Source organism: Malus sylvestris, chromosome 12 (genome assembly GCF_916048215.2).
Source record: "Malus sylvestris chromosome 12, drMalSylv7.2, whole genome shotgun sequence".
Taxonomy (NCBI): Eukaryota; Viridiplantae; Streptophyta; class Magnoliopsida; order Rosales; family Rosaceae; genus Malus; species Malus sylvestris.
The window spans coordinates 7,386,281-7,458,369 of NC_062271.1; the positions used below are offsets into that span (position 1 = coordinate 7,386,281).

The 72,089-nt window shown below is 36.6% G+C and overlaps 2 protein-coding genes and 1 long non-coding RNA gene across 4 annotated transcripts; 2 read left to right on the forward strand and 1 right to left on the reverse strand.

Annotated features, from left to right (window-relative positions):
* Window positions 1-29,673: 29,673 nt before the first annotated feature.
* Window positions 29,674-33,363, forward strand: LOC126592889 (target of rapamycin complex subunit LST8). 2 transcript variants are annotated; one of them, XM_050258684.1, is made up of 11 exons: window positions 29,674-29,779; window positions 30,062-30,184; window positions 30,508-30,609; window positions 30,744-30,856; window positions 30,996-31,065; window positions 31,253-31,330; window positions 31,813-31,929; window positions 32,018-32,115; window positions 32,358-32,437; window positions 32,561-32,620; window positions 32,963-33,363. In XM_050258684.1, the coding sequence occupies exons 1-11, from the start codon at window positions 29,768-29,770 to the stop codon at window positions 33,088-33,090; spliced, it is 981 nt and encodes a 326-aa protein (XP_050114641.1). In that variant the 5' UTR covers window positions 29,674-29,767; the 3' UTR covers window positions 33,091-33,363. The 2 variants fall into 2 exon arrangements, with proteins under 2 accessions (XP_050114641.1, XP_050114642.1); XM_050258685.1 differs by having other exon boundaries at window positions 29,773-29,921.
* Window positions 33,364-33,809: 446 nt separating this feature from the next.
* LOC126592888 (DNA-directed RNA polymerase I subunit 1) lies at window positions 33,810-52,933 on the reverse strand. Its single transcript, XM_050258683.1, has 21 exons — window positions 52,769-52,933; window positions 52,433-52,608; window positions 51,744-51,903; window positions 51,321-51,593; window positions 48,448-48,645; window positions 48,109-48,279; window positions 47,368-47,530; window positions 44,355-44,545; window positions 44,013-44,276; window positions 43,273-43,361; window positions 43,009-43,156; window positions 42,661-42,879; window positions 42,032-42,439; window positions 41,764-41,908; window positions 40,805-41,016; window positions 39,062-39,264; window positions 38,002-38,200; window positions 37,627-37,889; window positions 37,018-37,158; window positions 34,961-35,774; window positions 33,810-34,684 (listed from the first exon to the last, which is right to left on the reverse strand). The coding sequence occupies exons 1-21, from the start codon at window positions 52,781-52,783 to the stop codon at window positions 34,088-34,090; spliced, it is 5,049 nt and encodes a 1,682-aa protein (XP_050114640.1). The 5' UTR covers window positions 52,784-52,933; the 3' UTR covers window positions 33,810-34,087.
* A 1,378-nt stretch (window positions 52,934-54,311) lies between these two features.
* LOC126593899 (uncharacterized) lies at window positions 54,312-55,071 on the forward strand. Its single transcript, XR_007613053.1, has 2 exons — window positions 54,312-54,774; window positions 54,873-55,071. It is a non-coding gene; the product is annotated as an uncharacterized LOC126593899 (long non-coding RNA).
* Window positions 55,072-72,089: the final 17,018 nt, after the last annotated feature.

Consider the following 72,089-nt stretch of genomic DNA (forward strand, 5'->3'; position numbering starts at 1 on the left):
CAGCTTTATTCCTCCCTGAAAATACAAACGCCTGACTTTTCTTCCTTGCCAAGAACAAATCTGCAACTAAAACCTCTCAACATACTCGTGTTTTTTTTTCCTCCCTGGAAACACCTCTTCAACCCAGTCGCACCAGAGCAAAGGTATCTCATATCACTAGGGTTGAGAGCAAGAGTATCTCATAGCATGCTTTCTCCCTATCTTTTTCTTTGTCCTCTCTCTTCACTGCAGGACAAGGAGAAATAGAGCAATCAGTCGGCACTTGGCATCAACCTTCCGACTTGGAACCGACTGCTTGGAACCTTTCCTGATTGCTCACCTAGCCATGCTCTCGAATACTCATCTTTAACATCTTATGCTTCCTCTTCGTCTACCACATCTGCCTGGAAAACAGATGATGCATCGAAACATGTGGAGACAGGCGCAACGAATGCATGTGCTGATCGTCCGCTACTTCTTCAAAAGCAAAAGTATCTCATATCATTAGGGTCGAAAGCAAAGGTATCTCATATCATGCTTTCCCTCCATCATTTCTTTTGCCCTTACTCTTGCCTGCAGAACAAGGAGAAAGGAAGCAATCAGTCGGAACCTGAAATTAAACGTCCGATCAGGAACTGATTGCCCGGAACCTTTGCCTGGTTACTTACCTAGCATTGCTCTCGAGTGCTCATCTTCAACTGCTGATATGTCTCGAATTCCCTCAGCGAATGCTTCAGGAGCGTGGATCTGTTAACATCGGCTCTTTGCACTGAAGTTGCCAAGCATGAGTGAGTCGATGAGAGGTGGTTCTCCGAAGAACCATTTAAAGGCAAAGGGTTGCACACCACTTCAGCTATGCAAAAGAAACAAGCAGAAAAGAATGCGACACAACGAGCTGGAACAAATCATGTAGCACGAAGCCCTTCCCCGCATAATAGCATAATCCAGACGGAGGAGTTCAAGTAAAGATCCAAGCTGGACACCGTTGCTCTAACCAAAGAGCTCGAGAAGCTTCAGCAACCTTTCGCTGGCACCGTCACCGAAGAGCAAAGTCTCGATAATCCTTAAAGATCAAGTCACCAACTGGAAGAAGAGCCCATCAATCTTGAAGATCATACCGTTGACCAAACTGCTCAGGGTTCATATGAAAATGTTGCGAACTTCCTTGATCTTTCAAAGCATGCGTGTCCTGAAACTGCTCGTGGTCATGTTTAAGTTCGACATCAAGCCTCAACGGCCCTTAAAGAAATCACAAGTTCGATTCAAGATCAAGTGTCCACCACCCTTGAATCAAATCCAGTTCAAGATTAAGTCTGTGGAAAGTCCTTTGGAGGAAACCAGAAAACTCCTCCAGCCTAGTTCAAGATCAAAGCTGTGGAAAGTCAACAAGCGCAACAAAATACGTGCCGATTCATTCACTACCAAAGCCAAAGATCATCTACCACGTAAAGCTCCTTATGGTCCAAATTCAAAGTTCAAGATCAAGCCTCGACGACCCTTGAAGAAATTTCAAACAAAATTCAAGAACAAGCCTTAACGGCACTTGAAGAAATTACCAGCCCAGTTCAAGATCAAGTTTCAACGGCCCTTGGATCGACAACTACATTAAGGGACTTCAAAGCGCATCTTCTACATGTAACAAGCACATGTATACAACGCGCCTTGAAGTGGGGGCATTTGTAGACATTGAAATTTCGGTGGCATAAATGTTAGCCATTGTATTAAGATTACATTTGTAAACATTGAAATTTTGGTGAAATAAATGTTGACCATTGTATTAAAATTACAACCTTCATTCACTTCACCTACATCATACACTAAGTTCACCTACAAACATCCACCAAGTTTCACCTACAAACATCCACCAAGTTTCACCTATAACATCCACCCAAGTTCACCTACAACATCCACCAAAATTCACCTACAACATCCACCAAAACAAATGGATGGTGGTGATTCATTCCCAAAGCTTATAAATAGGCTCCTCCATCAAAGAATCAAGGGAGGATTTTACATACACTTTCTCTACTCCCAAATTGGAAGAGAATTCACACCACACCAAAGCCTTGAAGCCTCGAAACTCTAAAGCTTTCAAGAAAATTCCGAAGAATCAAGAAAGCACTTTTCGTTCTTCGTCAAAAGCCTCCTTCAAGATCAAACCCCAACGGCCCTTGAAGAAACTTCCACTAATTCAAGATCAAGCCCTAACGGCCCTTGAAGAAAGTGTTTATCATTCATCATCCGTTCATCCTAAAGATTAAGCCCCGAAGGCCCTTTGGATCAACAACATCAACAAATCTACCCATTACAAAGATAGAATCAGAGGCTAAATTTGTAGAAGAGATTGTAACCCCTAAATCATTAATACAAATATTATTTTGTACACGTTGTTCTTGTTTCAGGAATTTCCGTGTTTACAGAGATTTAAATGGACATGCGGGCAATGAGACAGGCAACTATGGAGGTTTTCATGGTGGCCATGGTTTTAGGGATTGAAACGAGGGTGAGGAAGCCATCTTTAAGAAGAGAGAAGAACATGTGATCACCTATAAGAATGGGTCGTCAAAAACACAAATAGGTTTTCTTCTAATAAGGAAGAGGGATCATATAAATTGTAAGGATTGCAAAGTTATACTGAGATAGAGCTTGGCTAATCAACATCACTTGTTGGTGATAGATGTACATATCAAAATAGAGAGAAAAAATGACAAGGGACCTAAACCAAGTGAGGTGCATCAAGGATGAGAATGAAAACGTTCTTTCTACAGAGAACACGGTCAAAGACAGATGGATAGGTTATTTTCATTATCTTTTCAATGAAGGACATGAAATGAGTGTTGGAAATGTGCCCTAAAGCCAATCATATGATGATACTTTACTGACATTTCACATGTTAAACTAATCTAGTTTAATATAAAGGGCAAAGATTATTGTTTAAAGCCGTCTCATATAAATGTTATATGCTTAAACGATAAGTCCAAGGAATATGTAATTGGGAGAATGTGATCTAAAGAAGTTAGATTCATGAGATCATTCTCTTTCATATACATATCCTAAACATTCCTGATCATAGAATTGCCAATTGGGCATTAACAGTCCATTAAGATCAGTATGTGTTATATCTTCTCTTAGAGAGAGTGATTGGTCTCGAGTCATTGGTGTGACTGACACTAAGACAAGCATGTAAGTGCTCAATAGAGAATGAATCCATTGAATGTGATTAACAAGGAGTTCTCATACTCATGTCACCTGAGAACTCATGGTTGGGATAATGCAAAGTAGTCATTTGACTTGAGGCATCATAGTTGTCTTATGGTTAGGTCCTTGATCTTTGACTAAGTCAAAGTCACTCCATCAAAGAGTTCACAGCATAGTTGGAGTTAAGCCACTTAGCCATAGAGGCAAGTGAATGCATAACAAGGGATCTCTAACCTTTAAACTGTTTGAGGGAGAATACTCTATGATATGATTAAGAATCTCTGGCCAGAGTATGAATGAGATTTAGGAAGTTGTTCCAAATCACATTCAAGGTAATCATATAAGTAAGAGAATCACATTGGATAGTAGACATGAATAAATTATCAAACCAAACAATGTGGTCAAGAGTATTGTATTAAAGAAATACCGTATTGCATTGTAATCCCAAACTGAATAGGTTCTCAACCTCTTCTGATTAGCTTGGGTAGCCATGACATACTGCTAGGTGTCACTCATGGTTTATGGAAGCCTTAAAGGTGTATAATCACTAAAGGGAAAATTGAAAGTAAGTTTCAATTCACAATCGATTTGAAGAGTTCTAATCGCCCACTGCCTCGCTAAAAGGAACCTAATGGATCGTACACCGTGTAAGGTAAAGGTTGAAGAAACAACGACGATGAGTAAGGATAGTTAAATGGTTTAATTATTTATGGTTATGATTAATTAATATGTTAATTAATCAAATGAATAAGTTCGTTTAGTTTTTGAGTAATTATTGGACCTCAAGGCCCATTGGGCTTAGAATCGTCAAGCCCATTAACTACAAGGCCCATTGGGCTTAAAATCGTCAAGCCCATTAACTAACTTAATGACTAAAGACTCAAAAAGGCCTAAATAGCCCAAAGCCTTTAGAAGGCCGACCATATCATGAATGAAAGGTTTTTTGGTTCTTTTTGTCACTTAAGTGAAGTGACTACATAAAGGACATTATAGCCAAAATTCATTAGGGTTCTCTCCTGAGGAAATTAGAGAGAACAAAAGCTCTCTTTTTCTCTCTAGAAGGCCGGCCCCCTTGGAGGGGATTTACTAGTATCAATCCTACTCCAAGGTCACTCATCTCTTCTTCAAGTCCTTCTTTGGTGTGGAAACTTAAAGGTTACCTTTCTTGAGAACTTGGAGAATCCATTCAACCATCCTCCACCAAGAAATCCATGGAGCTAACAAGTAAGGAATAAAGGCCATCTCTTTTAGATGATTAGACCTTGCTTATGCAAAGAGGTGCTTCAAAGGTATAAAAGTTTCTCAACTCTTTTCTTTAAGATTTGAGTTGAGTCTTGATTTACCATAACTACTAGGCCTTGAATTTCATGGGTAAAGTTTTGTTTTTGAGTTCATACAAGCATGATTTCGCCTTTAATTGTTAATTGCATGCATAGATGTTATTAAATGAACTTGTTTTGCACAAATTATTTCCTTCAATGAGTACTTCTTTGGGGGAGTTGAGTAACTCAGAAGAGTGTAGAAACTACTAATTTTACCGCCAAATTAAGAAGGAAGAAATAGTTGTAGCTTTGAGATAGATGAAGCATAGAAAAGCAGTGAGCCTAGATGATATATTGATCAAAATGTAGAAAGTCTTGGGAGAAACGGGTATAGCATGGCTCAAAGACCTTTCAATAGGATTTTGAAAATGAAGAAGATGCCAAATGAGTGGTGAAAGAGCACTTTGGTGCCTATCTACAAGAATAAGGGCTACGTACAAAATTGCATGAACTATAGGGGTATTAAGTTAATGAGTCATACAATGAAGCTCTGGGAGAGAGTAATTGAGCATACACTAAGGCAAGAGACATGGGTCTCGGACAACCAATTCGGGTTCATGCCAAGGTGCTCAACCATGGAAGCAATCTATCTCTAACGAAGATCGATGGAAAGATATAGAGATATGAAAAAGGATTTGCCCATGGTCTTTATAGATTTGGAAAAAAATTATGATAGGTTCCCAAGAGACATTCTTTAGAGGATTTAGTACGAGTGCATATATCCAGGCTATAAAGGATATGTATGATGGAGCAAGGACTGCCATACGAACTCATGAAAGATAAACCCAAAGCTTCCCCATAATTGTAGGGTTACATCAAGGCTCATCTTAAGTCCTTACCTTTTTGCAATGGTAATGGATGAGTTAACGGGACATATTCAAGATGATATTCTCTGGTGTATGCTTTTCGCAAATGATATGGTGTTGATAGATGAACCTTACGAAGGAACAAATGCGAAGCTTAACCTTTGGAAAAAAGTGTTGGGATCTAAAGGTCTTCGCCTAAGTCGGTCAAAAACAAAGTATATGGAGTGCAAGTTCAGTGCAAATAGAGGCTTAAATGAGTTCGGGGTGAGGATTGGAGATTAGGAAGTACCAAAGAACGACAGCTTTTGCTACCTAGGATCTATCTTGCAAAAAAACTGAGAGGATCATGAAGACCTTAACCATAGAATGCAAGCTGGATGGATGAAGTGGAAGAGTACATTCGGCATGTTGTGTGACTGTCGTATGCCACTGAAGCTCAAGGTGAAATTTTATAGGATCGCAATAAGGCTGGCAATGCTTTATGGCACTTAATGTTGGGTGATGAAGTATCAACACATACATAAAATGGGTGTAGCAGAGATAAGAATGCTTCGTTGGATGTGTGGACACACGAGAAATGATAAGATTAGGAATGAAGATATTTGAGGTAAAGTAGGAGTAGCCAAAATTGAAGGAAAGATGAGAGAAAATTGGTTACAGTGGTTTGGACATGTGAAACGAAGGTCTACTGACGCTCTAGTTATAATATGCAATTATAGGACAGAGGTTCAAGACCGAAGGGGTAGAGGAAGACCTAAGAAAACTTTGGAAGATACTCTAGGAAAAGACTTAGAGTACTTGGATCTAATGGAAGACGTGAAACAGAATCGAGCGCAATGACATTCTAAGATTCATATAGTTAACCCCACTTAGTGGGAACAGGCTTTGTTGTTGTTGTTGTTGGTTTTGGTTTTTTTGGAATATGGATAATTATTTTTATGGATATTATTTCTAGATTGATTAATTGAATGAATGGAATTATATTTATGCATGTGACCGATTTAATTAATTTATTTCTATGTATGACTAGTGGGGAAGTTAGTTGTCTGGTAGATAATGCTACCACGCACACCATTTTACATGAGCAACACTATTTTACTAACTTCGTACCTAAAAATGCACCTCTAACAACCCTTTCAAGCTCATTCAACCTGATAGAAGGATATAAAAAGGCCCGTATAATGTTGTCTAATGGTACTGAACTAACCATTAAAGAGGCCCTTTATTCTCCACATTCCAGAAGAACGTTCTTGAGCTTTAGAGATATTCAAGATAATCAATATCATGTTGAAACTACTGAAGAGAATGGTTCTGAATTTCTTTGTATCACTTCTTACGAATATGGCCAGAAACGTATTCATAAGAAGCTGGAATGTATCCCGAATGGGTTGTACATAACAATTATTCAATTCCGTGGAGACCCACCACGTGGCCGACCCTATGCCTGGGTTCCATAGCACTCTTCTGCTTTGGCATGATCGTATGAGACATCCTTGATGAGATATGATACGCAGTATCCTCAAAGTATCACACGAGCATCACCTAAAATCTTATCCCGACCATCTACCATGCAAAGCATGTCCCTAGGGGATTTGAATATCCCTCGGTTACAAAGATTATTCATGACCCGCCTAAGTTTCTTTTAAGGATTTAAGAGGATATTTGTGAACCTATCCAACCAACATGTGGACCATTTAGATACTTCATGGTGTTGGTTGATGCATCGACGCATTGGTCACATGTCTGCTTATTGTCCACACGCAACACTACTTTTACAAAACTCCTAGCACAAATCATTAAGCTTAGGGCTCACCACTCTGATTATCCGATTAAGTTAATTCAACTGGATAATGTTAGAGTGTTTACATCACAGACTTTTGACAATTATTTCATGTTAGTTGGGATTGAAGTTGAACATCTTGTACCCCATGTTCACACCCAAAATGGCCTGGCAGAAGCTTTCATAAAGCACCTTCGAACAATAACTCTAACTTTGGCTATGCAAACCGAATTGTCGGTATCTGCCTATGGCCATACAATATTGCACTTAGCTATGTTGGTCCGCATGAGTCTTACCATTACCCAACCTCATTCACAGTTACAGTTGGTTACTGGATATGGGCATGACGTCTCGCATTTACGAATGTTTAGGTGCGCAGTCTATGTGCAAATAGCACCACCACTACGTACCAAAATGGGTCCTCAGAGAAAAATAGGAATCTATGTCGGTTATGATTCGCCATCAATTATTCGCTACTTAGAGCCCTTGATAAGAGATATCTTTACTGTATGTTTTGCGAATTGTCACTTTGATGAGATAACCTTTCCATCGTTAGAGGGAGATAAGATCACTAACATTCCTACAGAACATCGCGAATTGTCGTGGATTACTCCCACCTTGTCTCATTTAGATCCCTACACTGCCCAGTCTGAAACTGAAGTGCGACATATTCTTGATCTTCAGAGCATTGCTCAAAGCATGTTGGATGCTTTTACTAATCTAGAAAATATGACGAGATCATATATACTTAACGTACGCTGTAACACCGCCTTAGAAGGTCAGACCGTCCCTGAAGGTGGGGTGGTCGCACCTTCCATGCGGCTCGGTATACTAGTGGCTAGCCAACCATCTGCTCCTAACCTGAAGCGTGGCAGACCCCCTGGTTCAAAGGATTCACAACCCCGGAATAGGAAAAAGGCACAAACTAGTGACCCTAGTCTGAATTCGACCACCACTTACTCATTTGTTCCAATGTATGAGGTTATTCTAGATTACGGTGATGGCTTAGACAAGACAAACCGACCTCTTGAGATTGTGAAATTTTGGTCCATTACGCAGTATTAGATGAGGTTTGGAATCGAAATGAGATGATTGTCGATGATGCATTCACGTATACAGTTGCTACTAACATCATGCTTAGCGATGACATTGAACCATTTTCCGTTGATGAATGTCGACATAAAACCGATTGGTCAAACTGGAAACAAGCAATCCAAGTCAAACTCGATTCGCTTGTGAAATGTAAAGTGTTTGGGTATGTAGCTCTTACTCCACCATATGTAAAGCATGTGGGCTACAAGTGGGTTTTCGTGAGGAAGCGTAATGAGAAGAATGACCTAATGCAATATAAAGCACGCCTCGTAGCACAAGGCTTCTCTCAACACCCTGGGATTGATTACGAGGAGACGTATTCTTTCGTAATGGACATTATAACGTTCAGCTATCCTATCAGTTTGGTAGTTTCCAAAAACCTGAGTATGCAGCTTATGGACGTGGTAACCGCATATCTATATGGGGATCTAGATATGGAAATCTACATGAAAGTTCCAAAATGACTTCCATTGACTGGTTCAAACAGTTCTACACCACCGAACACCCTCTCGATTAGATTGAGGTGATCACTTTACGGATTGAAACAATCCGGGCGGATATGGTCATTTGGACTCGAGATTCTAAACAAGATCCCTTCCATTCCAATGAGGATGAGGACGAGATTTTGGAGCCTGAAGTTCCATACCTAATTGCAATTGGTGCTTTATTGTACTTGGCTCAATGCACTAGACCCGACATCTCCTTCGCTGTTAATCTTTTGGCTAGATACAGCAACGTACCTACACCCAAACACTGGAATGGTGTTAAAAACATTTTTCACTACCTCAAGGGTACGATGGATTTGGGCTTATTCTACACCCATGAATCCTTGAAAGAAGTCGCCGCCCCCTTGCTCCTCGAGTTGATTCTCACCTAGTTGGTTACACAGATGCTGGTTACATTTCCCATATTTTTACAGAATTTTCCAAAAGAGAAATCAAACTCAAATTGGGTGTGCAAGTCAAATGACATGTTTCCCAAAACAAAAAAAAAAGGAAAGGAAAAAATACCTCATTGCCATAGGGAATCAAAAGGGGAAAGAAAAACTCCTCCTTGCTATAGGAAATCAAAAAGAGGAAAGAAAGTTGTCCTTCTTGCCATGGAAATCAAAACAAGAAACAAATAAATGTCCTCCTTGCCGTGGGGAATCAAAAGGGGAAAGAACAAAACACCCTCCTTATTGTAGGAAATCAAAAGGGGAAAGAAAAAGACACCTCCTTGCCATGGGAAAAGAAAAAAAAAGGGAAAGTGAAAAAAAAATGCAAATCCTACTTACCCAAAGACAAGCATTAAAGCTTTCCCAAACCATGAAGGAAGTCACAAAAGCTTTCCAACACTTTAAAGGAAGTCATTCTCGTTACCAAAATTGAGGAGGATTCCTGCCAAGGGAAGGAAAAACATTTGTTTCCTACAACCACAAGGAAAAGAAAATCAAGTCCCAAAATACACCAAATGTATTTTGTCAAAGATTATGGGAAATCAAATACGCACAATAAGTAGGTACCGATTTATCCATTTTCAAAATTTCTTTCAAGATCAAGCCTCTATAGCCCTTGAAAAAGAAATTTTCATTTCATTCAAGATCAAGCCTCTACGGTCATTAAAGAAAATTTTTGTTTAATTTAAGATCAAGTACGGCCCTTGAAGAAAATTTTCGTTTAATTCAAGATCAAGCCTCTACAGCCCTTGAAGAAAATTTTCATTTTATTCAAGACCAAGCCTCAACAGCCCTGAAGAATATTTTGTTCAAGAAATACGCCTCAATAGCCCTTAACAAAATTCATCGTCTCAATTCAAGAAATATGCCTTTACAGACCTTGAAGAAGCAAACTAATTCAAGACCAAGTCTCGATGACCCTTGAGTTAGAACATTCACATTGCAGGACTTCAAAACTCGTTTCCTACATGTGACAAGCACATGCTTACAAAGTGCCTTGAAGTGGGGGCATTTGTAGACATATACATTTCGTTGCATACAAATGATGCATCACAAAGCTCCATGTGGCATATGACTTATCACAAATGGACAAGTCATCAATGACATGTGGCACAAATCAAGCAAAGGAAGCTCAAAAGCAATCCTTAAATTTGACAAAATGGCCCAAATTACTCTCAAAATCGAAAAGAAAAGGTATCTTCATAAAACAAGCAAGAATTGAAGATTGCTCACAAAATAAGCAACAAGGGCTCTTAAATTCGGCCAAGCAAGGGAATTAAGACACAAAACATGCCTAAATTATCCCATGGATGAATTAGGGCATAAATGAAAGCCAAATCCATCCAAGGGCAAGCCTTGATAAGCCTATAAATACAAGGTCCTCCCACAAGCATAGGGGTCAAAAAATCTCTACACATAAGAACCTCTGACAAACATTTGAAGACTAATACGCTGCCAAAGCTCTCTTCGAAGAACATTCAACCAAAGCTGAAGCTTTCTCTTAACCAAAGCCGAAGCACTCCCTTGAAGAATTAACAAGCATTTTTTCCGATTCCTTCAAGACTTTGTTGCAAGCTTATAAACTTGTAGCAACATTCGTTTGAAGATCAAGTCACTAAGACTCTTGAAGCAACGAAATCCTGCATCAAATACTACCTTTGCCGCACCCTTGAGGTGAAGACCATCCGCACACCTTTTCAAGCTCAAAACTTGAAGCAATCGTTCAACCGTTCGTTCGAGATCAAGTCATTGTAACCCTTGGATCAACAATCATGCATCTACATCAAATTTGAAGACTAAATCAAAGGAAAATTGTAAATAGAGATTGTAACCTACAAATTCAAATCAATACAAATCTACTTTGTACACGTGTTCTCGTTTCATTCGATACAGAATTTTCGTGTTTACATTAATATTCCTAAAAAATAAATAATTCTTAAAATTATTATAAATTTCTAGTATTTGTATAAAAAAATTTATATTTCCTAAAAATTTCTAATATTTCTAAAATTTTCTAATAATTCTAAGTATCCTAAAAGTTATAATATATCATAAATAAATTAGAAAAAACAACTGCTCGAGCCCACCCAAGCCCAGCCCATAGCCTAGCCCACCAACCCCAAACCACCCACCCCACACCACCACCCTACAGCCTACCCTACCACTTAGCCACCCCATAGCCTACCTCGTACCCAGTCCATTCCCTTTCCCATTCTCCAAATTCTTCCTAGCAACCCACCACACACCCACCCTACGGGTCTTCACATCTACTCTTTTTCCCACCCATTTTCCCACCATCCCTTTCCTCGTACCCACGCACCCCCCTTCCTCGTACTCACCTCAACCTACCCCAGCCTCTTCCTCGTACAATTCACAAATATCCAGAAGAAAAAAATTTACAATTTCTAAAGGATCAAAGATTCACAAATTCACCAATATTCATAAAATTTCTAATATAACAAAAATTAAATTCAAAAATGGAAAACATACCTTTGTAAGAGCTCACGAGTGAGTGAGAGAGAGAGATAGAGAGAGAGAGAGAGAGATAGATAGAGAGAGAGAGAGAGAAAGAAAGAGAGAGGGGGGATGAGACAATAGAAAGTAGAAGAGTGAAAGAGACTAGAGATGGTGAGTAAAAGAGACCTGAGAGGGGATGAGAACTTGCAGAGGGGAAGGAAGAAAGAAGAAGAAACAGCGCGAGGAAAAAAAAAAGGCTTTCGATCATAAAACCTCAGGTCCTTTGCCTGACAAACCCATGCATCTGACAAACCTAAATATTTGCCAAGCAAACGTAAAAAATGTGAGGCGTGTATTATGAACTTTTTTTTTGTCAGAAAAAAATGACTAATTTGTCGGCAAAGATTGCATAGAAATATCCACCCACTTTAATTTTTGGCAAAAAAGTGGTGGGAAAACACTTTTGCTCAACGAATTTTACAACAGTTCGTCAAGTAAATCCTTTAATCTAGGGGAAAATTTATTCTTTTGAGAAAAAAGTGGGAGGAAATTGAAAGGTTGCTTGACAAATTTAGTATTGTTGCCCAATGAAATTAGGTAAGTTTGTCGGACGAAATTGGTACAAAAAATTCAAAATTTCCCTATTTTTATTTTTATTTTCAAACGGTTAAAAGATTATCAAATTTAATGATCATGTCAATTCAGTGTGTAGTTTAACCCTCAATTAGCATCATTGCAAAAAATCATCAAAATCAAAGGTGATATAGCCATTAAATTGTGATGATACGTTTGTAACCGTCAAAAATTTCATCCTGTTCTTGAAAGTTTGTTTTTGGTGATTTTTGACGTACATGATCTCGTACTATATTCAAACAAGTTTGCCGGTTGGATCGTGAAAATTAGTTACGTAGATTGCATATCCTATCAAAACAATAATTTCAACAAACAATTAGAGTTTATTTTATACACTTTTATAAAGTGGAACGTAAGATTTTGTAGTAACCACTCAGGTCCATTCATCATATTTTTCTAGGGTCGAGGAGTGTAGATGTAAAAAATCATCTAAATTAGAGCTAAAATAATTGTTAAATCGTGATGGTACATTTCTAACAATCAAAGGACTTCGTCTTGTTACCTAATACCAGAAACTTATATATGTGGGTGATTTTTAGCATATGCCATCTCATAGTATATACCAACTACATTAACAGATAGATTGTTGAAATGCATTTGGCAGGCTGTGAAAATCACCAAAGGAATCAAATATGACAAAATGTCTCTCACATTTTGTGAAGTCAAGACTTTTAGGTTTGGTTTTCCTTGTCAAATATTGTAATTGAATCTCACACATGCTCCATCTAGCTTTAGGATATACTTTGATTATGGGTTGTTGCTGCTAAAGTAAATGTGATGTGGCACATTTCACCTCAAAAAGTTTGTTCATGCATATGCATTTCATGTTTAACATACTGATGCATTCGACTAGTGACCTTGTCTCGTCAGAATTTCTCGCTGTTGTCCAGCTAGCTGGGCACGCAATTTAAGATAACCCACATAGGTTAACTGACATCTTTTAGATGGGATTGAGCTTTTCACCATTGATCTACTTAGATTGCTTGTACATTTGACAAGTGTCTCTTTGTACTTTGTTTGAAGCAAACAAAGGTTTTGTTTTAATAGGGTTAGATGATTTCATTTCCTTTTTGGGAGAAAGTTTATAATTTTGAGAGGGGTTGTTTTTCCTCTCCATCACAGATTTCCCTATGAGCATCAAGCATTTTTCTGGGTAATATTTTTCTTTGAATATTAATAAATCCTTCTCTGTAAAATCTTGTTTAAAATCTTCTTATTTGCTCATTTGTTTTGGCTATTAAATTTTACATTTTCAAAGAGTGTTTTAAAACCTTGGGTTGCCTCTTGTGTTCTTCATTAGAAACCCTAACCACAAAACCATGTTCATGCATTAAACACCCACTCATTGTAGAATAGAGTTGCATTGTTCTTCTTCGAATTATTTTTATTTTTGTAGTCAAGTTCTTTAAGTTTCAAATCTTCATATCATTTCTTGATTTAAGTTGATATCGGTGCCACAAGGTGATGAGCTCATGAGGAGCTACCACTTCGTGAAGACCGAATGAGTTCATCTCGTGTAAGGCAAGGTTGAACAAAGTTGACTAGCTCATTTGAGTAGTCTACTGTGCAAAGTTTAATTTTTATTTACAGGATATTTCACCTGGTACCAATTTAAATTGGTATCACAACCTTGCTCTAAATATACATAGAGTGATCTCCAGGAATCATTGGTATTGGGTGGAATCTCATTATGGATCGTGACTGATTTGATGGTTCATCTAACTTTCCTCCCTTATTCGATGTAATGGATTACGTTGTTTGGAATGAGAAGTTGCAAATCTTCTTGGATGATAAAAGTGGAAGAAGGCCAACTCTGTGTTGATGAACGTGTGTTGGATGATCCTTTGGAGGTGACTTATGATGTTCTATGTATCCATCATGACTCATTTTTTTTATAAGACTTGCGTTGTTAAAGTGGATAATGTTGAGCTGTCCAAAAAAGTTTCTAAGCTGCATAATGAAAATGAGCCACTCCGACTTATCAAAATGGAATTGGGTGAAAATGTTGTTTCTCTTAGAGGTCAAGTCAAGTTTCTAAACATAATGGGCTCTGCTTGTGATGACAGAGAAGAAAATGATGAAGTTGCTGTTGCCCTTGAAGCTTAAGTTCATGACTTAAATAAATCTCAAGAAAACATGCTAAATCAAGGTCATGTATTGACGGCCAACAATGTAATGTACCATGAGACTAACTTGACACAGTTAATCGAATTGACTGAAGCTAACAACATGGTCATTCAACTGAGTATTGGAGCTGAAAAGGTGCTAAGTGTTGGGAAGTCATATGGTGATACAAGTGGTCTTGGTTCTGTTGAAAGTACTTCAAGCTCCATGGTTACTAAGACAAAGTGTGTAAAAGAATCAAAACTTGTGGCAATTGAAGTCAATCCTAGTCTGGTGAGAAGATTTTTTCCTACATGTCATCACTATGAGGAAGTAGGTCATATTCGACCAAAGTATTGGCTATTTCAAACTAGAAAGAGTGATACCTTGAATGGTCAAGTTGATCGACAAGTTGTTGAAGCTAATAGAATTTCACAACTGGTTCAGTCATCTAGTTCGATTCATGTGAAGCCAAGCTCTAAATGGATCAAGAAAGTTTTTAATAAATGTCTTGTGATACTCAATGCACTTTTAATTACCAAATTGAATGTGTGGCATTTTGACAGTCGGTGTTCTCGTCATATAACCAGAGATAAAGATGCCTTCTTGTCTTTTGCTTCTTTTGATGGTGGTGACATTGTGTTTGGTTGTGGGGATAAGTCTCAATTAACTGAATAGGGTGATGTCAATATTCCGGATTTTCCTCAACTAAAGAATGTCGACTATGTGGATAGGTTGAAGTCAAGCCTCATCAATAGTCAGTTGTGTGACAAAATGACTGATGAAGTGTGTTCCTCCAAAGAGACTGCCGGATTGTCAATAAAATTGGAAAGAATATGTTTGTCTTCCCAAGGTCCAAAGACATGTGCCATATCTCAAATTGGTGCCTCACTCAAAGTTCCACACCAAAGTTCACTTTCTTTCAAGGCTTATGTTTTGCTCTTTGCGAGTCTTGTCATTTGTTCATATTATGAAGGAAGTGTTGTTTCTTAAACTTAATAAATTATTAAAAGTTCGGTTAGTCTTTGAATTAACCTTAGGCCTAGTGGCTTGGAGCTATGATTTCAAGAAGGCTATCATATGTCCCTCTTCCTATACATTGACACATTATTATTGCATTATGAGCATGTGTTAATCTATGATTTACTGTTCATATATGCCTTTGAAGATTTGTCATTTGAGAGTTACACTGCATGTCTATTTCTCAAAGTTCTTGTATTGCTAATCACCTTGGAAGCATAGATATTAAAACTACTTCGTGTTTCAATTCCCATGTGGATTGTCTCGTTAGTTGTAGTTTATTGGTGTTGAGATTATGCATATCTTTTTAATCTTCTTTTTTTTTGTCCAAATTGTTTGAGTACATTGTTGTTTGCTCTTGCACAAAACCATTTTTAAATGGACATGTTTCCTTTTCTGTCGAGTAACTGGTTCATGTCAAAAGATTGAAAAAATTTAGGGTTACTTAGGTCATTTGGGATTGTCAATATGCAAGTAATGCTTTTATTTTTTTGATATGAAATCATCTCAGTCATGTCTCTCAAGTTTTCACCATATGACTATCTTATCATCACTTATGTTGACACAACTAAGTCTGAGTATCTCCTAATTGCACTTATGCATCATTATATCACTGTGTTGATATTATGCCTTGTTCTCCATCTTCACATCTAGGTATTACGGGAGAGTCATGGTGCCTTATGAGAGCACTCATTTTGAGGGAGTATAGTATTTTGTTGAGAGCTCATGTTATGGGGGAGTATGATTTTTTTTTATACTGTGTGTACTAAGTTCATTTCCTAACTCTATTTTTTTGTGCTTCCCTCATGTCAAGTTTCAATTCTCTACTTCATCTCCACCATTCCTTTTGAGTTATCTATGGTTATGGTCTATTCATCAAAACCCTAGAGGTTGTATGCTTTGAATTTTGTAACTCTATTACTACTGCAGCTTTTGTCCATACTTTGGAAGAAGATACCTTCGGTTAGTTTGGGTTGGATAACTATCTTTGAGGACGAGTTCCATTCTAAGGAGTTATGTTGCTATGTTCATCTCCTATGTTCTAGCTTGAAAGTCATTGGAGTATTGCTTATGGGGGAGTGAATTGTTTAGGTGAGCACTAATATTTAGGGAGTAGTTTTCCTTTTTAGGACTTTGTGTTACAAGTTGCATCACTTATGCTTTACTTGGGAGTTGTTTGCATGAAGAAAATCATTTCTGGGGAAGTTCATTTATATCGCATGCATCCTTTATGGGGATTTGGTTCATTTACATGCGCTTACTTGTTGCTAGTCATATTGATGTTTCAATTGTGCCTGAGCATGCTTATATGATTTATTGCTAATTTTGATCAGTTGTGCTTCTGCTACTCATGCTTCTTTGTTATGTTATTTACTGCCTATTTGGACATTGCCTTTTGTCTTACAATGAAAAAATGGGCAAGTAAAATTTGTGTTTCTTACCTTTGCAAGCCTTTTACCCATGATAAATTTCACTTGTTCTAGTCAAGAATTGTTCTTTTGCAGGAGTTATTCCTTGGTCTTCTTCTATAGATTGATGTTCTCTTGAGTGTGGGTTTTGAGTAAATTTAGTTATAGGCTTCAAGTATTTTGTCAAAGAACGCCAAAAGGGGAGATTGTGAAGTCAAGATTTTTAGGTTTGGCTTTCCTTGTCAAATATTGTAATTGAACCTCACACATGCTCAATCTAGCTTTAGGATATACTTTGATTATAGGTTGTTGCTGCTAAAGTAAATGTGATGTGGCATATTTCACCTCAAAAGGTTCGTTCATGCATATGCATTTCATGTTTAACTTACTGATGCATTTCGACCAACGACCTTGTCTAGTCAGAATTTCTCGCTATTGTCCAACTATCTGGGCACACAATTTAAGACAGCCCACATAGGCTGACTGACACCTTTTAGACATGATTGAGCTTTTCACCATTGATCTGCTCAGATTGCTTGTACATTTGACAAGTGTCTCTTTGTACCTTGTTTGCAGCAATCAAAGGTTTTGTTTTAATAGGGTTAGAGGATTTCATTTCCTCATTGAAGAGAAAGTTTATAACTTTGAGAGGGTTTTTCCTCTCTATCTTAGATCTCCCTAGGAGCATCAAGCATTTTTCTGGGTAATATTCTTCTTTCAAATATTTATAAATCCTTCTTTGTAAATGCTTGTTTAAAATCTTCTTATTTGCTCATTTGTTTTGGCTAGGAAATTTTCAAAGAGTGTTTTAAAACGTTGGGTTGCCTCTTGTGTTCTTCATTATAAACCCTATCCACAAAACCATGTTCATGCATTAAACACCCCCTCATTGTAGAATAGGGTTGCATTGTTCTTCTTGGTTTTGTTTTATTTTTGTGGTCAAGTTCTTTAGGTTTCAAATCTTTAAAATGACCCATCTTGGATTCTTATCAGTTTCTTCTTTCAACTGTTTGACTGGAGAAACTGACTTGTTGTTGAATCCAAATTTTATATGCATATCATAACATCATAACATCATATCATTTTGTATTTGAGTTGATATCGGGTGATGAGCTTAGGAGAAGCTGCCACTTCGTGAAGGCCGAAGGAGTTCATCTCATGTAAGGCAAGGTTGCACAAAGTTGACTAGCTCATTTAACTAGTCTACTGTGCAAAGTATAATTTTTATTTGCAGGATATTCCGTCTGGTACCAATTTCACATTTGCCTGACAAAATCTTCACTTTGCCTGACAAACTGTAAACCCTAAATCCTAAACCATAAAATATATCTTTTCCCGACACATACTTTCACTTTAGCAAACGAACATTTTCATTTGGCAAAGTTACGTTGAGGCGAAATCTTTGCCCGACAAACTCACTTTGCCCGTCAAATGTTTTTCGTTGCCTAAAGTCTCTAAAAAACCAAACCATTAACTACTTTTGCCCGATGAATTATTTATTTCGTCTGGTACTTTGCCCGACGAAATTTGTTTTGTCAACCATACTTTTGTCAAACAAATGGAGTTTCTAGTAGTGATATAATATAAAGCATTTTCCTTTTCCAATTATATTATTTCACTTCAGGCTTAGTGGTGTGGGAAGTAAGGTGATAGGCATGAGCAGGTCAAATTCAGAGTTTGAATCCCTCCATTGTAACAAAAAAATATAGGAAGCTAATTTTCACACATCATATTTAACTTATCTCAAACCCTTCTTTATTTTTTATCATTAGATTAACTAAATCAAATGAAAACAAGAAACATGATTTAATAGGATAGCGTGCATGAGAGGCTAAAAAAGATGGTGAAAATCATTTTCCAAATAAATTAATAAAATCATTTCCCCTTAAGTGATTTTTATTTATTTTTATAAGGACTAAGATCATAAAGACATCATCTCAATCATAATTGGAGTATAGTACGTTTTAGTTTCTTTTCTTTTTCCTAATTCTTTTTTAAAAGTATGTTTACATTTCCCTAAATAAATAAATAAAAATAGAATAATTAAAATAAATAAAAAGATAATATATTAAGGGTACAACATTAATAACCTTTAGTTTAAAAGATAAAATCATCAATGTTTTTCTCCCAGCACTTCATTTTTCAGTTTTTTATCTTATTATATCCAAACACATAACATCGATAAATAAATTTTCAGTATATACCATTTTTCTTAGAAGAAAAAACATGAGGGATACCATATGTTTGTACCATACTTGGATACCATGTTGTAGGTGTACATGCCAGACTAATTAATAAATTTATCTCATTATATGTTGAGTATATACATCATTAAGCACATCAGATTGTATACAACACGATATAAATATGTGGCACATCAGATTGTATACAACACGATATAAATATGTGGTACGTACTCTCAAATTCTGGTTTACTTTTATAAAAGTAATACTACGTACACAACCAATTAGAGTTGTGAGAATGTGTGTGTGTTCATGTATGCATCTCGTTATCTCATTTTTATTTCAAGTTATACATCATTATCAAATAAAGAGCGATATAATGGAGAAACATGGACAATTTGACAAGAAGCAAGTAGTTTGGGTGAAGCCTCCAACATTTCCATTGGTGCGCGAGCAGTGGTCGGCTCAGCCAACTGAGAGCTCAAGGGGTTGTCCCAATCACACAGTTGCAATATGCATAGTTGTTACCCTATTTCATTCATTATACAGGTCATTACTGTTCCTTTTTCTTCTCTTCTCTCTCAGGAGAATATAATTAACAATAGTTGTACGTACGTACTCTCCCTAGCTTGCTAGTTGAATTCAACTAATATTGCCAGACCCTCTTGTTCTTGGAGGTACTACAAGGGGCCTAGATTTTACCTTCGGTTTCCCACAACAGCTGTGTTTTGTTTGTACTCGTCCAAAAGATAGACCAAGGGTTCAACAAGGAAAAAAGGACAGGTCAAGAATATTTAGCCCGACTGAACTTATTAGGTCTCAAAGTAGAGGTGAAAAATTTTGGAAGAAAAATTGATTTTACTGGGACGGGGAATCTTCTACTATACTATGTGGCGTGTGTTAATACATAAGATACATGTATGTGATATATCAATGGAACTACAAACATGTTGATTGAGAAAGATTATTTTTGACGAATGAAACACAAAATCGATGTTTCGGAAGCTTCAGATGAGGTAAGACTTCATATTCTTTATTGTTTTACTGATTTTGACGACATCGATAATTATTTAATATTGCTTTTGCTGCGTTATTCAAGCTTCTATGTTCGTATTCATCTTTTAGGGATCACACGGATTACATGAAGAATTAAACACCCAAAAGTACCACCAAATATTAAAAATAGACGACATGGATTTTAATGGTGGAATTGAAAACAACTCACATATGTTTTAAATCTCAAGCGGCACCTTTTGTCAAAATTCTTGTCGTCATTTTTTGTCCAAATTAAAAGCTTTATAAGATTTGAGAAATGTGGGGTGTATAGAAAATACGGGGTGCATTTAGAAAATGTAAGGTGTATATTAAGAATGTGAGGTGCGAGGGTAAGCAAATGTGGGGTGTATTAAGTATGTGGGATTTATTCAACAATTTGTGGGGTGTTAATATAATAAGCCTTAATTTTTCTTAATTAAAGATTGCAGAGATTAATCCTCGTCTTACAAAAAAAGAAATGCACTTACGTTAGTAGATTTTTTTTATTGGGAGAGAGACTGAATTAAACACAAGACTTTGCCGCAAGTTCATGTAAGTTCTTAAGTACTTGAATTACTTCATATCAACATTGGCTTGGGAACCTAATAGCTATTAATGTGTAGCAGTACTTATTTTTTAAACATTGGAAATCCTAAATTCGAGCCTACTTCTATATTAATAACAACAACAAAATAGTGGTGGGAGCCTAATCTTAGCCAAGTTCCAACTACTACTAAAATGAAAGTTTTTATGTAAGTTAGCATGATATACATTGATGACTCATTTTCTAATAGCTCATCATTAAGCTTTTATGCTCCAGTAATTGTCTGACATAATATCAAAGCTCTACTTTTTTGGAGGGCCTAAATTCAAAACCTTCAATCCTCATCTCTTATGCATCATTTATCAAACTAATAGGTAAGATGAGGCTGCAATAAGGAGATTTTGTTAATTCTCCACGTGCAGTATGGATGAGACTACATGTGAGGGTGAGGGCCAGGATGAGAATATTTGTTCACTCCCTGGAGGATTTCCCTCTCTTGGTTCCAGCTAGTAAGATCAAGGTTCTAAAAGACGCTAGGCGCTAGTCAGGCGGCAGGCTGAGGTCTAGCGCCTAGGCAGCTAGGCAGGGTCTAGGTGGACTAGGCGTATTTAAGTAAATCTATTATATTTCGTGTAAATAAATGTCTGCATATACTTTAAATATATATAATTTCATCATAAACTACAAAATAGAATGACATATAAATTATGAAGTGTTGGAACATAATGAAAACATGGGGAACAAGGATATAATGTGTGTTCATTTAAGTATGCAACGAGTCTCTTACAATTTATTGAAAAAATAAATAAATTCCAAAATGAAAATTATCTATTTTCTGTTTAAGTGAGTCACAACCTAGACGGGTGCCTAGGCTGTCTAGGCGGGTGCCTTAGCAGATCAAACGTCTAGGCATTAATCGGGGCGGTGACCAACCGTCTCAGCAGCGCTAGGCGAGGATTTTTATAACAGTGAGTAAGATAATTGCTCTTGGTAGATATATCTGTGCTTGAGGAGGATAAGCTAACTACAGCTTGATATGCACACCATTTGGCAATGAATTTCCTATTTTTGTTCATTTGGCGAGGGTGTAAGCTAGCTTACACTTTGGTGTGATATTTCTTGGTGTCTTCAAACTATCATTCAACAATGTTTTTTTTTTTTTTTTTTTTTTTTTGAGAAAAACGTTGGCGTTAGTAAGTTAAATGCACAACACTTTTCTATGGTAAAGGGTCACTTACATCATTCAACAATGTTAGCTAGTCTCTTGAAACGATTGAGATTCGATCGGCATGCACGTTCTCAAACAAGCGAATTTGGTGGCCATTTGCCTTGGCTTATGTTGGTCATGATTGTTTGCCAATCTCCTCACCTTATCTGGTCTCGCACTCTCACCTCATAATTTTGATTTATGGGAACGTAGTGACAAAGGAAGTTGGTTTTTGTTTTTGATGAAAGTTGGTTTTCCACCATGAAATTAATTAGAAATATAAAGAGTATTTTAACATTTTATATAAGTTCATGTAAAGTTTGATAAACTTCTGATACGAGACATTTCTTCATATTTTCATAGTTTGTTGATTCGTAATTTGTCCAGAAAATAAAATTGATCTCGCTCTTTCGTTAGGAAATAATGTAAGTTCAATATTTCTACATTTGATTACAACTAGATCGAATAGTGTGTTGAGTTGAATTGAATAGAGTTAAGCTAGAACTGGACACTAACAACGAGTAAAGTTAATTGCATGCACTGAAGGAGAGGCTTTAGCTAGATGGAGATAGAGCGGCCCCACGAGTCTGTATTGGCCACTGTGTATATACAGTACTATTTACATATGGTTGAGAATTGAAGGGAAAAGCAAAATTGCCCCATTGCCGACGTGCAGTTCTCACAAAGTACTACAACACATAAATACTGACTCTAACATCTTGCTGGCTTGCTGCAAAGCTAACCAGCACTTGTACCCACTTCACCTCTTAATGCGGAGAGAGAGAGAGAGAGCGCTTTTACTGGATAGATATGTGTGGGCTTACCACAATTGTAATAGGCAAAAGGAATGGATATAAAGAGGGGGAGGGGGCGTTTAAAGGTTTTGCTAGAAATATTAAGGCTTATTAATTGAAATGCCTCCTATTTAATCTGAATTTATCCTTTGAAACTGATTTTGTCTCATTTTCAGATCAAACAAGGAGAAACATAATTTTTTCGATAATCACATTCTAACCGTCAAATCGAAAAATTAATGGATGTATGCATCTAATAGAGTAGGGAACTTTGCCAAAATCCTATTAGATCCTATTAGTTGCTTAAAGGGATTTGGGTTTGAGCATACATTATCAAACAAAAAGACAATGAAATCTTTCTCTCCTTTTCCTTTATTTGGTTGGGACATTCTCCTTTACGAGATAGTATTCTCGCCGGATCCTCTTTGTGAGGATTCCGAAGATCCTTTAATCATGTATGTTCATCGTACATCGTGCGGTCAGTTTTCTTCAGGTACTATTTATATTCAATTTAAATACTATAATTTAAAATTATTTCTAACCGCACGATATAAGATGAAAGAACGAGATTAAAGGATCTCCGAGATCCTCACAAAGAGAATCCAATGAGGATCCTATCTCCTCCTTTACCTTAAAGCAAAGTCACTTCCTATTGCGTAAAAGGATGATAATACCAGTACAAGTGATTGATCACAACACATGCATGCTCAACAACTTGTAAATTTGTCACATCAGTTATTTAAGTATTTGGTTTTATCAAAAGCAGCCTGTGCCCATATTTTTGTTTAAAACAAAATCATACACACGCACAGTACACCATCACTAATAGAAATTACCATTTGTCCGACTAAAGACTTTACCCAATGAAATAAAGCAGTTCGTCAGGTAAAACTAATCAACATTTTGGGTTTTCAGACCCTTTATTTTGCCCGACGAACAGCATCCGACACGCAAACTTATCTTTAATGGGTGAAGTTTTCACGCCAAGGAAAAAAATTAGCATATAATATGCCACCTTTTATGCGATAAACCCTTCAAGTTTCATTGGGGGCAAATGTATATTTTCTGATTGAGGGTTTACCTTTCGTCGGGCAAAGGTAAGGGACATTTTTGCATATTCAATTTCTTCAATGATTTTCACAGTTTACAAAATTAATTTCAACAATCCAACCGTCAATCTAGTTGGTATATACTTTGAGATGGCATATGCCAAAAATCACTCAAATTCAAGTTTTTGGGATTAGATAACGGGATGAACTCCTTGGACAACTACAAGCATATAATCACAATTTAACAGTTATTTTTGCTTCAATTTTGATGATTTTTGCAAGGACGCTAATTAGGGCTAAAAACAGCACACTGAATTGATCTGATCATCAAATTGAATGATCTTTTAATTTTTTAAAATAAATAAAAATTGAAAAAAATTGAATTTTTGGTGTTTGCCCGACGAAATTTACATATTTCTTCCAGCAAGCCTTAAAATTCACCCCATTTTTTACCAAAAAATCAAAATTTCCCTCCGGATTTATGGGTTTGCCCGACAACATATTGTACATTTCATTGGGCAAAGCTTTTATGCCCACTACTTTTTTCGTCAAAATTTTAATTGGGTGATTTTTTATACACAATCTTTTCCACAAATTACATTAGTTTGCCCAACAAATTTTTTAGGTTAGAATACACGTGGCAAAATTTTAGTCCTTTTGCCCAACGAACTAGTTGAGCAAAGGTCTGATATTTTAAAGGTCTGATATTTTATATCACGTTGACAGCCTTCTTCTTCTTCCTCGCGTAGTTGTCTCCTCTCTCTCTCTCTCTCTCTCTCTCTCTCTCTCTCTCTCTCTCTCTCTCGCCCATCTCTTTGTCCTCTTTCTCGCCAAGCCTCTGCCCTCCCTCGCTCGCCAGAATAGTAGCTGTTACCAATTAATGTTTATACAGTTGATTTTGTTTAGCATCAAATTATCTGCCAAGCTTCATTTTACTAGCCCATTGTGAGGCTAAGCTCACATCTCATTTTTTTTAGTGTAGATAATATCGTTTGTTTCAAAAACAAATAAGAAAAACGTGACATCAATTAATTGGCCAAACAAAAAAAAATGAGTATATAAGGTAATCACATAAGTATTATCCTTAATATTATTGGTACCTTTTAAATTATTTGGATTCAGAAAGAATCAGCGGCTCCTTGAGGTAATCCAACACTTAAGCACAATTTCAGTACATGCATGGAGAACATGAAGGTGGGGGTGGGGGAAACACAATGTGCGTGTGGGATTGCATTCCATGGTAAAATAATACACAAGATTAGATTAAAAACAATCTCAGGGGAATTTCAGACCCACACAACTAGGAAAATGAAATGTGAACAGAGAAATGGGCTTTGATAAAAACATATTTTATATTTTATTAAAAAGAAAGATGGGAACAAAATCTAAGATTTGGCAAAAAGAGTGTCTGCAGGGCGTTTGACCATCCCATGCTCTCTCCTTCAAACCTTTTATGTTTCCAAGACAGCACGAGTGTGTGTGCGTTGCATTGTAATCGTAAGACATGCATCGGTCGACTTTGAGTTTCCATGTCCATGTCTTGTTTTGAGACTTCCAAACATTTCTGTCCTGCCATTGCAAATCCCTAAGAACATAAGGATGGACGTCTGCTTACTACAACAGATATTCATGTTACCATGTGTATTCAATTCAAATTTTTTTTGGAAACCGATTCAACTCAATTTAAGGCACCCCTTTTTCTTACTTCTGTTCTAATTAATTTAAGGGTTATAAGTTTTAGACACACTAAAAAAAGTTTGTTAATTTTTTGTTATGCTTCCTAAAAATTCAAATTAAATTTCACTTTTTTTTGTTTGCTAACAAAATATCGCTACTTTATATTTTGAAACTCAATATTTCTTTCACTTTATTTGAATTCATTATATTTTGTTAAAATGTTAAATTTACTTATGCGGAATGAGTGGATCCTCTTTACCGATAAAAAAAATTGTCACATGACCATTTCCTTAAAACTATTTGCCACCGCCAATAGCACAGCAATTGCCCGCCCAACTCTTCCACGACGCCATGCGAACTCCAAACCCACCTCCAGAGTCTATAGCGGAAGATAACAGAGTGGGAGAAGAGAGAGAGAAAGATGAAAAGAAGGAGCAGGATGGTGTTCGTGCTGATGGGTTGGGGAAGGGGTTTTGTTTTTTTGTTTTTTTTTTTTTTTTCCTTTTTCTCTCCAGTTTATTAGAAATTTTTTTTAAATGATTTGGAATTGGAATTAATTTATCCAGTCAGCAGAGTTTAAGTGAATGGCCACATGTGAGTTCTGATTCGTGAAGCGGCTCTCATTCATGCCACACAAGCAAACTTAACAGATATTTAATAGAATACACTGAACTTAAAAATGGAGCTAATTTTAGGTTTCAGATTGTATAGTAGTGATATTTTTTCTTAAGAGAAAAAAGTGAGATTAAGGTATAGTAAAAAATAAGGCAAAAATATAAAAATAAAAAACTGATAGGAATACTATTATTATGATAAGGGAAATGATAAGAATACTCTCTTAAAAACGAGACTCTACGTGGATTCTTTGTCATCTCATATTTTTGATATAATATTTATAATATTGATACAAGAATCAATGTCAACCCGTGAGGTGGCAGAGAGTGTATGGAGAGTTCCACTTTGAGAAAGTCTCATTAGCATTTATCTTATGATAGTTTTCAGCATGCATTTTTGTGACCATCGGATAATACATGTGGAAATGTGAATAAATTAATTAAATTTTAAAGTTTGTTTAGTCTAACACAAACCTCAAATCAATACGCAAACGGTAATGTTAGGGAGATTAAAATTTGTAACCAAACAATGTGAATATTAATTATTAGATTATTACTTAAGTATTGCAAAATTCTCCAAGCAAGACTTTGCTTTGTTTACTGGGCTTTGATCCGGCAAAAAGTACTTTCCTAACAACGCCAACGTGACTAGAAAAATGTTGCAAATGGCCTTTGATAAATGCCATGATAAGTACGATTTGTTGAAATTAGGCATTTTGTACATGCTACCAACATGAAGTACTTGTGGTTAATTTGATTTTACATATTAATGTTGGATTTAAGCGAGACCGAAATTTATAGTTTAACGTGTATCTCTTGTTAATGTGCTGGTTTGGGCGCATGGAATTATACCACAACTGGAGGACCTCGATTTTTGTGAACAAGTGAGGCCAACTGAGAATCCGATGAATGATTCGGTGAGAAAGCGATGCAACACATAATTTCACCAAGTTGAACTCTTAGACTTTTGTTTGAAGTGTTGAACCTAGGCGCGTTTTTAAGTCGTAATGAGCAGTAGTTTCACACTAGACCTATTTGCAATTGTATTGACAAACGGTTAAGTTGAGGCCAATACAACCAGATAAGGGGGAGCTGGGTAAACCTTACTGGATTTGGGGTATTCGTGAGGGTTTCTTGATAAAGGGAATGTAGGCTCCTCCTCGAGGCACCACTTGAATGAGGCGAAGGCCTGCCGAATGTAGAAAATTAAGATGGGTATGGATATGAAGAAGTTGTGGGAAAAAAATCAAAGTCTTAAAGAAAAGTTGGTCTGGGTGGAGGAAGGAAAGAGAAAATCAACCCACGATAACAATGAGGGTGGTAGGGAGGAAAGATACAAGGATAGACTTTATAATGTAAAAACTTATCCCCTCATGTATGTTCAATTTGGCTTATTTAATTGGTTGATCTGTTCGAACTTGAGTGTAAAGGGACGCGCATATTGTCTTAACCAACTGATTTAGTTTACGTTTGTCACCGACGTACCCTTTGAAAATACTTTCTGGTTCTGCCATTCTTTTTACGAACCCCACACTAGCCCATATAACTTACACGGGTTTGATCCGGAATCCAGTTACAAACTGGTAGCTAACTCATACGGATTTTAGTATCATTTGGCCCCTATACATAATTTGTTCCAAGCTAAATTTCAACTTAGTCCCTCAAGGACCCTCACCGAAAAACAAAATAAAATCCATTGCATGCAGCAGGAACCCGCAGTCCTTTCTCAGTGATGAAAGTTGCTTAACATGAAAGAAGCAAAGTTGATCCAACATTTTCAAGAAAAATTTGTATAGTAAATCCTTAACTCCTCCATTGGGAAAAACTGGGTGCATCAACACACGCAGTAGTAGTATATACAAGTAGTTGCACTCATTTATCTGATTCAAGAAGTGACAGAGAAAGCATCTAAGAAGTTACTGACTGAACCCAAAACTGTTCACCTGAAGATGTGACATCATTCGTCATCTAAATTCTTTCTCTTTCAGTTTTACTCCTACTTCTGCAGGCTTGTATAGCCATCACAGGAGCAGAATTTTCTACCGTGTTTTACTTTCTTTCTAGCTCTCATTAGGGTTTCTCATCTCATATTTTTTAACAACTTGAAGGACCCACCTAAAATGAAGGGCCCCACTCATTATGGTCTGCATACACCAGAAGTTTGTAGTTTGTAACTTTGTGCAGATATCATGATCAAAGATGAGGAGGCACTTGGAGTTAGGGCAAAATTTGACACCTCCCCAACCAACAAAAGATTGTGGGGTTGTGCCTGACAATGAGGTTAATTATTTTGTGGACTGAGGGAGTAGAGACCACTCCCATCCGGTATGAGTACTCCAATTTATTATCCCTGTCAAGGATTTCATGATTTTGCTTTGTTTTACCTTCCCGGGGCCCTGCCAAGAACTTCATTGATTCACCTTGACAGGTAAAGCTTCATTATCTGCATGGCAAAGCTTGCAGCTTCGAGAAAAAAGTTGTAGGCGGTTTGTCGCATTGCATTTTGATTTTAATCTAGATGGATTAGGTAGAGCAAATTTCAATAGGCCAAATGTATGACTTGAATGACTTGAATGACTTATAGTCGATTAGTTTAAAATACCGGTGTGATGTTAGTCAAAGACCCTCATATGGGCTTAAAAGATTTGGGTAATGCCGATAGGGAAACCAAAATTTTAAATCAAATTCGCAAACTAAATGATATGTCATTAATAGGAAATAAGCATGTTAATCAACGCTTAAGTAATATTCAATCATCAACAACCACATCATTTGATTTGCAATTTTGGCTTAAAAAATTTGGTGTCTTTTATCACGCTTCGTGTATAGGGGGAATTTTGTTCATTCACTCATCCATTTTTGTATACATTTAATTATTTTATTTGGACTTAAAGTATGTGTGGATGCAAATTTCATACATGGCTAATGTGATGATAGTGTCAACTTAGCAATTCCCTTGTTGTAACCTACGGCTTGTTCCAATGAATATTAATTTCTTTCTTAAACAAAATTAGTAATCAGTGATTTAGGATTAGGATTGTATCAAATGTAAGATTGCAAATCAAAACCGTAGTGTTATTGTGTTAACTGTTAAGCACCCTACAAGAATTTTAATCTTTGGTATGGTTTTATTATTATTCTATGCAAATCAAAACCGTTTTGATTTCTTTCTTTCCTTGAAGCTCGATAGCTGGAAACATATTCCATGCGAAGTTGACACTCGACACCATATTCCATATGAACTTTTGACCAAGTAAAAAGAATAATTCCATATAAAGGGAATTTGTATAAACATACCCAATTCTAAAATAGCCCTTTCATACAGTCCAATATAATATAACCCATTACTGTTGAGTATTTGTAAAGAAGCCCTTCGTTTAAATAACCACCCTAAATACACCAAAATTTTATAATTACGCGATTTTTAATTCTTATTTTAATTTCGTTATTTTTAGAATTTTAATTACGTAGTTACAAAAAGTTTAGGAAACTTTAACAAAAAGCTTCCGGTATTGTTCACTTTAATGAAAAACCACATTTTTACACTAAAAAAAATCAATCTTGGTACTATTCGCTTTACCTTTTATTTTGTCCTTATCATTAAAACTCAAAGTTTTTAAACCCTTTTCATTGGTTTTTCTTATAATATAAGCCACAACTATTGAGTATTTGCAAAGAGAAGCCCTGGAGTTTAATAAATTGCAGATAAATACGTGGTGGTTATTTACAGGAAGGGCTTCTTTGCAATTAATTGCTAATTGTGGCCGTATCGACTTTGGTTTTACAAAAAGGGGCTATTTATTAAAAGAGTGGTATTTTAGCCAAACTCCCAATAAAGAAAGGAAACAAAGGTACAAAAGTGCCAAAAGAGAATTAGAGACGCAGAAAAAGCCCATGAGGAATTCATTTCTGTGACGAGGCCCACAAGATGTCAACTCAGGTCTGTGCTTTCTGCTTTCCATGGAGCTCTCTCCTTTCCAAAAACCACTCAAAACCCTAATCCCCAATTTCACTATGCCCATCAATTTCCCATCATTACCAACCTAAATTTAATGTCTTTTTCTGTTTAATTTGATGAATAGGTATTACAATTTCAAACTTGGTTTTTATAAATTTCTTTTTTTGAACTTTGAATTAAAAAGTTGGCATATAAAAATTTCGATTTTCTTGTTATTGTTGATGTGATTATGGTTGCTAAATTAGTTGTTTGAACAATGATTAGGAGGAGGTTAAGATGAGCCAGCAACCATCGGTGATCCTTGCAACGGCTAGCTATGATCACACTATTCGGTTTTGGGAGGCCAAAAGTGGCCGCTGCTACCGTACCATCCAGTACCCTGATTCGGTTTGTTCCTCACTTCCTACTTTAATTGTTTTGATTGAAGAAAGAAATGATCATTGTGTGTGTATGATTTTGTGCTATGAATTATGGATTCTGGGTTTTAGTAAAATGTTGCTTTGAATCCGACTGAATTAAGCAGAATTAGTTGGATTGAGTTTTGTGGAACGGAATGGTTTCGTTTGTTGTAGGTCATTGAGTTTCCTCCAGTTCATAGTCCATTGGTTGTGTTCTCTGAAACGATTGTGAAATTTCTGATGGATTTACTTTCTTTTTCTTATTTGATTTATTTATGCTGGATCTGACTTTCTATTTTTTCATGAGCATAGCAAGTTAATAGGCTTGAGATTACTCCAGATAAACGCTTCCTGGCTGCCGCTGGAAATCCTCACATTCGATTATTTGATGTTAATACAAATAGCCCTCAACCGGTTCGTCCTTCTCACGCGTTAGTCTTGCTTTTGTTTGCATCATATTAAGGAGGGGGGTGGGAGTGGAAAATCTTGGATGCTTTATATTAGTTCTTCTATCAACTTATGAGCCTCCTCCTTGTATGACTGTGTAGGTGATGAGCTATGAGTCACATAGTAATAATGTAATGGCGGTAGGGTTTCAATGTGATGGGAACTGGATGTATTCAGGTTCTGAGGATGGTACAGTAAAAATTTGGGATTTGAGGTAATCGCTGCCAACAGATATATAAGTATAATATATATATATATATATGCATACGTGTGTGCTTGTTTTAATCTGTATCTCATTAAGTTTTGTTCTTGTATTTTATATGATTTAGACTTATATGTTGACTTAATTACAGAGCCCCAGGTTGTCAAAGGGAATATGAAAGTCGTGCAGCTGTTAACACTGTTGTGCTTCACCCGAATCAGGTCAAGCATTGTCTCTTCCTTTCCACCATAGAATAAATAAATGTTGCTAATTCACTATCCGGTTTTACTGTTTTCATAACTTCTGAAATTATTAAGAAGGAAAATGAAAATAAGGAACACCTTGCAGTCTGTAATAGTTTTGATTGTTTATCAAAGATGTTAACATTTTTTATATTCGTTTTTACAGACTGAACTAATATCTGGGGACCAAAATGGCAATATTCGTGTTTGGGACTTGACAGCAAATTCATGCAGCTGTGAATTGGTATGCTTCATTTTGCTGCACTTTTGTATCCCTATTCATCTTCTACTATTCAAATTACTAAGCTAGAAAGAGGTCCACCCTGTTTTCAGCTTGTAATAACTTCAAGAGGTCCGTTAGTGAGTGTTTTCCGGAAACCAATATTCCAGAGCTTTGGTATGTCACTAGGTGAAAGGAAGATCTAAATACGCGAAATCATTAGACTAGTGCAATTGTTTACATAACAACAAATAAATTTGAAAAAATATAAAGGAATAAAAATAAATAAATGAAAACGTAGTGGTGTCCTGTATGCAAGAGTAGATGGTTGGTGGAAATAGATTTTTGGATAGTACTTACCAAGGATTAGAATGTGAATTTGTGGTGCTAGGAGAGTTTATTACTCTTGATATTATATATTTTTCATATGAAGCTTACTTGTTTTATCTGTAGCATCTTAAGGTTGTACATGATAAGTTTAACATTGATTTTTGGACTTAACCTAGGTTCCAGAGGTGGATACAGCTGTAAGGTCATTAACAGTTATGTGGGATGGGAGCTTGGTTGTTGCAGCAAATAATCATGGGACATGCTACGTTTGGCGCTTGTTGCGGGGAACCCAGGTAATACTCTCATCCACTGGATCCATTATCTAAGGTTATCTTCATATCATGGTTAATTCATTTTGACGTCAAGTACTTTTTCTTCCAGACAATGACAGAGTTTGCACCACTTCATAAACTGCAAGCACACAAGGGATATTACATTCTTAAATGTCTGCTTTCACCTGAATTCTGCGAACCCCACAGGTTTGATTAGTGAAGGATATTGACCTCCTTTTTTTTTTCTAATCTTTTCGGGTTCAAATAATATCTGCTCTTTCTTTGTCTTCTGTTCCTACCTGATTGAGGCAAATAAACTTTTTTCTTTTACTGTATACTTCTGTTTCGGTTCACATGATATCTACTTTTTTATTTTGCCTTCTGTTCCTAGCTGTTGTACTTGCTGTTGTGAGTTTTTGGCATAATCTTTATAAGCTTTGTACTAGTAGATACTTGGCGACTGCCTCTTCGGACCACACTGTCAAGATATGGAATGTAGATGGTTTCACATTAGAGAAAACTTTAGTAGGTATGTTTCTGTAACATTCTTCAAAAGTGCTGATTTCAGTCTGCAAATTACTCGATAAACCCAATGGTTACTGAAAAATAGCCATATTATAAATTGATCTTTTACTGTTTCTTTACATTCTAGGTCATTCACGATGGGTTTGGGACTGTGTTTTCTCGGTAGATGGTGCCTATCTTATAACAGGTATTAGTTTCATTTCATAAGACATGAAAATTATGAACGTGCCTGTCTTTTGATGCACCATGTAGAGAGGAATCTGCTTCTAATTAAGGATTTTGACTAAAGTTCTAAAGTTCAGTTTATACATGTCATTTTTCAAACCCGGATTTGGCAGTATCCATCCTTTTGCTGTCAATAAACACTATCAAAGTCGTTTTTTCAACACATAACTTGCGTGATAAATTAACATTTATATTCATTGTTTCCGTTCTCCTTTCTTGAAAAGCAAAAAGGTGACAATTATATTAGGAAAATTATTGAAACTAATATGACGACGACTGAATAATCTATCATCCATCCATGTAGCTTCCTCTGATACAACAGCAAGGCTTTGGTCCATGTCCACCGGCGAAGATATCAGGGTGTATCAAGGGCATCACAAAGCAACCATTTGTTGTGCACTCCATGATGGAGCCGAACCTTCTGCATCTTGAACCTCAGTCGTCCTCAGCTCATCTGCATGCATGGATGCCCGGAGCATGCACGCGTTGCCGGCTACAAGCAATTTCTTTAGTGTTTATAATGCAATTCGGAGTTTCATAAAAGCGATGTGGTGCTACACTATCTTCTTTCATGCAGTTATTTCCGACCTAATGTGCATTATGTGTATTACTATTGTAGCTGAAAATAATGATGTATACAACTTTCTTTGGAATTCTTCGACACTTTGTTATATTGAAACTTATCCCGTGTCATCGATTCATCGACATCCAGTGACCGTAGTAAATATAAACAATCTCTGGTTTGCTGTTCTGCCTGTTTCTTTGCTTATGCGGACGAAATATTTAGTACCAAGTGGATTTATGGATGCGTCATTGACAACACAAGAATTTCATGTAAAAGACAGCCTACGAGATATCAGTCAAACGCTCATGTAAGTGAAAAGCTAACTTGATTGTCAAACGAATTTGAAATTAAAATTTTGAATTTTCGGAAGTTGTGATGTCAAATTTTTTTTAGGGTTTTTGGCTGAAGGGGTCAAATTTTGACGTTTGATTGTTGAAATGATTCATTTTAAGCATATTCTCGTTATATCATCATTGTATCGTTGATATGATCGATACGTTCAAATGTCAAAAGTGAATCATTTTAGCTAATTACCAAAATTTTAATGAGTTTTAAAAGGAGCTGTTATTCACACTCCAACCCGCAGTTTTTAGAAAATTGAGTGAAAATTCTAATTCGGAACTAATTAAGTACAGAAGTTGAGATTCGTTCGAAGCAATTAAAACTACAAGGACAAAATTGAAACCAAAGTAAAACTACAACACCAAGATTGTTGTGTCCACTAAAAACAGATATCAGACAGTACGTTCTGGAAAAAAAAACAAAACATAAGACAACAAACGAGCCCTGTAATGACATGCCAAGATAGGCGCACCGACCAAAATTGTGTTCATATGAAACAAGCTCAGATCAGATCTCCGTACGCTAAACCTCTATCTTCTGCATCAAATCAAAACATCCAGTGCCTACCTTGACTGGCAATCCAAGACAGATCCTCGAGGATGGCGTTTCCAAGTCATCCGTCTGCCCGTGATATGCTGCTTCGACAATGAACTTAGAAGCTGTCTCAAAAGACATTTTATTAAACGGAGATATCGACTCTGCTATGCCTCCAAATCTATTCATCGGTCGATAACCACCCGAGTGAGTCATGTAGTCAGCTATAAGCGTAAGGTGCCTAATGTTGACTGATATCCCGTAAGACTTGAAAACGTTCATAATTTCTCTGATGATAGTTTCCCTGGCGGCTTCAACTCCGTAAGTGTTCAGCATGGCATGTATGTTGTTGGAATATAAATACCTGACATCAAGAACATCTTGCAATTTCCAAAATGTACGGAAATCCACTCCAGTGGTCTGCAGAGCTGCCATCTCCTTTTTTTCCTTGGATGAATAACTTTGTTTATTCTCAGGATCCTTTCCGTATAAGAGGACTTGATTTTCGTCACAAGTTATTTGTTTACAGTCATCAACACTGCCAGATCTTTGCATACAAACCTTCTGGGCTGTCTGCTGAGCAATCTAAATAACAAATTCAAACAGTTTTCAACACGGCTGAAAGTGAAGGTATAACAACAAAATAAATAGGTACGCCGAACGGCACATCTAATAATTATACTCATAAGTTGACGACATTTTTGTACATGCTCTTTTAACATTTCTATAACTTTATTAGGGCAATGTTTAAGTTGATGGAACAATCCAACGTTAGCTAATGGCAATAAGGGGTGACGGCTGTGGGTGTTATGTACGCAAGTTTTCTAATGAAAGTAAGTGGAAGAGTAAAACTGAACGTACCTGAGCCAGCAAAATATGAGGTTCATCGGTAAATTTAAAATGGACCTCAAAGTGGAACCCCTTCGCTGACACAAATATTGACCTGTCGGTATCTTTTCTTACTAACTGAGCTCTGATCTTTTTCTTTTTAATTGTGGCTCCTGATTTGTTCTTTTTCTCCTTTGACTTGGTCTTAAGTAGGTCTCCAGCCTCTTCTAAAGGATTTGCAGGCATTTCATCAGTAGCATCTACAACCTCAATTGCACCATCCTTACCAGTTTCAACATCATTCTCCTCATCATTATCTGCATCATTTTCGACTTCATCTCCATCTGTCAGATCTCCATCTCTCACTTCATCTTCACATCCATCTTCATAATCCATCTCATCAAAAGCTTGCAGCTTTCGCTTTTGTGCATCCATACCAAAATCCTCGGCCCCTTCACCATCGTCTGCACCATCATTGTCATCGTCTTCTTCCTGATGTTGATGTCCGCTTTTAGAAATATTTTCATCCATCTCATTTGATGCCTTTTGTGGTGCATCAGTGACATTTTTTATACCACTAATTTTGGAAAGCAAGAGCACATGACTTTGTATGGCATCTTCCAACGCCCTAACAAACATAACCTCTAGGATTTCCTCCCAATCTTCTGATATATCTTGAATGATGTTTTGAAGATGTTCAGGTATGTGGAGTTTCATTTGAAGTTTATAAATACGGCAAGTTTCAAGACCCTGAAGGACAAATGGCAACAACGTAACTTCCATACTCTCTATTATGTCTGCCACAGTGATCTTCTTCAACTTATTAGCTAGATGCTGAGCTTCCTCCCTGCACATAACAACAGAGTGGTTCAAAGTCAATAAATACAACAGAGTGGTTCAAAGTCTATAAACGTTTCCAAGTGACAAAAAACAAGAGGACATGAAAATAATTAAAGTTCAACAATTGGATAACGCAATCTCAGCGGGGTTTAGTGACAGTAAACACTGAGAAATACATAAGCTCTGCTACCGAGAACAAATCTACAAGGTTTTTCTTTCTACCATCAATAAACACCATTTTCGGGCCCCTCCTTAATCATAGATGAGGCAATCCTTTTCCCTGCAAGGACAACTACCTTCTTATATTTTTATCCCAGAAACCTCTTCCAATGGTCCATTGTCTATAAAGTAAAAGTTAATTTGAGTTTTTCAAGTGCAAGGAACTTTTATAGAACTACTAACAACAGATGAGATGCATATTTTAATATTCAACTCAAGCAAAATAAAGTAGGTTTGGCATATATGAGTATAACTACGTATCACCAACGATAGCTTTGCAATAAAAGTTGCATTGGAGTTGAGACAAAATGAAGCCTTCCCATAACCTATCCTCACTTTAACTATGACTTGGAGCTTTTGGTGAAAATAAGATTTTTACATAGCTTGTGGCACTCCCTTTGAAATTTATAAGAATCAATCCGTAATGTTGGAAGACCATTGTATGCCACTAAAGCTCAAGGGAAAATTCTCTATGTTGGCAACCAGCAATGGTTTACCGCACGGAATGTTGGGGAGTCAAGCATCAAAATGTGCAAAAGATGAGTGTAGCAAAGACGATGCTTCATCGGATGAGTGTGCACATGAGAAAGGGCAGGATTGAGAACGAGGATATCCAAGGTAAAGTAGGAGTGGCATCAATTGAAGTAAGATGAGAGAAAATAGGTTAAGATGGTTTGGTCCGTTTGGACATGTTAAACGAAGACCTACGTATGCTCCGATAAGAAATGCTCTGGGCAAAGGGGGTAAAAGAAGACCTAGGAAGACTTGGAAGAGACTTCAAGAAAAATATTGGAGTACTTGGAGCTAACGCAAGACTTGGCGTTGTAGGATTCACACAGCCGACCCCACTAAGTGGGACAAGACTTTGTTGTTGTTCTTGTTGTAATCCGTAATTTTGGAAAATATTACTTCAAGATGTACAAGAAAATACATCAATGTACACTATGTTCAGTTATCATTAACAATAAACTATAAAAATAAATAAATAAATAAAGGCAAAAGTGGTGCACCACAACCAATTAAGGACTCACTTTGATCTCCTTTTTCGCAATGGACATGTCATAACCGGAGTCTTAATCTCATTTGCAGCTGTCATCAAGATCTCTTGAAGACGAGGGATTCCAAGTGTCACATTCATTTCACCTCTTCCAGCAAGATGGAAAGTATTCAGTCTGAAAACAATAAGCAAAGGATACATATCAACATTAATAAAAAAAAAATCATGGTTCATAAATAAAGCACATAACTAGACTAATTTCATTGTATCATAAGGCTAAAAACCAGATAAACTTTTACATTTGGTCTTCTTTTCTGAAATAAATGATTATTGCTGAGAAAAATAGGATTATAGAGGAAGTGATTGGCACATCAAGAGACAAAATAAAAAGTCGAAACAGAAACCTAGCTAATGTAAAAGCAGCTACTACCAATAGGCTCCAAACAGCATTGTTTTAAGCAAAATGTGAGCTAAAGGGGTAAAGTGAGCTAAAGTGACTTTTAGGGGCATCACAACAGGTTTCAGGGGGAAATAGAGTAAGTAACATTCACTCTAGAAACAGAACAGCAAAACTATGTAGCCATTTGAATAATAAACCCCGAACCAATGAGCAGAATTCAAAATGACATGGAAGAAAACTTGCGTCATCTGAGTTGAAGGTTCTCCTACTGACTGAGCAGCAAGAACACCAACTGGTTCTCCAGGTTGAGCAAGACTAGAGAGGTATTTATGCTCCATTAACTTCAAGAAATCCACTTGGCTGAATAAGTTATAACTTTCCTCCTTCAAGGACAAATCATGCACGAACTTCTCTGCTTTATACTTGAGAGCTGAAGGCAGCTCAGAAATGTAAGGATCAGATTTGTCGATTTGTCGATGGAATTTGTTCTGGAACATTTCTTTATTCTGAGAAAAAAATAGTCAATAGATAGCAAATAAATAATTGAAAAACAGTCCGTACGGAAGCTTATGCATAATTGAATTTACGGCTGAATAAATAATTGAACCAAATTCTTACAGCTGCCAGGGAGTCAAATTTTTGTAGGAAGCTTGTCAAATGGACATCAACACCATCTTCTCCATAATAAAATTGAACAATGGAACCGTCAGCATCACGGACAGTATGGTCATAACAAACTTTTAGGCACTCAAGATTTTTTATTAGGCACCTTTGCAGGTACCCACTACGAGATGTTTTGACAGCTGTATCAACCAACCTAGCAGTATAAACATCATAGTTAAAAAAGGGGAAAGAAAAACAATCATTCAAATGGTTACTAAGCACACAGTACACCTTAGGTTCTAATTGATTGCCAAGTAGAAAAGGGGAAAAAAATTGCTCTCCACCTAATGTACTCCTAAACCTCAAGCAGGAGGCGGTGGTGACCTACCTATGTTTTCTACAGATGCTATCTCATCCTACCTGATATACTGCACACAACCGCGCAGAAACACCCCATGCATGCATAAGTCAAAGTGATCCTATTATGGAGGATGAACTAATTCCACAATACAAGTGAAAATGTCTGGTTTGTAAGAGAATATTTTCAATAAAAATTTGCAATAATGTCACATTGCTTCCATTTACCAGTCAATGGCATCAAAATGAGTTTGAATTTCTCCTGATGGACAGTCTGGACTACAAAAAATTTGATACTAGGATTCTCAAAATAATTATCCCCAATTTTCTTTTTTTGAAGAAATCAAATTATACGTGCACCAAGTGGCTGAAGGAAAAGTTTAAAAACGGGGAATCAATAGTTGCTTCCTTCTTTTCTCCCACTTCCCCATGGGAAAAAGAGATTGAGTTTATCAGTCATAACTCAATAAATTATTATCCGTCTGCTTGATCTCATCTATGACCAAAAACCAGAGTTTAAACCTTTCTATTCAGTCATAACTCAAGACAACTGCACGTCAGTTACAAATGCTGTGTCATAAAGCTTTTAACTTCCATTAACAAAGAAACAGCATCTTATATTTTTGTACGACAAAGGTAAAAGGGAAATGAACAGAAAGGATGATCATTTCTCCAAAAGATAACCTAGACAAGGGTTGAGAAAAGAGATCTAAATTACCCTTCACGACCAGCCATACAATGAAAATAATACTCCTGAGGCCGAAGACCGGTAAGAAAACGATCAATAATAAAGCCTCCAGATCGAGATGACCAATCCCATGGGTGAAAGCACGGTAAGGTCTTTCCAGAAACCATTTGAGGCACCCGTTTGCCTTCTAGCTCTTGCTGACCCAAATACGAAGTTATTTGTTGGAGGTTGGCCTAATCAAGAAGGTAAAAACATTAAATGCATAGGTGCAAAATTAATTTATAAAGTTTCTCGAATAATTCTACCAGAAGAATTACAACTAATAGCTTACAGATGGTAATGAGTACACATTAGGCAGTTCAATTTGACCATAACTACCATACAATGTTGCTCTGAAATGGCTTACATAATACGATGGGACAGGGAACTACAACTATCCAAAAACTAAGATACGAGTACCGCAAGAATCAAAGCAATAATAATATATAACTATATATTTATATCATACAAAATACAATATTATATATAGAACATATTCTTTCTTTTTTCCGTTTCTCTTTATCATTTTTTGTTTGCCTTCAAGTTACTCCTTGACGTTTTAAAACCACCCAAACATCATTTAACAAAGAAAAAAAATTCAAAAAAATCTTTAAAAGCACCCTGAGCTGAACCCTTTTTCGTAAAAAATTTTACAGAACAACCCCTTCTGTATCCTATGCAAATCAAGTAAGAATCCAGGTCAAACTTTCCAAAAAGTAAATCAGATATCAATTTGTAGTGTCCAATGCATACCCATGTGAATTATCATCTTATCAATATTGAGTACGCCATACCTTTCTTTATTCATGCTTCATAGCTATCATATATATCTAGCATATTATTAACATTTTACATTGCTTTGCACATGATGTTGAAAATAAAATATTAAATAATATTTTATAGAAACTATAATAAAAACCATTAACTTATGATCAGGATATATACAGGAAAAAAAAGGAAACGTGGAAAAAAATCACTTGGAATTAATGCATATATGCATATATTAACATATTATACACAACCTACAAACGTTATCTACTTTATCAGGTGATGCTTATTTCTTATCAGGAAGCACATCTTGTAAGGAGGGAAAAAAACATTAAAATTTTTCAAGTGAGAAACGCAATTTAAAGTTCAATATATTGAGTCCTGCTCTCCTAAGGTCTTGATTTTGAGGACCTGTGAGGACCAAATGCATATTAGCCACAAGACTGTATTAGTTTAGATCCAAAGGCTTAAAATTTTTGACAACTTAATAAAGCAAAACAAGAAAATGAGCTTTCTTATGGTTCGTGAATTTTAAGTTGGTTTTGATTACGTTGTCAAATATTTTAAGCATTTGGATGTAAACTAATATAATCTTGTGCCTAATATGCATGTAGTCCTCACAAGTCCTCAAAATGAGGACCTTAGGAGAGCAGGACTGTCTATATATCATCCTTAAATGGTTAAATAGTTTTTATGAACGTGACTCAATATGTAAAAGATTTATTAAGATATTGATTAACTATGACATGGAATACATCCCTTGCATTTTCATACTAGTAACTTGAAAAATCGTTAAGGTACGTTTATCAAATAAATGTCTTAGTGCATTCTGTCATGCCACCTAGATACACCTAATTATAGTACTGTCAAAAACATAACTTACTCTTTAGTATTCTAATACTGCACTATCATGCAGCACGTTACTCATAAAAAGAATAAAGTATGAAGTTAGCACTAGAAACTTACCACACTACCTTTAGCCCCAGATGTGGTCATAAGATAGATACAATTCTTAACGGACGGTTTTGATAACCCTTTCAACAATAATTGTTTGAAGACGTCAGAGTTGGAGGTCTTGTTATTAAGCTGACTAATCATTCTCCTATCCAAGGCTGCCAAGGCAGATTCTCCATTACTCCGTATAAATTTTTCAATGTTCAATTGCAGTGCCACTAGATCTGCAAATTTCATCAAGATATCATGCATCCGTTAAAACAAATGAACTGAGAATAGTGGGGGAAAACACAAGGTGTAAAAACTTAAAAAGAAAGACTGATCAGAAATTATAGATCTTCATTTCAACAAAGTTTTTCTTCAGATTGAAATGCTCGTCCGAATAGACGATAATTTGATATTGAATGGCATTTTAAATTATTCGAATTGAAGCTACCCTAGTAACTATTAGTACCGCTACCATTTTTCATAAGAAAAATCAGATTAAATACTCCGATCTCCCATGTTTTAACTGAAGCTGAAAGCGAAGATACTATATATATTAGGTACAACAATAACATATGTATCTGCAGTTCGAATATGGGCTTAGTCTTGACTATGGGGCTATAGAGATGGGTAAGTTGGCTCAGTTTGACTGATTCTGTTTTAAGAATGAGATAGCTTGGACTTCGGTGTCAAAGAAATTACGAAACCTTAAGAATTCCAGAAATGGTTGTTATTTTCAGGAAACACATGTTCTATGCGTGCATGAGATCAACAAGAAACCTTCTACTGTGTTGACCGTTAAAGGTAAAATCGGATTAGAAAAGTGATGAACTTGGAGGAATGAAAAATATCAGAACATTCTGAGAAGGCAGAGAATGGAAGCATATGTCAAGTGAGCCTAGATCTCTCACATTGTACAATGACCTCACAATCATCAACCTATATATGTTTTTGACAGAAATGTTTGCTACAGAACAATGGCATACCTTTTCTTTTATCATCTTCGACCTCAATAAAATCACGGAAAACTTTTTCACCAATCTCTTCACAACTTTCAAGTTGTTCCTTCATTTTTGTGTCTTTGCTGGGCATCACCAGAAGATCATCAACACCACATGTGAACCCATGCATCTGAACCATACACAACATAATGCAAGCTTATATAGTTGCTACTTGCTAGAGAAAATAAATTAAGGGTTAACATGAAATAAAATTAACTACATAACAGCAAAACAAATATTGAACCCAACTAACCTGCAAATAAACAGTAAATAAACGACTCAATACAGAAAGCAATATTCCTGCAGCATCTGAGCCATAGAGCTCCTGCACTGTATGGACCAAACCATAATCACCAAACTGAGCCTTGTCAATCACACCGCGCACCAAATTGTTTTTATAGATTAATAAACTGTTCTCATCTACAACCCCCGTGTCCTTTGATTTATCGTTATCTACTTTTTTGTCTGGTTTCTTCTCCTGTGATCCACATTCATCAGCTTGTTTTCCTTTGCTTCGTTTCTTCTTTTTCTGTAGTTCCTCTTCATCAAATTTCTCTTCTTCAAGATTACAGTTAAAAAAACCACGTGGGATTTTTGCATCCTTTTCTACAGTAACTGGCGGAGAACCCCTAGTAATATGATTTAGCAAGGCAGTGATGACCTGGAAAGAAGAGAGATTGAGTTTTAAAATCAAAGTCCAGGAACATCACAACAGTACTATTAACATACAATAAATGAAACAAAAAGGAGAACACAGGTATACATTTAACAACCCAAGGACATCACAAAAAGTTATGCATTCAAAAATCTAAAATTCAGATTTCAGTGGAAGTCACATTTTGACTTTTCTGCTACAAATTTGCTGAGTAAATTTAAAATAACCTGTTTTCCAGTCCAAAGACGCTCTGGTTTCCAAATAGCAGGAAGAAGGGGCTGCATTGTGCCTTCAATGTTACACATGAAAACCTTTTGATCTGGTTTTCCAGACAAAGCATCTGACCGACGGGCTGAAACACATGAACTATAAAGAAGCTGATTAAATTCCTCCCAGCGCAAAAAGGTATCCTTCTTTGTAAGGAGGACAGCACTTATGACATGGTCCTGAATTTTCAAAAGAATAAACCATAAACAATTATTTAAAGATGCGTTGGTGCAACTGCTCAAGATATAACAAGTACTTAAATATTTTCTTAAAGTTGCATATCAATTACCACAATAGTTTTTCAATACCTGAATCAAGGCTCTAATTGGATCACCGCTGGTAGGCTTTACATACTGGTTATTTGCATTTACGATATTGTAAGCTTCTGCTCGAGAAATTTCATCTTGTGGAAAATGAACATTCATTTCATCACCATCAAAATCAGCATTGTACGTACTGAAACCACGACATTATATCAAAACTTGCCAATAGATTATAGACGCCAAAAACAAATTTCAGGTAGTGAATATGTAAACAACTATTATATGGATGCATGTGTTTGAAATATCAACCTGCAATTTGCATAGTGCATGCGAATTGTTTTCTCCCCCTTCAATACACGAACTACATGCGCCATTATACTGGGTTTGTGAAGTGTAGGCTGCAATATGAAACAGAAACCAACTAAGCACTCAACCACAAAACTAATGATTAATCAAATTATAATCCAGAATTTACATTACATAAACAATATATTTTAGAAGAAAAGAAAAGTTAACCTAACAAACTTTTGATGTAAAGGTTAAGAAACTATAGTCTATACCACATCAATTTGTTATGTTTAATCTATGAATACATACAAATATTTGAATCTATATAACTATTCACCGTGCATGTTGCATTGTGCAATTGTAGAATTTATCTTATAAATAGGTGCAACAATATATTATCTAACATAATACCTTAATTATTTATTTAATGCCAATCTCATTATTTTCGTATAAAGCCTAGCACCATAAGCGTTTAGCTTCAGTGAAGGAAGACAAACATTTATACATAAAGCCCCAATGTGACCACTTATTGAAAATGAACAAACATTTAACTATTAGATAATGCTCTTTTGGGCAAATACAAAATTTCTTTCCTTTATATGTAAAAGGAAGACAAACAATGTAAGCAATTTATCCACTTATATGGTAGCACAATACCAACTGCTTCATACCATAATGCTTATAATCAGCCTGGATATAAAACTCCTCATCACAAATATATGCATAGGACATTATACATACGAAAGTCAATGAAGCAATACCTGTCGATTGACAAGCACAATGTCCCCATCTCGCAAGTGACGAAAAACAACTTTGTTTTCATAGCTATTATCAGATCCTTTTCCGTGTTGTGTAGCAAGCCCTTTTGAAGAAGGTAATTTTCTTGCTGTTGAAATGCGTTCTCTCCGGTTTTGTCTCAACATCTTCACAGAGGACTTATCCACATACTGTGTAGCTCCAGGATGGATTTCAGGACCGTTGACAATTGCATTCCTCAACTTGTCAACATTCCACGGAGTAACTCTCTGCAGTAATTTCAACATCAATTTAAGAAGAAAACATTGATGCTCGTCCGAAGCTACAAAGCCAATAGTAAACCTTACCTCAGGATATGTTAATCTCGTTGCAAAATACGGAGGAATTCCAATCTCATTAACAGCTAAATAGGGATCTGGGGATATGACAGACCGACACGCATAATTAACCCGTTTGCCCATCATTTTCTGCCGGAACAGGCCTTCCTTCTTCTCAAGCAACTGACATATTCCAGGATCTGCATCTTTTTGACCTTTACCTAAATAGAAGTTCAAAAGGTCACTACTTAACTGCTACAGACAGGGAATAATTTGAAAGATCATGAACTAATTAATCCAATATAGTGTAAAAAAGGAAATTTCTATCATCTTGTAAACCAAGTGGTCATTTTCAATTGTCCTGCATAACAGGTGGTGGGTCCCATTTCCATTGGTATGAATGCCAAAAGGCAAAGTCAGTGAGATATACATGGGATTTGCAGCCCTCACCAGCGCTTTGGCTTTTGATAATTTCTGGCTGCATTGGAGAGATTTGCTTGGATCACTTTTTGGCCTTGACTAATCGGTTACCCATTTGGGCTGGTGGTTGTCATATGTCAGAAGCAATCTAATAAGGACTGGACTCATTAGATAGGATATCAACAGTAGGACCCACTATGTCAAGCCCTTAATATAAAACATATTGACACAATGGACAAGAACTCAAGGGAGGTTATCCTACTTAAAACAACAATCCTACTCACTACCATCCTCAACAACCTCGTAACTACCACCATAACCCATCTTTGACCCCTAATTTTCCCACAGATAATTCAATTCATCACCACTCGCATTCTAAAAAATCAAGAACCATCAAAAGTGTGAAAATCAGGGGCCACACATAGCCTTGTTGAGCCACATCAATCACGCACTTGACACTTAGCATCCATATATGATATCATCTTGGTATGATTGAAATTATCATACTAGTGCAAGATGCCTTAAATTTCTCTCTTCTCCTCCTCCTCGTTTTTCTTTTGATTTCATTTCACTCTTTCCTCACACTATTTCTATTTGTTCCTCGTGAATGGGGAATTGAATCAATCTTTGTCATAACTTTTCACACCATAAATATTTTTCTTTTTTTGGTTATCCGTATCATACCGTTTTCCAGTATCTGCCTATGGTTCTGTTTTTACACTTCTACTCTATGTTGCACCACCAAAAGATGAAAGGGTAAATTACACAAAACTAACTCAACTATAGGTCGAACCACAATTTCATATCTCATGTTTTAAACATTACAATGTCATACCTCAACTTATGAATTCGTGCAATGTTAGACCTCCGTTAAATTTTCTGTCAATTGAGTCATGAAATGATGACGTGACAGGAGCGGTGCCCAACCCTTTCCCAACTAAAATAAAAAATCAAATAATAATTAATAAATTTTTTTTTTTATTTAACAATTAAATAAAATCCTCTCTTCCTCCATCACTCCCTCTCCTCTCACTTGTCTCCCTCCCTCTCTCGCTACTCTCACTTGCAAAAATGGCAGCCATGGCCAAACCTCAGCACACCAGCTAGCTTTGTTTCTCACTTGCAGAGAAACAAAGCCATGTCTGACGCATCCAAGAAGATCACCACCTGGAACTCCACCTTTCCCAACTAAAATAAAAAATCAAATAATAATTAATAAATTTTTTTTTTATTTAACAATTAAATAAAATCCTCTCTTCCTCCATCACTCCCTCTCCTCTCACTTGTCTCCCTCCCTCTCTCGCTACTCTCACTTGCAAAAATGGCAGCCATGGCCAAACCTCAGCACACCAGCTAGCTTTGTTTCTCACTTGCAGAGAAACAAAGCCATGTCTGACGCATCCAAGAAGATCACCACCTGGAACTCCACCTCTCGAGAACCCTAACCCAAATTCCAGAAATAAAAAACCCCCTCATCCACTCCAAATCTCGATCCTCACTTCCATCAAACATCATCTCATTGTCTCGTTGCCAGAATACTAGTCGTCATGGACAACTTATAGATCATAGGTGACTGCAGATCATCTCGCCGGAAAATAGGGAGATGGCACTACAAGCGCGACTAAGGGAGGCGGAGGACTCGAGGAATCTGAGTCCCTAAAATTTAAATTTGAATCCATAAACCCATAATCTCTAAATCCATAAAATCTTTCAAATCCTAAATCCCTAGAGGCTAGAGAGCAGACATGAAAGTACCAGAAATTGAAGCGGACGAACAACGGAACATGCCCAAGAATTGAAGATTTAAAATAGTCGGCAAGGGACGAATCGCACAACACAGAAAGGCTTGAGTTTTTGCGTCTGTTTTTTCTTATCTGTTCTTTAACCCTCACGCAGTACTGCCGACATTGGTTGCCGCATTTCGTCGAGCACCGGGTTTGCACATGCCCGCTGCCCAGAAAACCAAGGGGTCATCCATGGCTCTCCCCAGCCATCTTCCAAAAATCCAAGGTGTTAACCGACCAACCTTGAACCCTCGTAGATCCCCCATCCATGGCTCTCCTATTTAATATACAGCATCCGTTTGAGCCATAAGCCAATCCCTAATTTAATTCTCCATTCCATGTACCAGAACAAGCAGAGAAGAAGATGGTGAAGAATTCGACCAAAAAAAGAAAAATGGTGAAGAAGAAAAAAAAACGATGAATCCCGTACCAATACCAATTGTATTTTTTCAATTGAATTTTATGATTTTTTACATTTTTAAATAATTAAATTTTCTTAATTATCAATATTAAATTAATTTTGTAATCCAATTGGGTAAGGGGTGGACCTCATGCTTGCCACAACAACATTTAATAGAAAAATTGACGGAGGTATAACTTTGCAACGAATTAGTAAGTTGATGTATGACATTGAAATGTTTAAAAGATGAGGTATGAGATTATTATGAGACACAAAGTTGAGGTAGTATTATGTAATTTAACCAAGATGAAAATATAAGTTGGAACATGAAAATAAAACAAACAGAAAGCAATGAATTTATATAAACAAAAGAAATAGGAAACTCTAGAACTAAATATTAAAACACTTAACAGAGAACTTGAAATACACATTCACTCACCAGTAGCAGTTTTGCTATTGTACATCACATTTATGTACTCTTGAAGATCCCTCCACTGCCGAATTGTCTTTGAGGGGTCGGACTTGGTAACAACAGACTCTTGCAAAGAATTATTTGCCTGCACCACCTTACTTAATAAAACGGTTTGAGGATGCTCCATCACCTAAAATGTGAAAACATGACCAAACAGATAGAATTCAGAGAAGGAGGTGGGACATAAATCATTGTATTACAGACTTGCAGTACTACTTTCTCTATTTTTTTTTGTGTGGACAAGAGTACTATTTTCTCTAAAGGAGTTCCATAATTCTATTATTTTCAACTTAGAAAGAAAAGAAGACGCTTTCCTAAGAAAAGGTTCCATAAAATGCACAATGACAATATAGCACGTGGCGCATGAACCAAGAAAGCCAGAGGAGGGTTGAAGGAAAAAAAACAACTTAAAATAAAGGTAAAAAATTCAGCAAAGTTGTTCTTAAGAGCAAATCAATTTTGAGCTTAAGATTGGTAGGTCTATTAAATCAAACCCACAAAACTGCCTCTTCAACTGGACTACTGTCCAATTACCGAAGGACCCTTCAATCACAAAGATTAACTCGAAACCAATTGTCAAAGCGTGGAGAGGCCCAAAGATCTTTTAAGTCTTAAGCAAGACTTCCATTTCCCAATGTGGGATATAGTTTTAATGAAACAAATAAGTTTAGAAAGAGTGAGAGAGTCCCTAAAGTAAAATATACGTACAGAATCACCACCCTTGGAAGGAGGACGAAATTTGATTGGTGGCACAAGTACAGTCTCTAAGAAAAACATAGAGTGACCTGCTTTTCTTCCAATTCCATGGCATTGGATATCACCAATAAAAGAGCAGAACTCAGCTTCATTTTCCCACAAAAGCTTTATGATGTCTTGAACCTGAAAGAAATGAGCGATTGTAAAGCTCTTCCTTCCTAATAAGAATTAAGTTTTATTTTGAATGTCCACATAGCATAGACTTTGATCAATGACAGCAATTATAGGTTAACCTCACTCATATATCATATCATAATGTTATTGTCATGCCAACACTGGCATGGAAAATACCTGTTTTGGTAATAGATCTCCCGACAAGGAAGTTGTCTGATTAAGGAACTCACTTGGCACTTTGCTTCCTTCTCCATTGTGCTTTTCCATATCATTATTGTCAACATTTTCATTCTCATCCCCTTCATCTTGACCAGTTAGGGGTCCCACCAGGTTGCACCCTCTGATAACATTTTCTCTCGCATTTTCAGCGCCACTCTAAATCACCAACACATAAAGGGGAAAGCTAGTTATAAATACAATATAAGGCTGAGAAACGTGTAAATTATACTATATATTATAGGCCCATCCATGTGTTTAAAGACAGAGATAAATAGATTGGTAATTTGGTAGATATCATCTTAGTTCAATATATATATATAGCAAAGGATAACTAAAAAGTACTCAATACCTGACAGAGAAGAACATTATAATCAAATCAAGAAGTCTATATTTTACGCCACACAAGAAGCCAATAAAAATGTGTTTGTAACTGATGAAAAGAAAACAAAGGAAAATAAACAAGAAGCATAATAACAATACAATCTTGTTTTCTTTTTCTTTTTTTTATAAAAAGTCAAAATTCATTAAAAAGAGAGAGAACGTACAACAGAGGGGGGAGGGTGCACCCCAGACCCAGCTAAAGAAACAACAAAACAAAACCCAACAGAAACAAAACAAAAGGACAAAACTAATTAACAACAGCATCCCTATTAGAATAAATAAATAGCACCAGTCCTCAATATTTAAAGAAACTGAAGCCTGTGAAGAATCCTAAAAATACACTCCCATTAAAAATCCACATCTTCCAACTTAGGCCTTTAAGAAATCTCCTATTTCACTCCATCCAAACAACCCAAAGCAATTTCAGTACATCTCACTGACCTAGCACCAAGCCCCCTTTCCTTTCTCCAAAAGACATAGGCTTCTCCAAAGTAATGGAGCACAAGATTCAGGGATTCCCCAGCTTAACCTTGTCTCCCTAAACAGCCTTGTCCATAAAGCATACACAACTGGACAATGGAGCATAAAACAACAATAGAACCTAAGAACCAAGAACAAGAGAACAGTCAAAACACAGAATTGCTTTCATACACTGAAAGGTCCCTTTCTCTTTCCACACCTTTTGTTCTTCTTTTTTACATTTTATTTTTATTACATGAAAATTTTAACTTAGGACGTCAGGGCCCTCTACCGTCACCCCATCAATCCCATGCCACATGTGGTAACAATAATGGGCAAGATACTAGTGATATGACATTTCTAGTGCAAGTGTACCTTTCTCCCTTTGTTTTAAGATATATACTAGTGACTTATTTGTATAGGAAACACAAACTTTTTTTCAAATAGAATGAAAAACACATGAAATCAATGCATCTCTGGTTAAACATAAAAACTAGAAAACTATAACAAATTATTACAACTGCATCCCTCCAGCAAAAGATAAGTGAAATTAAAGGGAATATCAAAAGACTCTGGTGTTGAACCCATAAAGACGCCAAAATATCTACTCTTTCCATAGAAAACTCACTTCCTCCACCTTATCTTGAACAATTCTACTATTATTGTCATCCAAACAAACAAAACAGTACATCTCCATCATAGCGGCAGCAACTCCCATAAAAACATCAACCAACAAAGAATATAAATTTGAGGCAAAACAGTAGTCCAAAGAGTTGCACGCCTCACAGCAACCTTAGCAAAATTTTAAGAACTGAAAAGGCAATGCAAAAAAAAACCAAATAAATAAACCATCTATAACCATCAGCATCAAATAAAACATGGATGATGAGAGGAAGGTGCGTGGTTTCCTGGCTGGAGTATCTCGTAAGTATTATTGTTCTAATGGATTGCCAAATATACAAAAATCTAGAGTTTTAAGGGACACCAAACTTCCTAATCATATTTTGGTTAAGAAACCTTCAAGGAATTGCCAAACCTACAAATATCTTCAGTTTAGAAAGTACACCAACCCTAAATCCTCTTAGAGGGCTTGAAACCAAGCCACCTAGATTAGCTTTAACTGCCCACTACAAAGAAATTGACATAGATTAAACTTATCCCAGGCTTAGTATCCCCGGATAGACCCTATAAAAGAAGATGAGTCATAAGGGCAAATATCTTTTCTAACACCAAGTGAGCCGAAAATGTGAATTACAAGAAAATAAAAGAAACAAGGAAACTCTAAAAGCACGAATACATGTTTGATGAGCCTAACTAGATTCAGCAATACATTATTAATCCAAAACTACCCAAGCCGAGATCTGGAAATCCCCTGCTGTTCAAATTCTACCTATATTAAGAGATAAGGGAGCAAAGGAGTAAGGGAAAATACTAGAATTATAGATAATGAGTAAGGAAAAGAACGCAAATATCATTCACCATACCAAACATCTTCCAAAACCCTTCCCAACCACAAAACAGCTGAAAAAATGAACAATAACCTAAGAGATATATTTCCAAGGACATTGATGCCTATGGATAAGACTATAAACCTAAATTTGCAAACATTGTGGAAAAAAATAGATCTGTCTCCACAAATCAGCATAGACTTAGTTGAAAGAAGTTTATCTTATGTTGAATAGGGTAGACCAAGAGCATAATTTACTATAAGCCAAAGTTTTTGTTCCACTTTCCACTCCGTCAGTGTTGACAATTTTGTGTGTTGAGAAAAGTTCATAAGGCAATCATCAAAATTTGGAAAAATGACTGATAAGACTCGCAAACAAAAATTATAAGTAAATTATTCATATACCGCTTTTCCACCATAATCTTAAAAATTGATAAAAAAAAAAAAAAAGCATGCTTCTCCTTTAAAAACTATTTAAGCAGATACTAACAGATTATACATATCTCCTATAGCAGCTTCAAGCACAAAGCATGGAAGATCATACCATTTGAAACCATCCAAAAGTAGGTTTGATGATTTTGGGATTCTTCGCCTTGCAATTGTTGCAGTCCTTCCCTTGTTTCGGCAAAGCCTTATCAAAAACAGACATTAGCTCCGTAAACTGAAGAGAAGTCCATCCTTGCTGCTTTGCATGCTTGTCACTGTGACTATCTCCCTCGTTGTCTAAGTATTCACTAGGTGAGTCAGAATCCAACATTTTAGCCCCAACGACGTCACCTTCCATTATGAGTTTTAATTGGGAAACAGCTTTCTCAACCTTAATCAACCAAAAACATTACAGAAGAGAATGGTATAAATTAGGGTGGAAATGGTCACAATATAAACTTCAGAATGCAATAAAATTACGGAACGGCACAAAAGACTATAGCCTCAAGAAACTAATTTATTTTCATCAAAGTTCAGTTACATGTGTTTGGTCTGTCCGAAAATGGTAGCAGAAGAAACACGTTCTTTGTAGAAGTTTGAAAAGAGTATTGAACAGCAAGGGATTATAAACTGGCAACGCAAGGTCAATATGACCACAATGACCCGGGCAATTACGCGACTTCTCACCACATGTTCCGCAACTGCATAAAAAATGAAGAGCTAAATCAATCAACTGTAAGTCAAAACATCAGGAACTCTTTTAACTATGACAACTTCACCAACAAAAATCAACCATTTAAGGCCTGCTTGATAACTATTTTGGCTTTTAGCTTTTAGATTTTGTACAGTGACACCGGAAAAGTATATGGGATAAATGAGGAATGAAAAAGGGTGAATGAATGACGGTGGAAGAATTGTTAAAGGGATGTTTATGGAGTGACACGCAAAATGAAAACCAAAAACCAAAAACTGAAAACAATTTTATGTTGTTTTCACTTTCAAGTTTTTATTTTCATATAACCTCCTTCATTTCTCCCCCCATTCCTCCTACCGCGTCCTTTCATCCGTCTCCGTTCCTCATTCCCTCTTTATATACTTGGCCAAAAATAAAACTACAAGATAAAACACACTCCCATTTGAATTACATGTTTGCACAGTATAATCCAAACAATGAAGCTAACAAAACGAATACGAAAATAATGCTAAGAATGGCATGAAAATTGGGGGTACCTTTCGCCAGGTTTGTCATCAATTGGGCCGAGTGCCTTATCATATAGCCCACCGGCCACGGGGTTTCCTAATTGAGTAAGGAGAGATGGGTCGGTAACCCTCAGAAAGCTGTGCTGTCGCACCTCCTCGTCAGTTAAGAAAGCAAACTTAATCGCCTCAGTGGACGCCGTCGGAACCTGCAATTAAAGCTCGGATTTTTCAGATAAATTTACGAAAGAATTAGACTTTCCCAATCGACTCAACGCAAAAACTCCACGACCCACAAATTAAAAATCGAATACAATTCGTATACAGACATATATTCTAGAGAGAAAAAGAGAGGAGAGAGGGAGATACCTCTGAGGAAGCCATGGCGACTGCGGCGAAAGTGGGCGGCAGAGGAAGAAGAGGAGAGAGGAACGTTTGATTTTAGAGAGAGAGAAAGAGAGGGTTTAAGGGAGGGTTTTGCCGTTTCCTACTTTCCTTTCTGATTAGGGGTTTTTTCCTTTTCTTTTGCTGGACCGGACCCCTGTTAGGGTGTGCACGGTCCGGTTTAGATGGACATAGAAGGACACGGTCCGGTTTAGATGGACATAGAAGGACACGGTCCGATCAATGCGGACTTCGACCAGTAATTATAAAACGGATCAGTTCGATTTTAACTAAGACATCAGACAATCGCGGTTTGGTTTGGCGGGTATGGACATATGTCAAATTTCAAATCCTTTTCCTTGTGCATTTTTACACTATACATACATAGGGTGGAGATCTTTAAGAAATGGGTCTTCGTCAAATTCAGTCTCTATGGTTATACAAATTCAAGTGATTCTTCAATAATTGTATCTCAGCATAATCTCAAGCTTTCTTCAAAGCAAACACAACTCACAATCCCTCAGACCTAAAACATTTATGGTTCTGCTAGCCAACGGTGATCGCCTCCTTGAGATAATGTTTCTCATTCAGTCTAATGTATCATAAGTGACATCGATAGACTCTCTAGCGTTAATCTTCCTTCTATGGCCTAAATCTTGTTGGAGATAACTGCTTTCATTACATTTTTGAAGTCTCTTTACTTTTCAGTTATGTAGATTGAGTCATCAACCATAAATCTCTTTTGTGAACAATTGTAATCTTGATTCCATCATAAAATGGTTAAATTTAGTTCTTGTGTTTTTATTCTTATCGTATTTTGATTTACAACTTAGGCAACATATTTCACACTAGATTTTAAGTTCTGATTCATTCGAGGCATTAAAATAACTTATTTGAACTAGTGTCTTATTTGGTGTACAATAATTTATTGTTAAGAAGTTAGATCTACATGCTAAATTAACACAAATCCAAACACAATATGTCTATTGGCGACCTCCAAGATAATCATCTCGTGACATCAAACCGAAAGAACACTTAGAACAAATCACACGTTGAAGCTATTTGGGCTTTATTCGAGCTTTTGACACCAACAAACTTGAAGTTCAAAATCAAGTGATTTTAGTCATTTAACATGTCCAGGGGCACGTTCCCTTTTTTTATATTGGATGTTACAAATATTTCATAATTCCTCTTCTTCTTTGTGTCATCATGTCTTAACAATATAAAACAATGTTCTCATAAAAATGTATACACAAGTCAATGCATAAAGTAGCTACATGAATAAGCTAGTGTAATGATCTACACTTGAGTACTACATGCACGTGAAGCTGGCGCTAAACGCTTCACATACGATCCTAGATGCAAAAGTAACTAGTATAGGCTGGCACCTACAATGGATCCAATGTAAGTGTAACAATGCAAGGTGAATTTACAAGCTAGTCCTAGCCTAAATGAGTACTATAGACTCTAAGGCCCTGTTTGGCAGATCGGATAGAGGATCGGATAGGACTAATTATACGGACGTGGGTGTTTGGCGTTCACTCGTACTAAATAAGCGCCGGATTAAATTAACCGGTGTGCTTATTTAGTACGGTATACACCGGACTAATAAAACCAACCAAAAGGCCCGGATTATTAGTCGGCCCTCTCTCTCTCTCGCCTTCTCTCGGCCTTCTCTCTCTCTCTCTCTCTCTCTCTCTCTCTCTCTCTCTCTCTCTCTCTCTCTCTCTCTCTCTCTCTAGGCGTCGTTGTCCTCCCCCCCCCCCCCCCGTCACCTTCTCTCACCATCGTCGTCCTCCCCGTCGCCGTCGTCGTCCTCCCCGTTGACGTCGTCGTCCTCCCCTGCAACTGGGTCTTGCAAAGAAGCATGCACTCTCTTGCCCGGCATGGTGTCTGGGAAACCTCTCTTCTCAAAACGCCAACAAACTACTCTCCTTCTCTCTGTCAAACCGCCGCCAGTCCATTCCACTTGCGATGCTGCAGTGCAGGAGGTAACCTTGTCAACAAATCGTTAGTTTGTTTCGTTTGTTGCATCTTGATTTGGGTTGATGTGGATCTGATGACTCATGGTTGCTCACCAAATGTGCAGGCAGGCGGGGAAGAAGAAGGGAGAGAGAGGGAGGGCGTTTGAGGGGTTCGGCGGAGAGAACAGGGAAGAAGAAGGGATGGTTTCAGATTTTATTTTTATTTTTATAAGTTTAATTTAATTTTAAGTTTGATTTAGCCTATCCGGTATAAAACCAAACACAGTATAAATAATACGGTCATTAATCCGATACTGCACCAAACGCCCGACTAATTTAGTCAGTACTATCCGGTGGCTATTTATCCTATCCGACAGAAATAGTCAGTACAGTCCGAGCTGCCAAACGAGGCCTAAGGTAAGCATGCATGATGAGCAGCTGAAATGTGTATGGACATGCCACCAATAATTTCATAAATCTCATAAATCAACGTCATCATCAATGCTTCTAAGTAAAAGCATGGCATGATGTAAAAAAATTCCATAAAAGCAGTTATGGAAACTATATAAATATAGTATAGGTTAGAAAACAAAGCTGACTCACTATTAAGTCGTAGGATCGTAGCCATCTTGCCTTGCCTGGCCTCTAAAATCCTTGGGATAAGTCTATCTTAATATGTGAAATTAGTGGTAGGTAAGGGCCTAGCTGAGCCCAAAACTAGAGCGACTGGACCAAGTAAATTGAATATGACAACAACACTGATCTTTTTTCTAGGTTGTTGTCATTTTCTGTAAATCTGTATCATAAAGTAAGTGATAGTGGAAGAGGAGGTTTTGAATCACTTTGGCCATTTTCCATATGAAAAAGAGCTGAAAAAGGGTGTTGTGGAGCTCTCTGCACTCCAATCTAATGGTTCAGAACGTTGTGCATGGAATGCATTGGAGTTTTGTATTGGGGTGTCAGTCCAGGCGGGGCCTGTTTTCTCAATTATTTATACATGCCATGTGACAACCCGTCCCTCATTTTACGATTTTATTAATTTTAAATAAGTGAATTGACGAAAATACCCTTAAAGGCGAGGGTGTTGACTTGTGTTGACCATCGTATTGCAAGACGTATGAAACATTCTTTTAGCATACCCTTGTAGAACTCATCACTACGAACACGTGGGCGCAACTGACACAACCCGACCCAAAATGTCCACTTGAACTTCGAATCGAGCTGTGTTGGCTGACACTTGGAAGGTAACGAAGCCATAAAGTGTAGTGTAGTGGCATATATGAATAAATTTAAACCTAAAAGTGCTTAAATATAAGAGTGCATTGTGATCAGGAATGAACTCATTTCACACGTGATATCAGAGCATAAGTAAAGTACAGTAAAGTGAATTTAAAATCATACCATTGAAGGTAATCTCCAATACCAAGATTTGCCACGAATCCTCGTCGATAAAGAAGCTCAGCTATTAAAATATGGAAGGGTGAGTGGGCCTGAAAATAAAGTTTTATATAAACCTTTCTGAAAACATTGTAACCACTCGCCGTAAAATAAGTATAGTTTCCAAAATATACTTACTACGTAGTATAAAACTATTTACCGTAGTCTGCAAAATCTCAAGAATTCATTACAGCACAATATCTTGTAACTAAAGGCAGGACATCCAAAATCACAAAATCTCAACAGTAATATAAGTAAAATCAAGTGCTCATCAATCTATGCTAGTACACAAGTTAGAGTCGCCTAATACAACCTGTATGAATGAACTGATGCTTATCAATCTATGCTAGCACACGAGTCGGAGTCGCCTACGGTGACCTGTACGACAGGACTGGGTGTAATCATAATATATGCTTTAGTGCTACAATCACGCTCGCCTTGGATCCAAGTAGGTACTAGTCTTGTCGTACATGTTGCATTAGGCAACTCCGACTCATAGGTGAACTCCTAGTGATATTTTTCAACCTTAAATATGAGATTTATGAGTGATCTAATGCAGAAAACCCATGGAGGAACCTCCCCAGATTTTCTGGAAACTCAAATCCGTGACCATTTGGTCATTTTCAGGCCATTTTTTCTGACCAACACAAACCTTTACTTGGCCCCACTTTGGTATGGTTTTGTTCCTTACATTTCTAACTTCAAAATGGCTTTTGAATCATTGATTTTGGTTGAGTATCGAGCTCGAATTAAGCTTTGGAAATCGAACCAAAACCTGCAAAACGTAGACCTTTGCGAGGAAGGGAGTACGGTCACACTCGCAGTCGCGTGGGCGTGCATGAAAGAGCCACCGCGAGTGGCACGTGCGGCGCATGGCTACCAACGCAGTCTCCTTGTGGCGGCACATACGGCGGCACGTGGAGAAGCCCGAGGTCCCTCCTTAGGTTTCTCAACGTGCCAGACCCAAATCCACCTTCAGTTTTCCGAAATTTGACCATTTTAAAATAGTTTCTTTCTTAGCCATATTTTGTACGAAAATGCGTTTATACGTTAGTTCGTTACTTATTTACATAAATGGTTTCGTTTCTAGGTGAAACGCATTGCAAGGACTCTCAATGCTATGAGGCGAGTTTGACTCTATGACATGATTTGTGAGTGGGTCTTTTCTTTGATATATACATACATAAATTCTTGGTTTCCATATATACATTTGATAATGAATTTTCTATATGAATGTTGTAGTTAAATTAATATTTATAGGAAATGACGTAACGCAAAGAATTAGGGAATCATTAAATTTACGGCTATGAATAATGTGATGTTGACTAGAGTTATTGAATCATTGTGGCATGACTATATTTACGTTATCTGTTCATCGTTTGTTGCACCGGTGTTGGTACTTACCCGGGCTAGGGCCAGTCTTTTACATGTATGTGCACATCGCACCGTACGCTCACTTTGGATCCATTGTAAGTGCCAGTCCTGTTGTACGGGTTGCATTAGGCAACTCCAATTCATATGTGTTGTGCATAGCGTCAGTTTTCACGTGATTGTAGTACTAGAACGTATATTATTGTTACACCCAGTCATGTTCATGTCAAAATACCTCTGCATGAACTTGTGTGTCAGCATGTGTTGATGAGCACTCGATATGATATGTTTGTTTATGCGAGAATATGTGATTGCAGACGTCAGCTATTTATTTACAAAAGTTGTGACATATGGCATTCTTAAAATACAGTTGGCTATGGTAAGTATTTTCATATTATACGTAGTATGTATATTTTAGAAATTATACTTGTTTTACAGTGATGGGTTATTATGTTTTCGAAAAGCTTTATTTTTAGACTCGCTCATCCTTATTTTTTGCCCCTCCAGGTTTTATTGCTGAGCTTTTGTATCGACGATGATTCTTAGCAAATCTTGGTGTAGACGATTACCTTCAATGGTATAATTCTTAATCCACTCTAATGTACTTTACTTATGTTCTGACATCACGTGTGATATGCATTCATTCCCGCTCACCAGCGCACTCTTATACTTAGGCATTTTTAGGTTTAAATTTATTCACATTTTCCACATCACTACATTTTTTGGCTTTGTCACCTTTCGGGTGTCAGTCAGTATAACTTGATTCGGAGTCCTAGTGGACATTCCGGGTCGGGGTGTGTTATGCCCCGCCTATTCAGGATTTAGAAAATTTAGACCTTCCCAATCACTTGGACCCACCTCGACCAACGGGTTCAGGACCCGTTTGCCAATCCTTTATGTGAAATCATTATACTAATCATTAAACTGCTCAAAGTTCGTAAATACTCGAAATTCCTTTTGTTTACTCAAAACGAGAATTGAAAGTGCTTAAAATTGTCTCATGCACGGCCACGCGCCGACAGTGGAATATTTCATCGTCGTTGATTAGATGGAATATTTTTTGTCATCAATCATGCACGGCCACGCATTGACATTGTTAAAGAATACTTCGTCATCGTTACAGAACATTTTGTTGTCTTCTTTCTCTCCCAAGTCGTCAGAGACGTTGCTGATTGCCGTCTGTCGATAGGAGGTTCGCTAAATTCTTAGTATCTCACATAAATGTTCATAGAGACATAACAAAGTCAAAACCAACAAATTTTCACGATCATTATGTCAAAATGAAGCTTATGAAGAGAGTAACAAGATAATACTTACTGGGAGTCCAAAAAATGGTTGAAATGGTCGAACAATATCGACTAGAAACCTGAAATTCTGAATCTTCTTACTCCAAGGTAGATTTGAGCACAAATTGGTCAAATATGAGTCTAAAGGTGATTGTAAGTCCTATGGTGGTAATAATCTCGTCCAACTCAACGAGATTAAAACAAAACATGGGTCGCCGTGATATGCAAAAACTCGCTAAAAAACGGATTTGTGAAGATTAGCGTCGAAACTCACTAATATGATGGGTATCCTCACAACCAAAGGGTTAAGAAGTTACATGCGTTGATAAGAAGTCGATTTATGGCAACCTTAAGGTTGGCCGCCACTTGAATTGTCAAGAAACTCGCGTGAAAAGTCAAACCCGACTAGGTTCGTGGTTCTCAGACTTTGGCTGCAAGTTCAAGAAAATAGAAAGTATAGTTCTGTTGGGTTTGAGGAGTAGATTAAGATGGTGATTGTTTCGAGGCTTGATTTACTGAAGAATACGGTGGCGTCGTCGCCACTTTTTGAGTTTACGGGAGGGAGGGAATGAGAGAAAGTGTGAACCGAGGGTGTGAAAAGAGAACGATGAAGAGGTGGAGTGTCGGTGGGAGTGAATTTCCTTAAAGGAAAAGTTTCTATAAATAGCCCATTTACCAAAATAGAAACAATAAAATATTTTCCACATGCAAATTTGAAAGGTTCCACTCAGTTATGTGAGTTAAAATATTTTCCACATGCAAATTCATTACAAGTTTGATTTACGTCTCATTTGGCCTCACACGTTCGTATCGATAAGTACTTCAAGAATATGGCAACAAAGAAGATAAAAAATGAGCTTAAATGTCCACATAGGACTTCCACTTGTCCCTTCTAAGGGCATTTTTTGTAATCTTACAACCTCGGGGATGTAAAATATAACAAAGTTAGAGACAGCTGTAAAATCACGCCCTCCACGTTTATGATAATTTTTAAAATGGGCCAAAATTTTAATTTTCTCATATTACACCGTAAAGTGTCATAGGGCCATACATGATAGGATAAGACCAATTGAACAACTCTAATTCTAGAAAAGTTTTGAAACATTAAATATGATATAATCCAGACGATAATTAGGTGTTTTACAGACAATTATTTGTTGTTTGAGATACCCTTTTAAAAACATACCATAAAGTAGTAGAACTCGACGTAGATTTTACTGAGCATGTATGTACATTATTTGAAGATGGCTGAAAAACAGAAGTAACAGCTTCAACCTTTTAATCAAAGGCCGATATACAACTGATTTCTTTGAGATTTCTTCATTGAAAACTTATTTCGAGTGAAAATTGCTCACCAAATTTCAGGTATTATTTCCTGAAGTGCCTCTAAGGTTTGTTTTGTTATGACTTATAGTTCAGATTAGTCAACTACATGTAGTCGAAGTGTAGCTCGTATTTAGTTTGATCTTCTACATATTTATTTCTTTCTTATATGGATGTTAAAGTTAATCAAATTGATGTTTCTCTTTGCTTGCAACGACTATTTTCACCTTTAAGGTGTTTTTTTTGTTGTCGTTGTTGTAATTATCAGAGTTGTGCCTGTGATTCAGTATTGGGCGCATTCATATTCAATTTCATTTAATACATGCAACGCTTACATTCGGGTTGTCTAATGTTCAGGATAGAAGAAGATACATCAGAGGTAAGATTAACTCTAATTTGTTGATTTTGATTTTAGATTCGGCATTAATATTCTTATTTACTCGTAAGTGAGAAATCTTAAAATCGACTTCGTAAATGATTTGTTTAAGACCAATTACTTCAGCTGATTTCTATTTGTCTGAGCTCAAATCTCGTAAATAGTATGTTGGCACCCACATGATCTTTTGTAGAGTAAATAAATATGTAAGTATAAAAAGATGACGTTTCAGCCTAAATAGTCACTGAGATTTGCATAACTCATCATTTTGGTCATTGAGATTTGAAATCGATAGAATTGGTCCATGGTTTTGTCCACTATCAATCATTTTGGTATTCTTTGAAAAATCTTTATTAAATAAGAATAAAATAACAAAAATATCTTCAATCTTTGTCAAATCATTTTAGCCTATTGTTTATTAAATTCATTTTCATTATTTTGATTCTGACTTTACATAATTTTTATCGAATTACCAAAATGGTTGATGATGGACAATCTCAGGGATCGCTTCTATTGGTTTCAAATCTCAGGAACCAAAGTCAGAAGTTATGTAAATCTCAGAGATCATTTTAATTAAAAAGCCTAAAATGATATATAATCAAATGAAAACAGTAACAAAACGTTAAAAGAGCAAGACATTGGCGTTAGTAGGGAGTAACTTGAAGTGAGTGAGTTTCTTTGTAGTTTTATTTTCAAAGTTTAATTTAATAAACTTAATACAATAGTCTAGTGATATTCTTCTTTTATTTGTAAGTGAGAAGTCTTAGATTCAAAACTCATGAATGACGAGTTCTATAGAGTTTATCCCTTCATCCCATTAGTGTAAATATATCGTTGTATTATATTTAAGACTGTATTCAATTGAGATTTTAAAATTTTGTAAAAGAGTTATAAATTTATGATGTTTAATGAAATTTCATAGACTTCAAGTGAATTTTAGGTAAGTGAGAAGTCTTAGATTCGATTCTCGCCAAATGCAAAGCTAATCTACATTATTATGACAAACTCATTGTAAGACTTAACCCACCTCCACCCCCTTAGTGTAGATTCATTTGTTAAAAAAAAAAATTTTTAAATTCTGAAATTTTTTGGTTTTTGTTTTGATTTTTATTTTTTATACAACGATATATTGACTAAAATATCGTCAAAGTTGAAATGTCAGTCCATATTATTTCTTTGATCAGCCCGCACTAGTAACTAATATTCTGATGTGTGATGTGTTCTGATGTTCTTTCCTTTTGAAAATTTTGTTTTCATATATTAGCAATGGCAAAGCATGAGGGTGAAGTAGTTGATCATGCAACTCAGAAAAGGGACAATGAAGAGCAAAATGGAGGTCCCAAAACATGCTTATATGAAATTGATGGGCCACTCCCTGACCTATTGGAATTGTATAAGTTTGGCAATAAAACAAGGTGGGCTCTTCCAAAACAAAATAGGAAGGACACCGAAGATGTGCTTGAAGCGTCGACGGCTAAGGCTGCCCGAGGTGTTCATGACCGGACTTGACCTTTTGTAGTTTAGATAGTGAACAATGGGAAAGAGATCCTCTCTGGAATTTTTCCTCTAAAGCCCATGGATCAAGTGATTCGGATCTTTAAAATTTGATCAAACGGTAAAAAATTATTATAACTTTTAAAAGTTTTTACTTTATCTGTTTTTAACTGTTAGATCAAATTTCAAAGGCTCAGATCACTTGATCCGTGGGCTTTGGAGGAAGAGATCCGTAGAGGATCTCTTTCGTGAACAATGTACTTTTGGCAACATCAGAAAGATCAATTTGATGTAGTTGTCACCGGTACCGTTGAAGAATAAGAGTGGCCATAATCTGCTTTGGATGGCTGGTATCTGGTAATTAGTAGTGGAATGATGATTCGTCTCTTTAAAATTTTGATAATTTCATCCCTAATATTTTTTTAAATTCGTTTTATGTGCTAATACTCCTATTGTCCTTGGTAAAATATCCAAACCATGAGTCTCTAGTGGGTCTTTATACAAGTCCACCAAGTTAGGAATTGACCCTGCCATTTCAAGGATCGTTTGGTGTTTATGACTGAGGATTGAATAATTTAGGGTTTGTTTGGAAAATGTTTTTAAATGATCGAAAACGTTTTTAAAAAAAAATGTTTTTGAAACCAATCCTTAGTAAAAATACAAGTTAATCATGAAAAAACACTTGAAGTACTTCCTACAAGAAGCATCAGGTTGGGAAGTGTTTTTAAATGACTAAAAGCGTTCTTAAAAAATGTTTTTGAAACCAATATTTACTAAAAATGCAAGATAAAATGCTTTTGAAATCCAAAAATATTTTCTCTAAAAAACACTTTCAATTATTTAAAAGCACTTCCCAAACAAGCTCTTAATAAATTCAATTCAAGATATCTTGAAAGAAGATATAGAAAATTTGCGTTAGACTTAGGGTTTTTCTTAAGAATGTTAATGTAGGGAGTACATACATGTCTTTAACCATTAGATTGGCTGATTATTGTTTTATCTAAAAATCCAATTTATGTTGGAGTGTACTATCCACACACCTCTTTTTACTTCTCACACACCTCTTCTTAATTTCTGTCATTTAATCTTCTTTAATTCAGTCGATCAGATGGTCGCAAATTAAAAAGGTGTGTATGAAGTAAAAAATGGTGTGTGAATAGCACACCCCTTTATATTTCTAGTGATTAGGTTAATATATTGAAGAAATTTGCAAAGCAAAAAGTAGAAGATGAGTTACTCGCTAAAGAAAATTATCCAAAAATTGCTTTAATTAAAATGGTAGGATTAGAAGAGATAAGTTTCATTCATGTTGATTCCGCTTCTAATCCTCTCAAATTGAAAATTTATTCATCTCTAAATTCAATATACATTCTCATTTATGAGTTATATGCAATCTAATCGAATCCTGGACACCAAGCTACCCCTCTGAACTCATATACAAATCATCTTCCTCTACAATTTTAGATTCCAAAAGTATACAAGTCCACCAAGTCAGGAATTGGCCCAGGAATTTCAAAATTTAAAGGCAACACATCTTCCTCTGGCACATCGTGGAAGAAATCATATTCAAATTCCATCATGTCAGATTCTCTTGTTTGGTTGTTCTCTTTTTCGATGTCTAGTTCTCTGCCACAGTTGGTAGTGGAGTTGTCTGTGTGGTTCATTGACTGGCTGTTCAAGTGCACACTTTGTCCATTAATGTCCTTCGCCTGATACACACAAATTATTTGAAACTTGTGAGCAATGTTTTTATACAAGAAAAAAAAAAAAACCAATTTTCGATTGGAGGTGATATTAGATTAGTAGAAGGATTTCTAGGGTTTGGATGACCATAGTAGTGAGTCAAAAAGAACTTACATGTTATATTAAATTTTAGTATAACATTGCAGATGTACGTTAGACAAATTCACGACCAGATTATCTTGCCGTTCTCTTACACGGTAAATAAAAACATTGTAAATATAAATTGAGATAAAAACATTGTAAATATAAATTGAGATTTAAAAGAAGTACCAGCGTCATAATCTGCGATGTGCTGCTCTTTTTTTTTGTTGGGAATCCAGCCAAATCTTCAACTTGAAAACCTGAAGGATGATTTCTTTGTATCGACATGGTTTTACTCCTTGGTTTTCTACTTATATTTTGGGGTAAGTACTCAATTATAGGCTGGAGATCATCGTTCTTGGTGGAAGCACACTTTTTGGGCCTTCCTCGACCACGAACACAATTCATGGTTATGCTACAAGATTAAGAATTCGATACCTATTTGCTTTTCTGTTTATGTTTCCTTAACAGTGGACAGAGAGAACGTTTGATGAGAAAAAAAAATTCTGAAAACCTAGCAAATAAGAGTTTACATGGATGTTTAGGGTTTGGCGATCTTTTATGTAGGCACATCATTCTAAATTCCTAGTCCTAATTGGACATGGACTAGGTGAATTCTTTTGTAGAACTGATTAGCTATCACAGTCTATTGATATTCTTAATTAAGGGTGGAGACACAATTTGGTTGTGGTGAACCATAACCTAGGGCAAATTGGCATTTTGATATATGTGCCTCGTTTTTCAATTTCGTTGATTAAACATCTGTTCCTTTTAGAAATTCATTTTATTAGAGCTTCAATTTTACATGTTCTTTTTTATTTATTTCTTTTCATTGTTTATTATAAGATTTATATTAGTGAGTTAAATAGAATGTTCAAAACTCATTGGTATGATTGATTGTAAAGGTACATAAACATGGTAAAGGTACGCAGTGACATAACTAGGATTTTCAAATAATGGATCATAATATCAATCAAAAAAACTTTATTGGGCCATTTCATCAAGCATCTGGTAGGCACCTTCTAATCTCTGTCAACATATGCCGAAGTTTATGCCGACATATGTCGACATTTGTAGAGGCTTATCGGCGGTAAATGTAGGATATTATGTAGTAATATTGAAGACTGCCAAAGCATTTCAACTAAAGTATTTTTTACAAGAAGAGAGAAAATGAAGATAAATATGGTAGAAGAAAATAGAAGTAGGAGGAGAATGTTGTAATTTATAGCGGTCAAATACAATATACAAACAAATATATATATATATATATATATATATATATATATATATATATATACATGGAGTTTTTTAAGTTGTTGGGGTCAAGGACAACTAATGACCTCATGATGGTTCTGCCACTGAAGGTACGTTTGCATGTATGATCGTTTGATTATATCGATACGTTTGTTTACCTATAATATGGGTACATTTGGTTTTTAATACATTTGGATTTCTGGTATATTTTGTTTCTTGGAACATTTAGAATCCAAACATACCCAATTTATCTTAAGTTTGAAAAACATTTCTCATGAAAGTATTAATGACTTTTTTAAAGTAGGAAGAGACTACAAAAATTAAAAGTTCTCTCTCTTTAGTGATAGTTAAGAATTAGTTAAATTATTATTTTTAATAAAAAAAAAACCATGAATATAAAATTTCTAAATTGTAGGAAATTAGTTGTTAACCGGCTTAAGTGAATATATATTAAATAAACAGAAAATTGCTGAGTTGGCAAAAGCATCTTCATAATAAATTACACAAAATTACCTCAATTATAGGTTGAATCACAATCTTATACCTCATGTTTTAAACATTATAATATCATACCTTATCTTATGAATTAGTTGCAACGTCATATTTCCGTTAAATTTTTTGTTAATTTGACCGTTAAATGATGACATGACAGGAGCAGGGCCCACTCATTTGCCAAATGAAATAAAAAATTAATTAATTATTAAAAAATTATTAATTTTTTATTTAACAATTAAAATTAATTTAAAAAATTAAAATTTAAAAAAAAAAAAAAAAAAGGTTTTTTCCTCCTTTCTCCCTAGAAATCGTCCCTCTTCTCTCCAGAAATCGTTCCCCTTCATCCTCCCCTCACTCCCTCCTCCGTCCCCTAATCCTTGTCATTCCCTTCTTCCTTGTCATCCTTAGACACAACCAAATTTGGACTACCGCATCTAAGCGGAGTACACCCGAAGCGAAAGCGGGGGGAACGACCAGACTCCACCTTATAGATTTGGGTATGCCGCAGAGTTCCGCCGTGCTGAAATGGCAGATTTTGGCGTAGACGATGATGTCCAGCTCTTGATGTGGTTGTGGACTAAGGTGGAGTCAAGGCCGGAGCAGTGGTGGATGTAATCGAGGCCGTGGGCGAGCTCAGTCGCGATCTGCATCCAAGAGAGCCACGACGACAGGATGGTGTAGTTGCCGGAGAGGGGGCGCCGATGAGCTTGATGAGGCTAGAGTGGTGTGATTTGGAGATGAGTGAAAGGCGGCGCTGGAGGCCGGGGAGGGAGATGGGGAGCAGGATTTGCGCGGGAAGATGACGGAGTCCTTGGAGCGAAGGGAGCACCGCCAAGAGGAGGAGGAAGAGGAAAGGCGGCGGTGGGGGAGGAAGTTGGAGGTGTCGTAGATTTGGGGGTTCTCGGGGATGGAGCTTTGAAGGATTTGGGGGTCCCGCCAATCTCTCCCCTCAAACATCCCTGAGCATTTATTCTCTGATGCATTTTCACACACACTTTCTAAAAGAAATTTGCACAGCAATGGCGAGATCGACAAAGGCGTGGGATTCAGGGTAGTTGTCGTGTGGTCGCTGACTCACTGGGATGGCTGCAACGAGAATGCTTCATTGGCAATTCAGGAGGAGAGATTTTTTTTTTTAAATCAATTTTAATTTTTAAATAAAATAATCATTTTATTTTATTTTTATTTAATTTTAATTGTTAAATAAAAAATTAATAATTTATTAAGGGTAAATCTTTGTTTACTATCATCAAGTTCGGTGATTTTCAACATTTAGTACATCAAGTTTTTTTCGTCCCAGAGTCATACCTAAAGTGTTAATTTTGGGACAAAGTTTTATACATCCATTAGTCAAACTGTTAAGTCTGCCGTTAACTAATGACATGACGCTCATGTGGACAATGATTGGGGGTCACATGTCATCCACATGGAAATTAGAAATAAATTATTTATAAAATAAAATTAATTAATTTAAATAATAATAATAATAAATAAATAAAACCCTTCTTCCCCAAATCCCACTCTCCCACCCTATCATCATCCACCCCTTCGTCTTCCCCAAATCCCACCCGTGCCCACCCTTCCACCCTCCCATCACCCACCCCTTCTCCCACCCCACAACACTCTTTCTCTCGCATCACTCCTACCTCAACCCCCGATCCCCTCCCTTCCTTTCTCTCCTCTACACACCCACTCCGCACACCCACCTTCAATTCCTTTTCCCTGTACATTCCACCAAAACATTCAACACCTTCAGCTTGTGATGCTTCACACACAAGTGCAACCCACCATCGCCTCCCTAAGTCAAAATCTGAGTTGTTGTCGGTTTGACTCGGCCACAACCACAGCTTACTCCTTGATCACACCCAAATGCAGGGGAGTGAACCCATCGCAATCCAACACCAAACCCAGATCTGGGTTGACCCGCACCAGATTTTTTACCATCGGTTTTCAATTTTTGAATTTGATGATGTTGAATTTCGTGGGTTTCTAATTTTTGATGGTTTGGGATGAGGTTTTTTTTTATTTTATAGTTTTGTGATGGTGAGAAGAGAGTGGAAGTGCATGAGTCGAAGAGGGAGGGGAAGCACTGGGTGCGGACGAAGAGAGACGATGCATAGGCTCTCTTCCCAACTGATCCACCAGCAGGCCTACCACGTCGTGACGACCTCCTCCTTCGACCCCGCAATTGCCATCCATGACTCTGAGAGAGAGAGAGAGAGAGGAGAAAGAAACATAAGAGAGAGAGAGAATCAGGCCCCTTTTCCAATGGGAAAGACGAAGGGGGAAAAAGAGGTTATGGCTTTTTTATGTTTTTTTTTAGTACTTTGATTTAATTAATTTTTAATTTTTTTTAATGACACATGGCGCCCAGTCATTGTCTACATGGGCGTCACATCATCAGTTAACGGCAAACTTAACAGTTTGACTAACGGATGTATGAGACTGTCCCAAAATTAACACTTTAGGTATGACTATGGGATGAAAAAAACTTGATATACTAAATGTTGAAAACCACAAAACTTGAGGGTAGTAAACAGAGATTTACCCCATTTATTAATAATTGATTAATTTTTTATTTTAGTTAGAAAATGAGTGGGCTCCGCTGCTGCCATGTCATCATTTAACCGTCAAATTGACAGAAAATTTAACAGAGGTCTAACATTGCAACAAATTCATAAGTTGATGTATGACACTGCAATGTTTAAAACATAAAGTATGAGATTGTGACTCGACCCATAGTTGAGATATTTTTGTGTAATTTACTCAGTTTTGTAAAAAAAAAACAAGTTGAACAAAAATGCAGAGGATTCTAATTACTCCTTTAAAAAATAGCATGTAGTTTTATAAGCCCAAGTTGTCTAATTCAAAACTAGTACGGTTTTTTTTTTTAATTTTTTTTTAACAAAATTAGCCTAAGTTGAACATAAAAAGGAAATTAGCCCAACCCTATAAACTTTAGTAGCAAATCAGCCTTGTTCCTAGTTCATCTCTACTTGCAACAAGTAGGAGTATTAGACTCAATTGAATGATGATTTCGATATCTAAATATGATAGTTGACCCGTTATTTTTCTTATCCCGAATCTCCACAAAATAAATATTTTTGTAGAACCAAAAAGGAAAAAAAAATCTAAATAGGGAAATTTGATGTTCTAACTATATGTTATTCATAATTTTATTTTCCTTTTCTTGCAAGAAAAGATTCAACGTCTCCTAAACCTAGAAACCCTACCTTACTCAATTGCATTTTACATGTGATGTAACTCTAAATTGCTTATGTGTTAGCAAACGAAAAAAATATCACCAATCATACTAATACACCAATTCTTTATGTACTCGTTCCTACTAACCAAATTGGCACTTTTTGTTTTTGGTTAACCACGTAAAGCTCGAGAAAAGAAGGAAGACTGCAATAAATGTCACCAGGCCAAGTGACCTTGCGATATCAACAACTAGAAGACATCCACGGAATGAAGGAGCCTGTTCTAAAAATTCCGGACCCAATTTGCAAGATAAATCGAAATGAGCTAAATCATCAGCAACAAAAATCTCAGTAGACATATCAAATTTCACAAATCATAAACCCTCAAGTAAAAAGACTGTTCCCACTTCCTCTTATTTATCAATTACAGTTACAATTTTACCCAATAAATTCACAAATGTCAATTTTTACAAATTCTTTCAAATATAGCCAAAAATCTGATTGATTGTCCTAAATACCCATAAAATTAAAACCCATTTTATTGTGATGCTCACTCGCCATCCAGCCCATCCCTTCTTCATCTTCTTCCTCTGCAATAAAACCAAATCTTCAAGCCGAGCCCTATTTCAACAACTTTAAACATACACACCAAAACCTATTTGGTTTCTTCCTAATTTGAGAGGTAGCCCGATGAGAACTTCTATCGTTTTGGGTTAAAGAATTTTAAAAATAATAAAACTTTATTGTACTGTAGATGCTAAGGCCAAACAACCACTATGATTCCCTCACAAAAAATTGAAATTCAATACCGAAATAGCAATAAAAGAAAAGAAATTAGAACATAAAAGTAAGGAAACTAGGCTGAACTACATACCAATCAAATTGAAAAGACGAATTTCAACGTAAAAAATAAAATAAAATAAAAAAATCTAGAAAAGACGTATTATATCTTAAAAGTTAAAACCTAATTGCAAGAAACTGATGTCAATGTACACATATTCGTAACTATGGTATTGTTTGATATGCAGACGGGACGGGACGGAAAGGAATGAGACGGCACGGGATGGGACAGGACGGGACAGAACGGAGAGGAAGCAAAGATGCCCTCGGATGGAAACAAGGAGGAAGAAGAAGGAGACGGAGAAGTTATAATTTTTTATTTCACGGATGTGGAACGAGTTGTTCTAGGTGGGTGAGGTAGAACGAAAATTCATCCAAAATTCGTCCAGTGGAACAGCGCATTCCACCCGTTTTAGGCGTACCAAACATGGGACGGTACGCCTCGTTCCACTCCGTTCCGTCCCGTCCCATGTACCAAACAGTACCTATGGAACCAAAAAAAATTATATGGAACCAAAAAAAATTATAGACGTTAATCCTCTTTTAATTCCTATCCAAATAACTCTAGTATTTACTGGTGAGAACTTGTAAAGGTGGAGCCTCTGCAGTCTCTGTCAATTTTCATTTTGTTAAACTCTAGTCTCCATCTTTGAACAAACGCAAAAGATCAAATAGGTTTTAGCTTTTGTAAATTGGTTTTATTATAAGGGTATTTAGGTCTGTTCAAACAGGTTTTCTGCTATATTTGAAAGATATTATAAAAATTGACATTTTTTGAAAGTAGAGACAACATTTTGGCTAACCGTCACTAACAGAAATACCAGCCTATATCTCTCTCTCTCTCTCTCTCTCTATGTACGCCCAAATACTACCCAAACCCCAAGTTTGCCCCTCTCTCTCTCTCTCATTCTTCATTTTCAAAATGGCAGAGAATGCGGGTAAAGAAACCAGTCCTGACGCAGAACTTGTTGGAGTTGCAGCAGAGACATGAAGAAGATCATACTGACGATCAACCTGATGCTGCTTCGGACGCTGATCAAGATCATGATCAAATTGAAGGCACGCAGAAAAAAGATCAAGAAGCTATTGCAGATACAAAGCTAATAAAAAACACCGAAAAGGAGCAGATTGATGGCAATGTAAAGCCGTTGTTTGAAATTCCGGATCCAATTCCTCCCATGAGTGACTTGTTTCAATAATAGCGACACTAAGGAGGATTAGTACTTGCACAAAAGAACCTAAAGAGTATGTGATTTTTGCACCCGAAAGCAGAAGCGATTTCTACACCAATGAAGAATGGGTATTCCAGGTATTAAAGGTAGAGGTTCAAAGGGTCAAGAAAGGTGATGAAAATGTAATTCTTGCAAGTGACAAAGAAGCGATTTCTGCAAGCGAAAGCAGAAATGATTTCCACACCCAACAAAAAAAGGGACGTGAGGTTTCAACAGTGGAGGCTCAGAGGTTCAAGAAAGAAGATGAAAATGTGATTCCAGGAAGTGACAAGGAAGCCATTTCTGCACTGGAAAGCAAAAGTGGAAGCGACTTCGACACCGAAGAAGAAAAGGGTTGTGAGGTTTCAGCGGAGAGTCTCAAAGGGTCAAGAAAGGAGATCAAAATGTGATTCCGGGAAATGACAAGAAAGTGATTTCTGCACAAAGCGGAAGCGATTTCTACACCAAAGAAGAAAAGGGTTGTGACGTTTCAGTGGAAGAGGCTCAAAGGGTCAAGAGAGGAGATGAAAATGTGATTCCGGTAAGTGATGAAGAAGTGATTTCGACACCAAAAGAGCCTTGGAAATTTTCTTGGGAAATTTTCAGATCTATTTTCAGATGTTGATCCAAGACTTTACCAGAAGTGCTTGAAGAGATTCCTGACGATTCTAGCTAGTTCAGATGGTGAATAATCTACTCTTTTTTTCCTGCTTTTTGAAATAAAAATGAACTAGAAGATCAAATTGATGGTTATCGTACTTGGTGGAAGAACACTTTTTGTTTATCATTATTTCCCCAACTACTTCCAGCCCCTCTTCTCCATAACATACCCTAAAAATATTCCAACTTTCTTTCCCACCGCCTTCCATAGGCTGGGTTCGCTGGTTGATAACTTTTTTTCCCACCGCCTTCACATATTAGACCATCCCAAATGAGTGTTTTAGTACAATCCAAATGAGGGTTTTAGATCTGTGGTGGGTGGTGGATTTGTGCTTGGGTCAGAACAAGAAAATTGAGTGTAAAAGTTAGTCTTATTTGGTTGAAGGGTAGTTTTGGAAGATCAGATGGGTGAGAACAAAGTCATTTTGACTCAATTTACCCCCTAAATGATTTTTTTTTTGTCCCACTTTATCTTATCCAGCTAAATGCGTTAAAGTGGGAAGAAAAAAACATGATTTATGGGATAAAGTGAGTCAAATGACTTGGCTTGTAACTTGGTTAAAAGTTT

Excerpts from the sequence above, each read along its gene's own strand:
- LOC126592889 (XM_050258684.1), top strand. Across the intron at positions 31,066-31,252 it reads TTGTGCTTCACCCGAATCAG|ACTGAACTAATATCTGGGGA; the intron begins GTCAAGCATTGT and ends TCGTTTTTACAG. Across the intron at positions 31,930-32,017 it reads GCTTGTTGCGGGGAACCCAG|ACAATGACAGAGTTTGCACC; the intron begins GTAATACTCTCA and ends TTTTTCTTCCAG.
- LOC126592888 (XM_050258683.1), bottom strand. Across the intron at positions 47,531-48,108 it reads CTTCCAAGGGTGGTGATTCT|GTGATGGAGCATCCTCAAAC; the intron begins GTACGTATATTT and ends TTCACATTTTAG. Across the intron at positions 37,890-38,001 it reads AATTTGACTCCCTGGCAGCT|AATAAAGAAATGTTCCAGAA; the intron begins GTAAGAATTTGG and ends TTTTTTTCTCAG.